The 72089-nt window shown below is 42.4% G+C and overlaps 3 protein-coding genes across 3 annotated transcripts; all 3 read right to left on the reverse strand.

Annotated features, from left to right (window-relative positions):
* Positions 1–18181: 18181 nt before the first annotated feature.
* LOC127529233 (uncharacterized) lies at positions 18182–21693 on the reverse strand. Its single transcript, XM_051932250.1, has 3 exons — positions 21381–21693; positions 18844–18972; positions 18182–18396 (listed from the first exon to the last, which is right to left on the reverse strand). The coding sequence occupies exons 1-3, from the start codon at positions 21457–21459 to the stop codon at positions 18182–18184; spliced, it is 423 nt and encodes a 140-aa protein (XP_051788210.1). The 5' UTR covers positions 21460–21693.
* A 347-nt stretch (positions 21694–22040) lies between these two features.
* LOC127529234 (signal peptide, CUB and EGF-like domain-containing protein 2) lies at positions 22041–32226 on the reverse strand. The gene is made up of 5 exons (XM_051932251.1): positions 31821–32226; positions 28577–28745; positions 26747–26881; positions 25593–25745; positions 22041–22223 (listed from the first exon to the last, which is right to left on the reverse strand). Exons 1-5 carry the CDS (start codon positions 32033–32035, stop codon positions 22041–22043), a joined length of 855 nt encoding a protein of 284 aa, XP_051788211.1. The 5' UTR covers positions 32036–32226.
* On the reverse strand, positions 32097–40845 carry LOC114657686 (uncharacterized). Its single transcript, XM_051932252.1, has 6 exons — positions 40572–40845; positions 36358–36549; positions 34672–34803; positions 32330–32512; positions 32215–32232; positions 32097–32126 (listed from the first exon to the last, which is right to left on the reverse strand). The coding sequence occupies exons 2-6, from the start codon at positions 36472–36474 to the stop codon at positions 32097–32099; spliced, it is 480 nt and encodes a 159-aa protein (XP_051788212.1). The 5' UTR covers positions 36475–36549; positions 40572–40845.
* Positions 40846–72089: the final 31244 nt, after the last annotated feature.

A 72089-nucleotide genomic window follows, 5' to 3' on the forward strand; every position in this document is an offset into this window, starting at 1 on the left:
CCGACCCTTATGCCATTGTACCTGTGACGTCATGTGCTGCACATTTCTGGGAAAGCCATAGTAACTTTAAACCAAGGTCTCCAAAATGGCAACACCTGTGAGAAATAAAATGGTGTCTAAACAAAAGATGCAAAATATTTTCAACTATAAGAAATAATTTTGGAGTTCAAAGCTAATATTTGTGAAATCATCATAAGCAAAACCACCTAAAGAAAACTAAGATGGAAAATTCAATATGATATCGAACCATCACATTTTTCATGACATTTTCCCTCACCATCTCGACAGTAGAAGCCCGCAGGACACGGATATCTGCTGTAGTCATCAGTCTTCCCTGGGCAGTAGTAACCCGCAGGGCATGAAGTGCATCTGCTCTGACCAGTCAGATTGTTGTAGGTTCCTGCGGCACAGGGCATGGGCCTGGCACTCCCAGCAGGGCAATAGTGGCCAGTGGGACAGAGGCCACCCTTAGAGCCCACTCCTGCAAATACGAGGAAAGGAGAAACATGAACACTTTCAACATTCATGCCATTAAATAAAAAAAAACAAACAAATTTTCAGCCACTGGGTTCAAAAGAGTCTCATAGGTCCAGACATACACACAGAAGATCCATAAAGACCCTTTCACTTTCTACATATTTTATTGTTTGAAATGGATAAATTTGCCATTTTTCCCACCAATCTACAATCAATTACCCATAATGACAAAGTGAAAACAGGTCTTCAGAGGTTTGTAAATTTATTAAAAATTAAAATGTGAAATTTCTCCTTTCTCCATAAGCATTCAGACCATTTGCTATGGAATTGCAAATCGTGCTCAGGTATATCCTGTTTGCTTTAATCCTTCTTGAGATGTGTTGAGAAGTTGATAAGTGTGCTCCTGTGACTGGAGACCACTTAAAAAGGCTCACGTGTACCGGCATATAAAAGGTCAACAATTCACACTGCATGTCAGGATAAAAAACTAAACATGAAGTCCAACAAACTATCTGTACTCGTCCACAATCAAACTGTGGTGAGGCATAGATCAAGGCCAGGGGATAAAAAACATTTCTAAAGCCTTGAGTGTTCCTAGAAACATACTGTAGGGGTTCCAAAAATTGTGAATAAAAGGGAGTTTGGAAACAGCATGGGCCTCACATATAACAACGAGTATAGAATTCACACTAAAACATGGCGTACGGACAAAACTGGAAACGTGCGTATGCACGAAAAAATTCAGATGCACAAAACTGTGCATATGCCGACTTCCACACACTTCCACTCCATAAATCCTCATCAGCGTGAAATGTAATGCACATGCATGCGCCTGACATCCCACCCTGACTCCTCCCAGAATTTTGCATATTTCCATCCATCCATTTTCCAACCCGCTATATCATAGGGTCATAGGGGTCTGCTGGAGCCAATCCCAGCCAACACAGGGCACAAGGCAGGAGCCAATCCCGGTCAGGGCACCAACCCACCACAGATTTTGCATATTTTAATATGCAAATCAATATAATTATTACCTTCCGTCCGATGTTTGGTTAAAAGACAATGGCCATTTGAAAAAAGGAATTTGAACATTTGTGAAGTGGAGGTAAGGAAAAACACTACTATACTATTTGTTGGCTTAAGCAGCGGTATAAACAACAAAAGGAAGTTGATTGAGTAATACAGAGTGGCAGAGACATTCAAAAGTTCAAGTTCAGAAAGTCGCACAGTGGTCAGATATTTAAGTCACCATGAAAAGGCGAGTCGTAGCCTACCGGAAGCATATTATGGTACAGAGAAAAGAAAATAAGTTGGGACACAATGAAGAAATAAGGGTCGAAATATGAACTTTAATCTCCAAATTTCCATATTAATCTTGTGTTTTATTTTGTCATTAAAGTAAAATGTTGTAAATTTAATCTTAAAATCAATGTTTAATTTACTAGAGTTTCTCAGATCTCATCGTAACTAAAGTAGCACGTTAAATGCTTTATATTGTACGTGTTCTACTATGTGCCCTATGTGTGTTAATCACTATGTGCTTCTTAAACGGGCTTTCTCTTACACCAACAGAACAGAGAATACATTACATTCATGATATTACAGCACTCTGAGCAATTTAAATTCTAAGATATATATTTGATATCATTTTCATGATGAAATGAATTAAAGCATGTATTAAACGTGGGGCACGGTCGTGTAGTGGTAGCGATAAGCTGACGCCCTGTCCAGGGATTGTTCCTGCCTCCTGTGAGATGCTTGCTGGGGTGTGCGCAATCCTTGGTGAAATAGTTTATTGCCGTAGTACTGTCTTTTTCAAACATGCTAATCCCCAATTCCTGACCTTCCTTTTCTTTCTCCACGTCACCAATCTCCACACAATAAGTTCTGTAATAAATGTCAAACCCTCTGTAAGCTTAGAATGCCGATTCTTCAAAATTTTTAAGGAACATTGAAATATCTTCATAGTACATGTTTAATAAGTCCATCTATCTATCCATCAAGTTTCACGCCAGTCACAGCAAGCATACAGCACGAGGCAGGACCAGTCACTGGACAGGGCGCCAGCTCATCGCTACTGCTGCACCACCATGCCTACATGTTTAATTATTAACAGTATACATTACTTAAATGAAGTTAAAAATGTATCTGTGTAATGTAATATACATATTTTAATGCATTTCATCTTAAAAGTGATATCAAGAGCTCCAAGAAGGTAGCGCTTGGAAATCTAAATCGATTTAGAAGCCAGTCGTCAACATCTGTAAAAACACGCTCTTTTCTATTGAATTGAATTCCTTTATTTTTATTGCATGGTGCAATGAGATTCAATATGCTACAACACAATACGAAAGCATAAGTACAACATACATGTACATATAGTGTAAATAGTGCAAGTGGTTCATAATGTGGTTCAGGTTGTGCAATATTACAGCTGTAGTGCAAATTTATAGTGAGGTAATTGTAATTCTATGTACAAACAGTTCTACCGGGATAACTTGGCAGACTGATTGAGTGCGTTTATAGCTCTTGGGATAAAACTGTTTCTGAACTTTAAGGTCCCTGTAGGAAAGGAAGAGTGTTCAAACAGACTGTACTCATGGCTGAGGAAGCATGTGCTAAAAGCTGTATTCCGATAGTCGTACTGGTTTTTGAAACAATTCACCGTAGAGCTTTATGATCATCTGCTGTACATCTGTGAATCCATACTCAGATACAGAGGCTTAAAATACTCTGAGTGGTGCACTGAGAGTAACAATGCTAAAGCAGCTATGGTATTTGGAAAGTTTGGCCAATCAGATCCCTTAAATTTCAAAACAATATGCAGTTAATTTCAGCGTACTTAAAGCCACGTCAGAGATGTGAATCTAAAAAAGAAAGGGAACCACACAGGATCAGAAGCATTGCTTTGACACTGGGTGCCGCCAGTTTGCAAAACCAAACCGAAAACATCCGTACAGAATGGGTTGTACTGCCATGAGATTGTGTATGGCTTTATGCCAAGTTTAATTTTTATACAAAGTGATGTGAACGTGGAAATGGGCGTACACATCCTTTTTGTGCGTACACACCATTTATACATGAGGCCACAGGACTTTTCAAACTGAGTAACCAGGCAATAAGGACCTGGTCAGGGAGGTGATCAAAACCCAACATGCACTCTACCAGATCTTCAAAAATTTTCTCCTGAAATGGGAGAACTTGCTGGAAGGATGACTATCTCAGCAGCACTCCATCAATCAGGCACTTAAGGTACAGTAGAGTGGCTAGACAGAGTTAAAGGAATATGATGGCTTTTAAAGGACTCTGAGAGCATGAGGAGAAAGATTCTCTGGTCTGATGAGTCAAAATTGAACTCTATGGGCAGAATTCCAAGTACTATGTGTGGCAAAGACCAAGCACTGCTCATCACTGGACTAATACCATCTGTTGTGTTGTAAGATTTTGCATATAACTTAATAAATATTTTGTATATCTTTATTTGTATGTTAGGCAAAGCAATGTAATTTAGTGTTACATTAGTGAGAAGCATTCATGTTTCACCACCCCCTTTAGGAAGGGGTCTCTTTGAATTTTACGACAGAGCTGGGGGGGGGAAGTGCCTGAAACATGTTTGGCTAATGTTTCTCTCAAGTCTCTCAACCCCCATAGGAAAGTAAAGCTGCCTAACTGCCAAGCTTTAGCTTAACACATGGTTTGGGGGCAGGTTTGAAGATGCTCTATCCCCCCATTGGTCTAAAGTTTGGCTGTTTGGAATTGGCTTGTATCAGAAGCTTTTAAGTACCATGACGTCCTATTGGCTTTAGGGGTTGGACAGAGAATCTATAAATTTACTTGTTTAACCTCACGCTCTCTCTCTTACTAACATCTGATGAAGAAGCATCTCTCTCTCTCTTACCAAACTGATGAACTGAAAGGACAGCACAATGGAGAGCACAGCTCGGCAGCCATATTGAACAGACATGTGGCTGAAAGCTGACTATAAATGAACTAGAGACATTTTTAAGTAACTAACAAGTCTGTGTGTCGTCTGAAACTACACATCACCGTTTAATCAGGTTGTATGGTTGCCAATATTCAAATGTACTTTGTATATTGTTATTATTTATGAATATTACCAATAATACATTGTTTAAATTGTAACTTAACTCTTGCTTGTCTGTTACTACACCTAATTGCCTGAGGTTATAGATGAAGAAGGGAAGGTGGGGAGAAGTTATATACTATAATACCTTATAAACAGTGGTAAGTCGGTGATATCTGAGGCGTTCTGACAAAGGCTACATATTAATAACTAGCAAAATACCTGCACTTTGCAGCGGCGAAGTACTGCTTTAAAATTTTTATTAAGAAGAAAAGTAAACCTTTTTAAACTGAGGGAAAATATACCAATAATTATTTGTAAAGGATCTCTTTGTATACCACGTTGTCAGTTCGACCCTCCAGTTGTAATATGACCAAGCTGTGCGCTGAGCTTACTCTTGAGCATGCAACGTATAGTTGGACATGTGAAAAGCAATCTTGCCTCAAATCAATGCCAACCTTATGTAGGGTCTGTCCCTGAGACTTATTAATTGTCATTGCGAAGCAGAGCCTTACTGGAAATTGGAGGTGTTTGAATTGAAATGGGTTTCATCGATAACTTCGCATCCAGCTTTTGAGAGTTTAAACGTTCATAAACATCAAAGTGTCCACTACTCAAAGCATCACCTGTGAATCTAAGATGTTTAAGAGGCATTGGCGGTTGTCCAAAGGTGTAAAATATTTGGCCATTTCGGTACACTTGAAAGCGACAACCAAACAATTCAGCGGCAGCCATCAACTCACATGCAGAACCATAAGAGAAGGGCTTAAGCATTTCACTTTTCTAGTGCTCCTGTGTAGTATAATTATCTCCTGTACCGTCATCAGTCCACACCTTGAACCTGTCCCAGTCATTCATTACATAAGACACAATGTTCCTCCGGATATCAAGAGTGAGCCTGATATGTGCAATATGTAACACAGAGAATGGAAAAGGCATAGTAACCACTCGGTAAGTGACAGTTCTTTGATCGATGATGATCACTTCGATAGACATGTTAATGGGGGTACGGTTGGAACGATAAAGGAAATGGGTGCCTGAACAATGTAAACTAAGTCTAAAATACCTACACAATAACTATAATCGTAATAAACGAACAATAAAACAGCGGAGAAGCCGTGGATTAAAAAAAAAGGCTGCAGTTATCAGCAGGGAGATGTGAATACCGTGGCGAAACAAGGAAAGGAATGAAGAGACTGGAGCGACGGACAGCCTTATATAGGCAGGCAGCCAACTACGTGGGAGACGTGGGGATGGAGGACGCAACGCCGCCTCACACGATGACCGAGCTGCAGGCTATGGAAGTATATACAGTATGTATGTAAGTAGGATTCAGTTAGCGTTGGGAACCCACGTACCAAATTTCTTGAAGATGGGTCCATAACTAACAAAGACCGTTGGAAAGTTCAATATGGCAGCCGACAGTGACGTCATACCACCGAAATAAGTACGTACATCGGTTTCGGTTAGCGCAGGGAAGCTGCCTACCAAAGTTCGTGAAGATGGGGCCATAAATAAAAAAGTTTAACATGGCGAACGTTGTCAATGGTTATGACCGTTACGCATAGAATTTCGAAATGAAACCTGCTTAACTTTTGTAAGTAAGCTGTAAGGAATGAGCCTGCCAAATTTCAGCCTTCTACCTACACGGGAAGTTGGAGAATTAGTGATGAGTGAGTCAGTGGGTCAGTGTGGGCTTTGCCTTTTATTAGTATAGATACAAAAGGGGAAAGTAGAGAAATATATTACTCTACCAAGACAAAACAACATCTCTATAGTGAAACATGGTGGTGGCAGCATCATGGTATGGGGGTGCTTCTCAGTGGCAGTAACATAGAGACTGGTCAGAATTGAGGGAATGCAGCCAAATACAGGGATGTCCCTGAGGAACACCTGCTGCAGATTGGACGAGACCTCAAACTGGGGTTAGAGTTCACAATTCAGCACAATAATGTCCAGAAATATACAGCCAAGACTACACTGGAGTGGCTTTGGGACAAGTCTCTAATTGTCCTTGAGTGGCCCAGCCAAAGTCTACACTTAAACACTATACAACATCTGTGGAGAGATCTGAAGATGCTTCCCATACAGTCTAATAGAGTTTGAGGGGATCTACCAGGAAGAATGAGATAAACTGCCCAAATCCAGGTGTGCAAAGCTTGTAGAGACTTACTAAGAAGACACCACTGGAATGGCTGCTGAAGGGTCTTCCACAAAATATTGAACTAAAGGGTCTGAATACTTTTATTAATGAGAGAATTTGATTTTTAATATATTTCCTATTTTTTTCACTTCATCATTATAGGATATTGAATGCAGATTGATAGGCAAAAATGGCAAAAGTATGCATTTAAAATTAAATGTACAACGCAATAAGTGTGCAGAAAGAGAAGGGGTCAGAATACTATCTGCATCCACTGTTTTCTCACTCTTTGTGTCACATCTGGCCCTGTGACACTCAGGTCAAAGCAGAACAATGGCAGGTACCAGCCCTAGAGAGAGTGCCAATACATCAATAGCCTTCACACACACACTCATAACGAGCCAAGCTGGCATCACCTGTTAAATTAACCTGCACTGAAGTACCACAAGAAAACCCACACAGACATTGGGAGGACATATAGACCGCATATATCCAGATATGGAATTTACACCCAGGTCACTGGACCTGTGAAGTAGCTATGCTACTCACTGACAGCCTAGTATGCCACACTTGCATGCACCTGCTATATGTGATCTGCGCCTGGGGGGGATTAAGGAGCCATGAAGCGGCATGTGCTGTGCTATTTTGGAACATCAAATTTCCATAAAGAATAAAAAACACTAAAACAGCCTACAAAGAGAAATCCTGCAGATCTCACCCATCAATACCTATTCATTAACATTTTCCATTTTTAAGTTGAAAGAGGTCTTGGTTTATTCTGATTGCATCAGGATCACCATAGGAACCAACCCTGGATGTGATGCCAGTGTATCACATGTCATCCCCCCACACTATTTCCCAAAGAGCCAATCTAAAGCCTTCAGTTAGCTAAACTCATTCATCTCTGGCATGTGGGGGGAACTAGAGAACAACTCACCTGGACAGTACTGAACCCCGGTCCATGGATCTGTGAGACAGTTGCGCTAGTCACTGCCCCACTGTGCAGCTTTATCAGAGACCCCAGATCCAGACAACAGTATGAGAGCTGACTTGTAGTACCTGTTTCAAGCTGTGCACCCGAGACACAGTAGAAGCCTTCTCTGCATGGACCTGAAGAACGACTTAACCCCTCCAATCCACAGAACAACCCAGGTGGGCAGGAGTGGCATCCAGACACGTCTGTGACATGAAGCCTGTCCCAGAAACAGCACAACACAGGGTGAAGTCAGAAAGTGGGCATTGCAAACAGGGGAAGATTTTTCATTTCTGTTGTAACATTGAGGAAAATTTGAAAAGGAAATGAAGATTTCAACCAACTAGCATCTTAAAAAGGCAGCACACACAATGGACTCACCGGTCAGAGAAGGTGCCTTGTGGACAGGGCATAGGCAGAGTAGTGCCAGTTGGGCAGTAGTGCCCACGAGGACAGGGGCCTCCAACACCAGTACTGATGTTGCCATCAGGGTTAATGAAGTTAATCCCTAAAGCAGGATGAAATCTGTCAGGTACGGGTATGCAGGCAATGGGCACCGACAGTGGCAGACACACATTTACAAGGAATAGCAAGTATTAACATGGCACGGCACATACCAACACACACGTGCAATGAAACAGATGTAGACATGTATTGTGTCTGATTGACAAAGACACAGCTAGACACAAACGCACACTCTGATGACACACAGTTGCGCACACTTTCATATGCACGCTCTGACATATAGCAATGCAGCATGCACACACTCATGATCCGTACCCATATTCAGGGCTGTGGGGCCCCAAATTGGAGAGTTCTGGATGTGTAGAATGTGATATGCCTATTGAGAATCTGTGTCACTATTTGAAAACTCTATCCCACCATCTTAGAGGATCTCCGTCAATTCTGCTAAGAAGAATGGGGAAGAATCCTTCCTGAACAATGTGCAAAACTGGGACATACCCCAAAGAATAAAGGCTGTTATTGCAGCAAAAGGGTTCTCGACAAAGTATGAATGCGTACGACTTGAATACTTATGCAAACACAAAGTGCAGAGTTTTTCTTCTTCAGTTAAATATCTACAAAAAATGATTTATTTTGACTTTGGAAATGTATTGTTACAGTTTAAGAGTTCACATCAAAATACTGAAAGGATACATATGTGTTGTGGAGACTGACCCGGACACAGACAGGCAGACATTGATGGTTCAAGCACCAACACACATTTATTATACACAATTTACAAAATACTGCACACACAACCCAGTGCCCCTGCATCAATCACCCTTCAGTCCTGGCTTCTCAAAATGCCTCTCTCTCTTCTGCCTCTCCTCCGAGCTCCATCCTCTTCCACCCGACTCCAGCCAATGGAGGATGGAGGAAGGCAGCCCCTTTTATCCTTACCCAGATGTGCTCCCCGGTGTGGCGGAAGTGTCGGCTGTGCACCCGGAAGCACTCCGGGTGTCCCTGGTCTTCGTCCCCCCAGCACTTCCGGGTGCGGCAGAAGTGCTGAGGGCCAGGGCTCTTCAGGCATCTGGGCGCCCCCTGGTGATGACCACGAGCCCCTATAGGGTTGAGCTTCCATGCTCCTTTCCTGTGGTCCCCATAGCCACCAGGGCGGTCGCCCCCTCGTGGTTCGGAGGAGGTGTAATCCCTCCTTCGGTCTTTCCGGGCGTCCTGGCTGAGTACAACCCCCAGCCGCTCGCCACAATGTACAAATCTTTTGTCATTCAGAACATTATGATGACTTTCAAAATGGTTTAAATACTTTTGCGTACCACTGAAGTTCTGAAGGGCATCCCTATTGGGTTTCCCCGGGTTTCACCAGGAGGCACTGCCTGGAGAGTGCTCCCTCATTTTATTGTAGCTCTGCCTAATCTGGAAGTGCTTCTTGGGTGCAATGTTCTGACAGCAGAGGTACACCCGGGTCCAGCATAAGGGAGGTTGTGCTCACATCACACTGGGATTTGCAGTTGGGAGAGGAAGAAGACAAAGTTTTCCAGGGAGCAGTGAAGGAAGAAAAAGAACAGAAAAGGAATTGCATTGTATATTGTGTATTGGAAGATGCTTGTGTAAGGTACTCCCCAAAAAATAAATGGTCACTTGATTCTGTGACCGTCTATGTGGTTGTGTTTGGGGTTTGGAGTTTTCAGATGCCCACTACAGGTCACAATGCATAAAGAAGTAGCCTCCTTAGCGTAAAACGAGTCAAAAAGTCAGCAAACAAAATATGTTATTACTTGTAACAGAAACCAGTAAATACCAAACCGTCTATATAAACACAGTACGACAGGTCTGTCTAGTGTCCACTGCTGTGATGATGCAGATTTACTACATGAAATCATCTGATGTGTTTTGAGAGAGTCACAAATGCACTGTAATCAGGACAATAGGCACATATTTTTGCACAATTGTAATATTTTTTCTGTTGATAGAATGTCAGTGCCTCATTTGCAGGATGAATGCAGTCCTTGTTTTATGAAAGGCTGCCACAGTGCAAGGCTTACTGACTTCCACATTTCCCCTGTACTGAACATTGACAGTTACCGCATTGTGAACAGTGTTTAAGGGCCAAATGTCTTTTTTGTTCTTCTGCTTTATTACAATCATGTAGCCATTTTGCCACATGGATACTGTACCACTCTGCAACTTCATGTGACTGATGTCACCAGGCTAGGGCACACAGTGCCATATGGATCAGTTTCATGTCTGAGGACCAATTCACGTTCCTATCATGGTTCAGTTTCAGTTTGTTCTTAAACTGGCTATATAGCTTGTGAAGGACAGCCAGGTCCCATGCCCTGCAGGGACGCCCCTACTGCATTCATTCCGGGGGAGCCAGCATGGGCAGCTCAGTACCTCCCCCGGGACGCTTGGTGGCAGCCTCCCTGGTGGACGATGATTCCCCAACCTGGCGCAAGGCTCCATGGGACATGGAGTCCTCCAGAGCCTGGCTGGGGGCTTGGATGGCCGCCAGGGGGAGCTGCGTGGACTTACCAGCCCGGCTGGTCAATTCCTCAGCCCCACCCGGAAATGTAATTAGGCCCAGGTGACCAAGCACCTGGACTACATCCGGGTGGGGTATAAAAAGGCCAGCCACCACCACTCGAGAGAGCCAGAGTCGGGAGGAGGAGGACTAAGCCTAAGGAGGAGTGGTGGTGCTGAGGTGGATAGAGAGAAGTGAGTTGTTGTATTTGAAGTGCTTTTGGGACTGTGTTGGGCCTGTGGGACACGGGGAAGGCGTGCCCCACGGCTGAAGAAGAAATAAAGTGCATTTTATTTAAGTACGTGCCTCTGCCTGAGTCTGTGCCGGGTCGGGCGCTATATAACGCCTTTTACAAGCTTCTTGCTTACACACCATTGAGTTTTGATGAAGGGGCCATCCCTGCTCATGAATATTCATGACTTACCTTACCGTGGAAGAATGCATAAAAATATCCCTGATTTTTTTCATCATAATGTTATTTTATCCACTAGATAATCCACAGACATCAGGCACAAGAATAATTAGCACCGGCTGCTCCCCAAGGGTGTGTGCCGAGTCCTCTGCTCAACACCCTGTTTACCTTTGACTGTGTGGCCTCTCAGAACAATACCAGCATCATTAAATTTGCTGATGACACGGTAGTCATAGGGTTGATTACTGGGGGGGTGGAGGCAGAATATAGGACAGAGGTGGCAGGACTTGTGGCCTGGTGTCAGGAAAACAACCTCTCCCTAAATACAGATAAAACCAAGGAGATGATTATCGACCCAAGGAAGAGGAAGCTGCAGCACACTCCCATGTACATCGGTGAGGCTGAGGTGGAGAGAGTAAAAATCTTCAAATTCCTTGAAACCCTCATCAGCGAGGACCTGACTTGGTCTTACAATACACAACACCTCATTAACCAAGCACACAAAAGACTGTTCTTTCTGAGGAAGTTGAAGAAATTTGGCATGCCAACCAAAATTCTCACCAGTTTCAACAGGGGTACAATAGAGAGTGTTATCACCTGCTCTATTATTGTATGGCACGGTAACTGCTCCTTGCAGGAAAAGAAGGCACTCCAGCGTGTCATTAAAACATCTCTGGAGCAACCTTCTCCTCCCTACAGGACATCTACACTAGTAGGGTTATCAGGAGGGTGCACAACATAATTAAAGACAATACTCATCCTCAACACACGCTTTTCACGCTGCTTCCCTCAGGGAGGCCCTACAAGAGTGAAAGTTTTTTTTTTTCCAGAAGCAATCAGACTCCTCAACAATGTTAAAAGTTAAAGTCAATCCAAACCACAACTCATAGCCTCATAAATGGTACTGACTGCTGCGGTATGTCATCAGGCACTGTGCACCTTATTTTGTAATCTTATAATTGTAATTGCTATTTGTTTTTATACTTCTTTTGTCTTTCTTTCTTTGTATATGAAGGTGAAGAAGCAAAGTAAGAATTTCATTACATGGTTTTAATGTGTGTTTTTACTGTGTATATGACAATAAACTTCTTGTATCTTGTATCTAGATGGCAGCAGAATACTGTCCTGAGAGTTATTCAGGCTTAACCCTGTAAAGTGAATGATTACACGTCTGCTTGAGTCTGATTTGGGCCTAACCGTAATTACATAGAATTCTAAGCCTGAGGTTAACATCAAGCATTTTATGCAACATAAAAACCAAAAAACTGACGTGACACATTTAATTATTTATGCTGAAATATTATTGTTATTATTTACGTATTGTCACTTTTCATAAGACATTTATTTCTGTATTTGCTTTTGTCCAAAATATTCCTCCATACTTATGTAGTGTTGATAAAATATATGCAGAAGAACAACTTATGATAAAAATGGATCGAGATGGGACTTGAACCACAATGCAGCTGACTTGCTATCGTCACTACTAACTGTACAGTGAGGTGGAACTTTTCTGGGGCTTAGGGCTTTGAGATTAATCCAGTAGTGAATATGTATTTTTCATGGGTTGTCTGTAGTACTAGGGTGTTATACCATGTTAGCCATTATGAATGTAGTGAGATGTCAAGCAAAATGACCCCTTTGATTGGCTAACTGAGCAGATTACAATATGAAAGCTTTCGAGGCAACTCAGTCCCCTTCTTCAGGCAAGATGTAATCAAGATGTAATCAGGCCTGAAGAAGGGGCCTGAGTTGCCTCGAAAACTTGCATATTGTAATCTGCTCAGTTAGCCAATCAAAGGGGTCATTTTGCTTGACTTTTCACTTCATGGGTTGTCCGATCAGTTACTCAGTGAGAAAGTCTGTCGGGAACATGTACAGTGCATTGAAAGTTTTCAGATCATTAAAAAAAAAAGGTCACTGACTTGTGCCAAAATAATTTAAATGTATTTTTTTACTCATTAAACAACCATCAATATCCCAGAATGACAAAATGGAAACACTTTTTTAGGAATTTGAGCAAACTGAATAAAAGTAAACATCTGAAATCTCTTTTTGACACATGTTTTTAAACCCTTTGCTTTCGCTCAGGTGCATCCTATTTTATTCATCATCGAGATGTTTCTACTCCTTGTTTGGAGCCCACCTGTAGTTATTTCAATTGAGTGGGCATGATTAGAAAAGGCACATGCCTTTCTATAGAAGGTTCCACAGTTGACCAAAAACCAAGCCATGAGGTCATAGAAACTGCAATAGAACTTAAAGACCAGATTGAGTCAAGGTACAGATCTGAGACGGACTTCGCTAAAGTTCTGAAGCATTGAAGGTTCCCAAGAGCACGGTGGCCTCCACCATTTTTAAATGGAAGACGTTTGGAACAACCACGACTTTTCTTAGAGCAAAGACAATACATGAGTGACTTGGGGACAATTCTGCTCAGCCAAAACTGAGCAGTAATGGGAAAAGGGCCCTGGTAAGAGATGTAAGTAAGAACCTGATGGTCACTCTGGCTGAGCCCCAGAGAACCTGTATTGAGATGGAGGAAACTTCCAGAAAAAGATCCAACACTACACTAATCTGGGCAATAGATAGATAGATAGATAGATAGATAGATAGATAGATAGATAGATAGATAGATAGATAGATAGATAGATAGATAGATAGATAGATAGATAGATAGATAGATAGATAGATAGATAGATAGATAGATAGATAGATAGATAGATAGATAGATAGATAGATAGATAGATAGATAGATAGATACTTTATTAATCCCAAGGGGAAATTCACATACTCCAGCAGCAGCATACTGATAAAGAAACAATATTAAATTAAAGAGTAATAAAAATGCAGGTATAACAGAGAATAACTTTGAATAATATTAACGTTTATCAGGCCCCCCCCCCCAAAACCCCCGGGCTGGAATTGAAGAGTCGCATAGTGTGGTGGAGGAACGATCTTCTCAGTCTGTCAGTGGAGCAGGACATTGACAGCAGTCTGTCGCTGAAGCTGCTCCTCTGTCTGGAGATGATCCTTTTCAGTGGATGCAGTGGATTCTCTATGATTGACAGGAGTCTGCTCAGCGCCCGTCGCTCTGCCACGGATGTCAAACTGTCCAGCTCCATGCCTACAATAGAGCCTGCCTTCCTCACCAGTTTGTCCAGGCGTGAGGTGTCCCTCTTCTTTATGCTGCCTCCCCAGCACACCACTGCGTAGAAGAGGGCGCTCGCCACAACTGTCTGATAGAACATCTGCAGCATCTTATTGCAGATGTTGAAGGACGCCAGCCTTCTAAGGAAGTATAGTTAGCTCTTTCCTCTCTTGTGCAGAGAATCAGTATTGGCAGTCCAGTCCAATTTATCATCCAGCTGCACTCCCAGGTATTTATAGGTCTGCACCCTCTGCGCACAGTCACCTCTGATGATCACGGGGTCCATGAGGGGTCTAGGCCTTTATGACAAAGTGACCAGACAACACATGAAGCCTACATGGATTTTGCAAAAAGGCAAACAAGAATCCCTTGTTCCTGCGTTGGCTGAGGAAAGCCCATCTTCCACCAGCTACTCTAACAACATTCTACAGAAGAACCATAGAGAGCATCCTGAGCAACTGCATCACTGTCTGGTTTGGAAATTGCACTATCAGGGATCGCAAAACCCTACAACAGATAGTGAAGACAGCTGAGAAGATCGTCGGTGTCCCTCTTCCCTCCATCATGGACATTTACAACACACGCTGCATCCGCAAAGCCACCAGCATTGTGAATGATCCAACACACCCCTCACATTCACTGTTGACACTCCCACCATTGGGAAAAAGGCACCGAAGCATTTGGGTCCTCACCTCCAGAATGTGTAACAGTTTCTTCTCCCAAGTAGTCAGACTCCTGAACACTCATGGACCGGACTGATATCTGATATATGTGTTCTGTTCTGCAGTATTGCACATGGTTGCACATGTTTGTTATATATTATGTGTCTTTATGTTATGTGTCATGGATTCTTCGTTGTCCTTGTTTTATGTAGCACCATGGTCCTGGAGGAATGTTGTTCCCTTTCACTATATGCTGCACTACTGTATATGGATGAAATGACAATAAATACTCTTGACTTGACAATGGTGAATCATGGGGGTAGCAACACCATGTTTTGAGGTTGTTCTTTTAGCAGCAGAGATGGAAAGACTAGTCAGGGTTGAGGGCAAGCTGAATGGAGCAAATTTCAGAGATATCTATAATGAAAAACTGCTCCAAAGTGCTCCAGACCTCAGACAATATAGGAGATTCACCTTACAATAGGACAAAGCAAAGACAATACATGAGTGACTTGGGGACAATTCTTGGAATGACTTTGACTGGCCAAGCAGAGACCAATAAAGAAACTTCTCTGGAGATACCTGAAAGTAGCTGCCCACTGACAGTCTCCATTCGAACTGACAGAACATCTACAGAAAAGAAAGGCAGAACGTTTGTAAATCCCAGTGTCTGCGGCATTGTCAGGCCAGACCCAAAAAGACTCCAGGCTGGAATCGCTGCCAAAGGAGTAAAGGGTCTGAACACTTGTGTCAATGGGAAATTTCAGTTTTTTATTTTGAATAAATTTGCAATAATATCGAAAAACCTGTTTTCAGTTTGTCATTCAGGGTTATTGAGTTTTGCTTGATGAGGGAAAAAAATGAAATGAAATGATTTAACAAAGGGCTGCAACATAAGTGACTGGGTCTGAATACTTTTTGAGGGCACTGTAGCTGTATTTATATACTGTAGTGCTTCGTTTCTCAACCTTTAAGTATTTGCGACCAGAGTTTTCATAACAGTTTTAATTGCGCCCCCTTAACATTTTTTTGAAAGGAGCCCACTAATACCAATTTGTTCTTTTTTAATTAATATATCATAGATGCATATTTTATTATACCTACTTAACTTTTATCGACATTTATCTAACTCTATATTTATTGTTCTAGTATCAGAATGTAGTTTAAGTTAATTTTTTTTGGTTTCAGTAGATGTATTTTTCATATTTTCAATTCTTGTTTTCTTTTTTTCACATCTTCGTGCCCCCCCTTTTTGTTACTTGTGCCCCCCCTAGGGGGGCCCGCCCCACAGTTTGAGAACCACTGCTGTAGTGGGTGCCAAGGAGGGAGGACAGGCATCCCAGCTGGGATAACGGAGGGCTTCGTCATAATAGAAGGACCAGGACAATGGACTCATCAGGAGCTGGTCATTCCCCCACATGGTAGGTGGCAGCGTTCCTTTGGGAGGCTAAACCTGATCGGGACACTCACAGGGTTGCATGGGAAATGGAGTCTAGTAACGCAACTCTGTTGGTGTCTTTGGGGTTTGCCAGAGGGCACTGTCGGGGGTAGGACTACCCTGGTTTCCACACGACCTGGAAGTGCGCCGTATGACTGGAAGCAATTCCCAGGTCGGTCTTCATACAGAGTCAGAGTCGGGAGGCATTTGGAGGAGGAGGGATTGTGCTTGGTGTGTTTTTCATTATTATTCTTGTAAAGAAGGTGTTGGGCCTGAATGAAACCCTTTATTGGAGCATAAGTGTGTCTGGGCTTTGGGGCTCAGTGGTGCCCCCTTGTGGTTTCACTGTAGATAAGGTTATGTTGATGGTGGGTTGGTTGCAGATCCCAAAATAGGTGTACCTCAAATGCTAGAGATGACCCTGCACACCCCTTCATACACAGGTACAGAGACGGACTTCAACTATCTCGGTTCATGTGTGATGGACAATGGGTCAGTACTAAAAGAAGTATTTACCAGATTGGCCAGTGTCACCTCTGCCTATGGTATGGTGGACAAAGTCTGGAAAGATTGTAGCTCTATAATACACCTATAACCTCAGTACTGACCTATGGCCGCGAATCGTGGTCACCCACAAAATTCATGGAACACCAAATAGATGCATTTGACCAGCGATGTCTGTGGCGCATCCTCAGGATTAACTGTCATCCATCCATTATCCAACCCGCTGAATCCGAACACAGGGTCACGGGGGTCTGCTGGAGCCAATCCCAGCCAACACAGGGCACAAGGCAGGGAACCAATCCTGGGCAGGGTGCCAACCCACCGCAGGACACACACAAACACACCCACACACCAAGCACACACTAGGGCCAATTTAGAATCGCCAATCCACCTAACCTGCATGTCTTTGGACTGTGGGAGGAAACCGGAGCGCCCGGAGGAAACCCACGCAGACACGGGGAGAACATGCAAACTCCACGCAGGGTGAACCTGGGAATCGAACCCAGGTCCCCAGATCTCCCAACTGCGAGGCAGCAGCGCTACCCACTGCACCACCGTGCCGCCCAGGATTAACTGGACAATGAAAATTATAAATACTGAGGTGTGTGCAAGAACAGCTCAACCAGCAGCAAGCGGCATAATAAGACAGAAGTGGTTACAGTGGCTGGGCCACTTACTGTGGATGGATAACAACAAAATATCATGGCAGCTAATGTAGTGGAAGTCGACACGCAGGAGGAAGAAACCAGGCAGACAACGAACTCGCTCGGATGACGTTATACAAGCGGATTTGTCAATATTCGGACCATCACTTGAAACTGTAAAACAAGCTGATAAAAAACCAAAAACAATGGTGGCGTTTCATCGTTTTGGTCAGTACTGTAACGCACATGGCTCGATGAGGATGATGACAGAGACTGACAGATATATGCCTTCATCTTTCACAGACACACACACTAACACATGCATGCCCACTAATTCGCACTGCCGTCACACACATAGGACATCTGCATTGGACATTTAGTCAAACACATGCACATGGACAGCCTGGTGCACACAGGTGACATACATGTGACTGCCAGCTCTGTAAGCAAACACACAACAATGGAGATGACACACACACACACACTTTCACAGACATATTTGCACTTTTTCACAAGTGCCCACTTCTATACACATGCTCTCCAATCATCACGTTACCTGCTAAACAGAAGTACCCCGCCTGGCACGGTCCCGATGGAGCAGGCAGCCCCCAATCTTGACAATACATCCCTGAGGATTTCCAAAAGTGTCAATCAGTGTTAAATGCCACCCCACCATAAGAGCACAGCAGGTGACATCATTATCATCCAAACTAACCAGCAGAAGGATAAAAAGAAGTACCTGCGGGGCACAGCTGGCACTGCTCCAGTTGACTGCATCCAAACTCAGAGTTGAAAGTGCCAGGTGGACAAGGAAGCACATCTTGGCCGGTGCTCCCTGGACAGTAATGGCCTTGTGGACAAAGCTGCTCATTTTGTCCTGCCAAGCAGTAGAATCCCGGGGGGCAATCAAGACACTCAGCTAGACCTGAAGCATAATGGAGACAAATACTGGAAGTAAGTAATGGGCAAACTGAGAGAACAAAACTGTGCCAGGAGCCCATGTGGGTTGGGGGCAGCCTCTATGGCAACTGTTAGGAATGAAATGACCTAAAACACAAACCACTGACACTGGGAAGGCTGAACCACAAGGGACAGACAAAATTACAAATGGCAAGATAAACCTCACAGTGTTAGTGGGGATCTTGTAATGAAAAAACAATGCCAATAAATACAAGGAAATTAAACATTATTAGGGAGAGCAAAAACAATAATCATTCTGTAAAAGGACAATTGATAAGATATGATTTATATGTGTTGGTTATCAACACTTGTAAAGTAAAGCTTTGAGAGATGCCAGCTTCATCTTCATGTCTCTCTGTTCTCTCAGGTCACGTGCTGTAGACACCATGAGAGGACCATGAAGGACACTTACCTGTGACATTGGAGGAAGTGCCATCGGGGCACAGAAGGGGAGATGCTGAGCCGAGGGGACAATAGTAACCTTTGGGGCATTTGCTGTCCTCTGGTCTGGCAGTTTTTGAACCTCCTTTACAAAAATATCCTAGAAAGAAAGAAAGAAAGAAAGAAAGAAAGAAAGAAAGAAAGAAAGAAAGAAAGAAAGAAAGAAAGAAAGAAAGAATACTGGATTAAATTGTTTAGGCAATGATTTCCCATTTATAGCTCTAGATGTAGAGAAAAGCCAAGCAAAATGACACCTTTTATTGGTAACTAAAAAGATTACAATATGCAAGCTTTCGAGGCAACTCAGGCCCCTGTTTGCTTGGCTTTTCTCTACATTCATAATGGCTAACACGGTACAACACCCTAGTAGTATAGCTCTAGATGCATATTTCTGCCATGCAAAGACTAACATTAGGGGGTGCCATTGTTCACTCTTTGATCACTTTGATTGTGTTGACGGTGGGCTCATTTATGTCCATAAATAGTTTGACCATCATTATGTACCAACCACTAGGGGCAACAGCAGTTTAGAAGAAGAAAAAGAATCAGAAGACAGGTCATGACAAATAAACTGTCTGAGGTGAAAACTAGGAAAGCGAAAACTGAGAAAGCAAAGGCAAAAATGTGAAACACAAATCCGTCCCTGCACATGAGTCATTCAGTGATTGGTAAGTTGGCTGATCACAAAAGCATTTGCTTTTCTAAGATTTATGGTGATTTAGTTCAAGTTCTCCTTTACCCAAAGTGTTACGGTACTGAGGAAGTGCACGTGTAGTTCTGCAGCCAGAACTTTTTTTAAATAGTAACGATCCACATAACAGTATAAAGCCCAGTTAACTCAAGGGACAGTAATCTACTGCCATCTAGTGGACAAAATAACATTATGCTGAAAATGTCATAAATATTTCTATACGTTTTTGCCACTCAAAGGTAACTCATCAATATTTATGAGAGGGGCAGAGCCCTCGCCCAAATCACAATGGGACTGGAATTAATAAATTAAAAAAAAACAAAAAAAAAATTTAGAAAGATAAAGAAGTATTTGCCTTCACTGCTTAGTACACAACAGGCTTTTTAGCTTACTTTGACCATTTTAATTGTGAAATTGTTAGTCTTCTTAGCCTTTGATAAAAATCTTATGATCATTTTATTAAAATTGTATTTTGTAATTAAGACATTTTATTTCCTTTTATTCCATATGCATTATTAGTGATGGTTGAATTCCAAATGGAGCTCTCCCCATCAATGTCTTGAGCGGGCATCCCTTGAGCTACCAATGGTGCTCATTGCGATGGGTGGGATTGGGAGAGGACCTAAAATTATGAAATGTGTGACCCTTAACTTTCATAAACAGTTCCCCTCGGTGTTCATAACACAACATGGTGGGAATAGTGTTGCGTCATTGGGTACTCCACTTGACCCAAGTTGACTCCTTTAACTTTTATAAATGAAGCCCCTCAAGGGACACCACCCCGTGCTCATACTATGTCTCCTAATGGATTGACGATCCCTGTGTATTATGGATAAATGTTTTGTGTACATGTTTTATATGTTTCTAAAACTATGTATTATAACAGGGTTTTATTTATTTTAGTGTTTTCATGGTGACTGAATAATAATGTTAAGTAATTTAGCTTTGGGTGGCACAGTGGGTAGCGTTGCTGCCTCGCAGTTAGGAGACCTGGGTTCACTTCCCGGGTCCTCCCTGTGTGGAGTTTGCATGTTCTGCGTGTGCTTCCTCCGGGCGCTCCGGTTTCCTCCCACGGTCTAAAGACGTGCAGGTTAGGTGCATTGGCGATTCTAAATTGTCCCTAGTGTGTGCTTGGGGTGTGTGTGCGCGTCCTGCCCGGGGTTCGTTCCTTGCCTTGCACCCTGTGTTGGCTGGGATTGGCTCCAGCAGACCCCTGTAGTTAGGATATAGCGGGTTGGATAATGGATGGATGGAATTTAGCTTTGTTAATAAAATTATGAGCAGGTAACATCTGTGGCCTGCAGTTTAATTGTAAAAATACCACATTAACATGCAACATCAGACTTCTGCACAGCTGGTAATGCAGGAGCTTTGAAAAAAAAAAGTATAAAGACAGAATAAAAATAGCAACAGAATCTGCTAATAGTAGTAAATGTGGAATCAGTAATCAGTACAGGCCCTAAGAAAACCTGATTAGAGCATCCCTAAAATAAATGTGGACTGCTAGGTGTGGGCAAGCCGGACCACCCTTACTCAGGCGATGGCACCTGATTACTGTTAACAAAAACTACTAATGGCAGACAGCTGTGTCTGTCAGTGGTGAGGCAAGACCATGTAATGACAGTTGTGCATCACTAGGGGGAAGCACCACAAACAAACACCAAACATAGAAGAAGAGCTGCAGCTTTTAACTAAGTGACAATGTGGGGGACGAAGGAATGGTCTGGTGTATAGAATGCCAAAGAATGACTATCCTTTCACGAATGGCACTGCATTGGCACTGTACCCACAGAAACCACACACTCATATATGCTTACCTGCAGCACACTGCCCAGAGGGATGAGTCAAACCAGCACTGCCACAATAAAGGCCCGGGGGGCAAGGCCAACAAGACATTGCATTCTGCCCTCCTACACCTTCATTCCAGGTACCAGGTGGGCATGGATTCTCAAAAGGGTGCTTTGTGCCCAGAGGACAGTAATGCCCTGCAGGACATACATCTCCAAATGCCTTGTTCACCTGTCATGAAATTTTCAACTAATTAGTTAGATGTTGTTAGAAGATCCTGCACACAGGCACTTGTGGGCACACACACACACATTAACACGTGTACACACATAGGAGGCCCTCCATGTTCTGAATGTCACGATTATTAAAATTATGTTCTGGACGTTCCAGGGTTTTGTTCATATTTTTTTGGAAGTACTTTTGGGATTAGCTTCCGTAGTTATTCTCTATGATGTATACAGTAAAAGCAAATCTATTTTGTATTTTTTGTTACATACTTTGTTTACCATTTTGTCTGTCGTTTCACATTGCCACATTGTGAACATGACATCAGGATTCTAGTCCTGGTTGCCAGGGGTGTGATTCCATACAACTTAACGTAACGCAACATGTTATGTACAGGTGGGACCGTATTTTGTTATCCATGTTCGGATACAAAAAACCTTCTCAAAGTGTCCTACATTTATATTCTAATTTTTTGGTTTTGATTGTCTTGTGTGTCCTTTCCTTTTATGGGTTTGCTTAACAGTTATCTTCTTTGTTGTACTCTTGTCCTCCTGGTAATGACTCCCACCTCGAACTTCAACCTTGTTACCCTGTTTCCCAGTCTCAAGCTTCTGTTTATTTCTTGAGAACGGCTCAGCCATAGCATTCTACACAGACACATACTGTATGAGGTCATATATGCTCTTTATCAAATGCACACACACATACCAGGAGTGGCATGCATGTGACAAGAGTACTGATACTACCTGCACCAGCCGGGCAAAGGCACACACAGACACCCATATACACAGGTGCTCACAAAGCCAAACCTCTTGACACACACATGCAGTTCACGCTATTCTACACATGCAGAGAACTTTATCCACCTCACTGAGGTAAACTGCACCCACTGGTACACATTCTGAGGTGTACACAGTGACACAGTTGCCAGTGGGTCATGTAATTAGTTTACTTGTTCTCCGTGTGTCTGTGTGGGTTTTCTTGACACACCACCAAAATGGATAATTTAAATGAGTGCGGGTGTGTGAATGGGTGAGTCCTGCAACGAGCTACCACAAAATCATGTATGGGCACATATGGCACAGTTGGCACCTGGCTAACAACCAGTGGACACCCATTCTCTAACACACTGAAATGGGCTGACAGGTTAGAAGATGGATGTTATATTAAAGTTCCACATTCAATTCAAAATTCTCCTACTAACTTTTAAGGCTCTCCACAACCTCGTCTCTCCATATCTGTCTGACCTCCTCCATGTTGCCATTCCCTCCCGTACCCTTAGATCCTCTTCCTCCATCCACTTGACTGTCCCCTTCGTCCGTCTTACCACTATGGGGAGCAGAGCATTCAGTTGGAACTCACTACCATCTGAGTTTAGAAATATTGAGTCATTTTCACTTTTCAAATCTAAACTTAAAACTCATTTGTTTAAGACTGCTTTGTCTCTTTGACTACAATTGCTCTGTCTGATTTTAATTTTTCTATTTTAGTTTTGTTTAATTGGCTCCAGTAGACCCCCGTGACCTTGTAGTTAGGTTATAGCAGGTTGGATAATGGATGGATAGTTTTGTTTAGTGGGCGGCACGGTGGCGCAGTGGGTAGCGCTGCTGCCTCGCAGTTGGGAGATCTGGGGGCTTGGGTTCGATTCCCGGGTCCTCCCTGCGTGGAGTTTGCATGTTCTCCCTGTGTCTGCATGGGTTTCCTCCGGGCGCTCCGGTTTCCTCCCACAGTCCAAAGACATGCAGGTTAGGCGGATTGGCGATTCTACATTGGCCCTAGTGTGTGGTGGGTGTGTTTGTGTGTGTCCTGCGGTGGGTTGGCACCCTGCCCAGGATTGTTTCCTGCCTTGTGCCCTGTGTTGGCTGGGATTGGCTCCAGCAGACCCCCCGTGACCCTGTGTTCGGATTCAGCGGGTTGGAAAATGGATGGATGGATGGATAGTTTTGTTTAAAAGGTGTGTTTTATCTATTGTTCTGTGTCCTTGAGTGTTTAGAAAGGCACCTATAAATAAATAAAATGTATTATTAATTATTATTATTATTTGTTGTGATGTAAGATTTTGCATATAACTTGATAAATATTTTGTATGTCTTTATTTGTAATTTAGGCAAAGCAATGTGATTTAGTGTTGCATTAATGCATTCCCCCCCCCCCCCCCCCCCCCTTAGGAATGGGTCTCTCTGAATTTTACAACAGAGTTGGGGGGGAGTGCCTTAAACCAGTTTGGCGAGTGTTTCTCTGCTAAAGTCTTTCAACCCCCACCATCCCATCCGCAAGAAAGCCATAAAGACATATGGTTTTGGGGGTGGCAGGTTTTAAGATGTTGTATTCCCCCATTGGTCTGAAGTATGGCAGTTTGGAATTGGTTTGGATCAGAAGCCTTTAAGTACTATGATGTCCTATTGGCTGTAGGGGTTGGACAGAGAATCTATAAATCTGCTTGTTCAATCACACTCTCTCTCTTACTGACCAACATATGAAGAAGAAGTATCTCTCTTACTAACCTCTGATCATGAAGTGATGTGATGAACTGAAAGGAAAACACAATGGAGACCACAGCTTGGCAGCCATATTGAGACAGGCTTGTGGCCTGTTCTGAAGAAAGCTGAGCACCAATGATGATTTAACTAGAGACATTTTAAATAACTTCAAGTCTTTGTGCCGCCTGAAACTACACATCACCATTTAATCAGGTTGTATGGTTGCCAATATTCAAATGTACTTTGTATATTGTTATTATTTATGAATATTATCAAAAATACATTGTTTTATGTATAACTTAACTCCTGCTTGTCTTTTTACTACACCTAATTGCCTATAGATATAGAAGGGAAGGTGGGGATAAGTTATATCTTATAATACCTTATTAACAGTGGTAAGTCTGTGAGATTAGGCATTTTGACAAAGGCTACTTATTAATAATACAATAGGGGAAAGTAGAGCAACATATTACTCTACCAAGACAAAACATTATTATTATTACAAGTAAGCCCGCGATTCTCTAGAGAATTGTAAATCCGTCCGATCGCTGCGTGATGAAATATCATGGAGTGTGGATGCGTCCTGGGACAGTTCATTTCAACGCGCTTCTGTTATTGTCTTTCTTCATGCAGTCTCGTTTTTGTTTTTTTATGGCTGTGTCGTCGTATATGCGGTGGTTTGGGTTGTCGCGTCCGGGCGGCTGTAGAACCTGGCGTGCACGCTTCACCTCAGGTTTAGTTCACAGGTCGTAGGCATGGTAAAGTTCGTTATGTGATTCAGACATGCCACACAGACTGCTGGCACATACATACTACTGACTCTGGTAGGCCGCTGTGTTTGACTGTGGGTTGTGGTGTTTGGGCGCCACCTACTGACTCTAGGAATCCGCTGCATTTGAGTACGTATGCGCCTCGGTGGGAAGCCGCTGCGTAATGAAATATCATAGAGGGTGGGTGCGTCCTGGGACAGTACATTTCAACGCGCTTCTGTCATTGTCTTTCTTCATGCAGTCCGTTATGTGATTCAAACATGCCACACAGACCACTGGCACATACATACTACTGACTCTGGGAGGCCGCTGTGTTTGACTGTGGGTTGTGGTGTTTGGGTGCCACCTACTGACTCTGGGAAGCCGCTGCGTTTGACTCTGGGGCACCGCGGCGTAGTGCGCATGCATTTCGATGCGTCCGTGCATAAATTAAAACTGTGGTTTAGTAATATAGATTATTATGATGACGTCCACAGCTGGTCATCATACAGGCACATATTCAGATGATTTACCAAATGCACGTACACACATAGCTGTACCAGCCTCACCTAGACAGACATACACACATTTTCAGCTCTCATATAGCCAGCCATGCACTTACGGGCATACACATACACACAAATATCTGTGACTGCCGACCTGAGGTATACAGACACACATTTATTGTTCCCGAAGTCCATCTGCACACAATACATTTTCACGTTTGCACACTAATAGATGACCCCTCACACATACACGTTCTCATCCATTCCATTTTTATATTTACAGGCTTTGGGGTGTCGGCAGCTCCACTACAGTAGAAGCCAGGCTGGCAATAGCCGCTGGGAGCGGTCAGTCCAGCTCGGTCACAGAACATTCCGGTGTCACAGAGCCGGCACCAGTCAGCTGCTTCGGCGGCCTTCACAGAAGAGTAAGATCCCTGTGCGAGAGAGAGAGAAGAAAATTAAATTATAAAGAGTGTTCTTTAGTTGAAAGTGGGGACCGGCAGAGTTGCTCTGGCCAAGGAAGACATGTCTTCAAAGACAAACTTCCAAAAGACCTTCATTGCTTGGTCCGAGGCTATAACTACAGGGGCTCCTCGGGTTACAACACAGTTCTGTTCCTACAACAGTGAAGTAACCCGAACTTTGGTGTAAGTCGAAACACACCCTAGCCTAAGTCACTTACCTATCCCAACCCATTTGCAAAATCATAATCTAGAAAAAAAAATACAACTAAGTCACAGAAAAAGGACAAGGACATAAATATACTGTACTCTACAAAATGACAAAAAATGAGTGTAAAACAAATTCCTTACCTTTATTCCTTCTGATCTCTTTACAATGTCTAATTTCACTTCCATTGTGATGGCTTTCCTCTTCTTCGAAGCACTGCCATCTGAAGTCTCTGACTTTCGTTTAGGAGCCATGATAAGGGCCAAAAAATTCGCCAAACAAAGCAACATAAACGGAACACTTCCTCTGCGAGCAAACCAAACTAGTTTGCCAACTCCCTCACTCATATGCCATGTTACTGTGTATTCTTCCGCTACACACAACCAAACTAGTTCGCCCACGTAGTCTGTAAGTACGACGCTAATGGCGTAAACTGAAACACGTCTCAATTTTTTTAAGTTTTTATGGGAGTGAGCGTTGTAAACTCAAAACGTCGTATGTCGAGACTTTGTAACCCAAGGATCCCCTGTACCGAGGTCAGACTGTGCCCTCTTAGACCAAACTGGTAAGCAGTTTAGCAGGCTTCTACCCACAGCCCCAGGTGAGATCTGAAATGAGTAACCAGCTGTTGGAGGACCCAGAAGAGGTAAAGTTCACATCTCAGAGGTAAGGAAAATTCAAAAGATGACAATTTAGACAAATCATTCAGAAACAAAGAGCTCAGTGACATTCATAGAAAAGTACCATCTATCAAAATTATCCTCACCGCTGGGCATGCCGTTGGCAGAATGCTCCCAGAAGGGCAGTAGTGGCCAGGAGGACAAGGCAGTGAATGGCCCAAACCAGTCTGGTTACAGAAATGACCTCTTAGACAGTCCAGGCAGAGTGATTGTCCCACAGCCTGAATGAGAAGAACACGGTGTGAGGCTTTCTACCTGCCAGTTAACAAACATTAAATAAAATGACCAGATCAGTAAAGGAGCTGCGCTCAGATCAGTACTCAAGGGCACCTGGTGGAAAAGAGGGCAAGTGCGCTTAAGAATGAAGCTAGAAGCACTTCTCTGCACCAAATGTTTGAAGCAATCTGGGAGAACTGCTGGGTTAAAGGGGAAACCTCAACCACTTTTAAAAAGTGTCCAGATGAGACATTGGGAGATCTTAGCTACTAGACTTGATGAATTGGCTATTATACTTTTATTTCTGGAACTTTTTAAGATATTAAAGATGGGGAGTTCCATGCAGTGAGATGTATTGAACACCAGGGGGCGACACTAAACATTTAGAACAGGGGTGTCAAACTCCAGTCCTGGTGGGCCACAGTGGCTGCAGGTTTTCATTCTAACCATCTTCTTCATTAGTTTTTGCTGCGAATTAAATTCTTTTGCCTTAATTTTAATTAACTTGACTCAGGCTTCTTTGTTTTTTCTATTTCTTTAAATAGCAGCCAAACAATAATGAGACACAAAACAAGCCGCCACATAGGCCAGCTCACCTGAGCCCATCACACAATATCTGAACATAAAGAAAGATGAAGGTCTCAGTAAGGCTGATCTCTCAGATCACCAAAACGGTTTGATGGTTTTCTTAGAAAAAAACAGAAAATCAACAATTTTGGAAATGTCTGCTATGGCAGAATGAGAGCAGCAACAAGCCATGGAATTAAATAATGGGTTTAATTAACAGCCAGAATCGGCTTCTCATTAAGAAAGTAGTTGGAGTGAAATTAGTTGGTGTTTGAAGTCCCAATTTAGCTGGTTATCTGTCGGCTCGTTTCACATCTCATTTCTGTCTGGCTGCCATTTAATGAAGAAGTGAATCAATTCTGAGGACTGAATTCTTAAAAAATGGCAATTAAAATGGAGGGAAAAGAAATTAATTAGCAGTAGAAACTGGTCAGTGATTAGGAAAAGGGTTAGAATGAAAACCTGCAGCCACTGCGGCTCACCAGGCCCGGAGTTCGACACCCCTGGTTTATCATCTGCATTTGTCTAAGAGGCAATAAAGTACAATATTTCTTGATGCCTCTAGGAGGCAGCATTGTGAAGAACATGAAGAAGTTCCCCAGTTAGTTACCAGAGAAGGAGAACAGTAGATTTCGGTAGAGGAGTCTGTCCAAGTTTGGAGTCTTTCTGTGGGATGAGCCTAGTTGAACAGTGCACAATGAGAAATTAAAACATTTGGTGGTTCTGATAAAAGTAGTGGCAGCCTGACAGGTCCTTTATACAAATGGCCTGGGGGGCAGTGGGTCCAAGGCTAAGTCTACTGGAAGTTAAGTTCAGATCAAGCCAAGAATGAAAATGTAAACTCGAAAAGTCATATGTCAAGACTTTGTAACTCGAGGACCCCCTGTACCGAGGTCAGACTGTGCCCTCTTAGACCAAACTGGTTGCTTTAAAAAAAAGAAACCCTAATAATAAAGTAACTGGGGAGGTGGGTACTAAAAGAAATTTCACAGCACTTTACAGAAGGGGATATTGTCATCTGGAATAAACAGCACAATCATAGAGATCAGATGGAGACCTCAGGTTCAAATATTCACTGCTAGGACACATATGGGAGGTTAGCCCAAACCCAAATGATTTTTGTTGGGACTCACAGGCTGAAAGGTGCCAAAAGGGCATGACTCAGGCCTGAATGCCCCTTGTAGAGAATAATGGCCCACTGCAACCTCATGCTGGTCTGGTGTTGAGGCTCCAGTACTGCAGAAATAGCCAGGGGAGCAGGGACCTGTGGGAGAGGAGTTGTTTGACCCGGAGCAGTACAGCCTGTAAGAGGACAAAAGAACATCGGTCAATGGAAAGTAACTGAACATGTTGCCATGCTAAAAATGCATCATAATGGAACAGAGTTGGAACTGACTAAAAGTGGACTTGTAATGGTCATGATCAATGAGGCTCAGTAGTTCATGAACAGAACCCATCAGGGAGGGCCATCAAAGTGGAAAAGATTAAGTGTTGCCCATGAGTATGAAGACTTTTAAAGGTCACAATCACTAGTAAGTGTGCCCAGCATCATGCACCAGGGAATTGCATCTGTACCATAAAACTGCTCCAGGTAACCTCCAGAAGGCACCCATATTAAGGGGGTTAAGGGAAGAGCACTGAAATGTAAAAGCCATACCCTAGAGAGGCATTCGGGAAGACCACTGAGATACAGAAGCTTCATATTGTGTAAAAGAACATGGCATCTTCTGCTTATCGCTGATATATTGTGAGAGTTCCAGGAAGGCCTTTGAGGTGGGTAAGACTCACATCCCTAATGGCACTTGAGGTTGTGTATAGGAGAGATTTAACAGAAAGTCCCTAACCTAAAGAAACACAGCACAGTGGAATAACACTATATAACCTCCATAGGGCACTTTCATAACTTCAGTTCCAACTTCAAGATTATTGACATGGGTACAGAAAACAGTGAAATTATTACTGGCATGTTTAACACATCTACAACATGGCAACACTCCATCCATAATCCAACCTGCTTTAGCCTAACACAGGGTAACGGGGGTCTGCTGGAGCCAATCCCAGCAAACACAGGGCGCAAGATAGAAACAAACCCCTGGATATGGCACCAGCCCACTGCAGGGCACACACACACACAAAGCACACACTAGGGACAATTTAGAATCGCCAGTGCACCCAACCTGCATGTCTTTGGACTGTGGGTGGAAACCGGAGCACCCGGAGGAAACCCACGCAGACACGGGGAGAACATGCAAACTCCATGCAGGGAGGACCCAGGAAGCAAACCCGGGTCTCCTTACTGCGAGGCAGCAGCGCTACCACTGTGCCATCATGCCGCCCTGGCAACACTCCATTAGTAAATGCTTAATTAAAAATGCTAATGTAAAAGAGCTCCTCAGTGAGGGTTTATAGAAAATGAACAGCATGTCTTCTTAGGACAAGAGAAAGCTACTGAGATTAATGGGAGTCCACTAGGTAATTTATAGTGGGCACTGTCTTTCCTGGGAGGTTTATAGAAGTCCACAAAAATTCATACAATAGCACCATGGGCGCTATGACAGCTGAGAGGGTTACTAGAAGACCAACATGATATATGTTTAGTAGCACCGTTACCATTCAGAGGGTATAATAAGCATAAGTTTAATATGTCACTGTACTCTATGCAAATATACAGTAACTTATAAATCTGCCTTTTTCTACTCACATGCACAGTTGACACAGAGCCAGATTTAGCACAGGGGTTCACCATATAAGAACTGCCAGGCAAGCATTATAAGACAAGACAGTTAGACAGAACTGGGAAACGGGCAGTCAGACTGATGACCATTGTATGCTATTTTTGCCTGTCAAATTCAGCATGAAATTGTATCCTCTTTTGCCTTGTTTGGAATGGCTTAATTCACTTAAGTAGGGGGCCTGCACATGAAGGAAAGAGTATAAAGCCTTGGAATATTGCCCGGCATACTTTTGAAGCTGAGGAAGGAATGGGAGATAGTGTCATCCTATCCTGAAAATCTTTTCACTGCAACGGTAAAAATGGCAGACTCTAGACATTGGGGCCCTTATCCTGAACTGCATTTTTGCCATTGGCTTCCTTCATCTGTTATGCCGCGTAAGCCGACATTAAACAAAGCTAAGCTATTCCTCCTATGTGATTTCTTACTACCATATCACCAAAGGAGGAGCATCGCCTTTTTATATCATATCTATATAGTTTCAGGTTAGGAAACCTGCCACAATTACAAAAGAACTCATTCCCAGGGAACTAACACCCCCTGCTGGATTCAGTGGGTACTATGACAGTTGATTAGGGTAACAGAAGATCAATGAGATGTATGTAGCAGCATCATGTAACCACCTGAGGGCACTATGACAAGTATGAGCATTACTAGATTGCCATTTAGAAGCCTAAACTCTAAACCATGTAATAGCACTAGGGGGCACTGTCCCATTTAGGATGGAAAACAGAGGGCAACTGCAATGCAAGAGGCTGACACAGTTTAACAGCGCAACATTAACCCCCCACCCCTTTATAAGACTCATTTAGAAGTGCAGGGAAGGGGAGGAGTATTAAGATGCAGAAGTCCAATGTCTAAGCACTTGGTATACTCCGCTGGGAACAAATCATACTTGGAGAGTGTCCCAATGCAGTGCATAATGCAGAAGCACCAAGGGCATCCACTGAGGCAATTGTCCCTTTAGAGAGAAGTAATGATAAGCAAAAGAAATATAGAAGGAATACATAGGTGGAACTTTTGGAAAGCACCATCTTCAACCAACAGCTGCTATAAAAAGAACTCTATCAAGCACAATTTCAAGCAGAGCATTAATGGAAGTCCACTACAACCACAAAAGCCTTGCACCAGTTCAAATGAGCCAGGAGATCTCCAGAAGGTATTGTCCTAGAGGCGGTACAGCCCTTGCTAATGAAGTTATCCTGTACCATGAAATGGAATTTCAGGATCTCCAGGTGACATTGTTTCAACTGAATGGGATCCAAGGACATGATGGTACAATGGGAAGGCCTGCCATCACACTGATCCAATGTCAAGGATTCATGTGAAGTTACGCTGGGTCTGTGAATTTTCTGTTGGGCACTCCACTTTTTCTTCTCACATTTCCAAAGATAATCCTTATTAGGATTAAACGGCTATTCCAAGTCAGGCCCAGTGTGGGTGCCACAAAATATGCTAGGCTGGGGAGTGTAAAAGTCAACCCCCCTTAAAAGCAGCTATAAATGCAAGAAGTACAGGATACTTGGAAATCAATGAGACAAAGCAGACAATACCTTTGATTCTTAAAATAAAGCTGAGTTGTCATAATAATACAAGTCAAGTAAATTCTAGAACTTGCTATTGACTCCTGAAGACATCTCCTTACCCTGGGGGGCACGCTACACAGAGATGAGGCTGGTCAAGCCCTGTAGCATTACTGAAAGTACCAGGTGGGCAGGGGAGAGGGAAGGCTGAACCAAGAGGACAATAGCTTCCAACTGGACAAACTCCATCCACTGGGGTCTGCAGGAAGACAAATATGCATGAGGTAGACCAATAGGGGGAACCAAGGAAAGCGGACACAGTCTTGCCCATTATCATACCGCTGAGACTGTCCCCTCTGTGCAGTAGAAGCCAGGCTCACAGTGTCCTGTTGGCTCCATCAAGCCAGTTCCTCTGCAGAATCTTCCACCTGGACATGCAGAGCATTCTGAGCTACTTTGGAGAGCAAAGTGGGCACCATAGCTGCCCTCTTCACATGGCACTGGATGGGCACTTGCCTGAGGGCAAAAGAACCCCTGCAATAAAGATAAGAGATCACAGTGTGTAGTGAAGACAGAATCATTCAAGAGGGTCAACAAGGCAGTAACATGTTAATGGCACCCTGGCACTTACATGTGGGCAGACTGCAGGTGTTTCAGTGGCAATTGACTTGCAGTAAAAGCCAGCTGGGCATGGCAGACAGGTGTCACCACCTTGACCTAAAGAGCTGTTCCAGTAAGATCCAATGGGACAAGGAAATGAATAAGGGTGGGCTGTACCCGGGGGACAAAAGTAACCACTTGGACAGGGTCCGGTCTGAAACAAGAAAAAAACAAATGGCCATCAAGTACTGAAAATTTATCCATGCCACAAGTTACACTAATACTGTATATTTCAGCATTACCAGTCACTCCTCACCCATCCTGGGTTCAGGTCTTCTACCTGTCATTGTTCATGTGCACCTCAATTGAATATTATCCCCATGTCTGCATGGCCTTTCCCCCTGGTACTCTGCTTTACCACCCAAAGACATGAATGTCAGCTTGATTCTAGATTGGCCCCACAATGGAATGGCACCTCAGATCAAAGAAGATCAATAAAATTCAGTTTGTCACCGTAATCTGTGTATTTTATAAGCTCTGAACTCTTAGAAATAGCCTGCTTGGCAAATATTATTCTTTCATTTAGCAGGAAATATCATGACTTGGATGCTTTCTTGTCTCCATTCCCTGACTTGTGCTTTTCATGGAGTTGCTTGGAGTGTTCTTTGGTCTTCATTGTGTGAGTTAGACCACCATACTGACTCACCACAGGCTGGTCCTTCCGCATAAAGGGACATTTAGATGACAACCCCAAACAGATGACCTCCACTGAACTAAAGCCAATGGGCTGCACCAGTGAAGATTTAGAGGTTTCATATTAAAGGAGATGAATATTTGTGTGATCAGTTATTTTATGTTTTATTTTTGTAATTAATTTAGACCACTTTGCAGTGATCTATGTTCACTTTGATTTTAAATACTATTTTTCTGTTGATCAGTATCTCAAAAGCCAAATTAAACCTGCTGTGATTCAATGTTGTATAAAAATAAATAATTCAAAGGGGTGAATTTTTTACTACAGGGTTACAGTGGACTGCTGGAGCCAAACCCAGCCAACACAGGGCGCAAGGCAGGAAACAAACCCTGGGCAGGGTGCCAGCCCACCGCAGTGCACACACACACACACACACACCAAGCACACACTAGGGACAATTTAGGATCGCCAATTCACCTTATGGTGTTATGGGTCCACAGCTCTCCCACCAAAGGCCATTTTTAATTAAATAAATAATCGCCACGCTCGCGGTTTAGCGAGGGGGCGTGGTGGCTGTAGCAAGCCGTAGGGCGATCTGCGGTGTGGGCGGTTTTCACCTAAGTGCACAGGTGGGAAACTGCCCACATCCATGATTGTTCCTGTGGCTAATGGGCAGCAGCTGCCATGTCCTCCCCACATATATAGCAAAGCGCGAGCCGGTTAAAGGAGGAAAAAGAACAGGTAGAAAGAAAAGAAGTAAAAAGAGTAGGAAATGGAGGTGGCAGAAGGAAGCAGGAAGGAAGGCGGCAAGAAGGAGAAAGCCAGTGCATATGAGCACGTGAGCGCTCGCAGGCAGCTGTGTGGAAGCCTGGGTGTTAGGCCGACACCCAGGAGTCGTAGTAGTGGTCGCTCCCGCTGAGTGAACGAGTAGCGGGGGTGACCAGTGAAGGGCGACTGGCCGTGTAAGGCCAAGAAAGCAGCGGGAGTTGAGAGGCTTGTGAGTAGGAGTCCCAAGGTGAGCGTCCTGGCCCTTGGATTAAAGCCAAGTCTCGATCGGGAGAGCGGAACCGAAGCCAGGGATCGGGGAGAAGCAGGAGAGCTGCCAGGTAAAGGACACCGGGCTTTTGATTGATTTTAAAAGACTGCCTTCAGTATTGCATTGTTTTAACCTCGTTTTAAAGGAATGTTCTATTTATTTTAATCACCACGTTTCATCTAATGGATTATTTATTTATTGAACATTGCACTACTGCACTTTACTTTGAACGTTTTGTTTGGATTGTTTAATAAAAGCACTTTTGCACTTTAAACATCATCCCCTTTGCTCAATTGTTTATTGCCTCACTGTCTAGCTCATCGGTGACATTACCGACGGTGATGGGTTCAAGGGCTCCCTAATAGAAGAGGAGCATGGAGCTGAACCCGCATCGTCACACACCTAACCTGCATGTCTTTGGACTGTGGAAGGAAACCCAGGCAGACACAAGGAGAACATGCACACTCCACGCAGGGAGGACCCGGGAAGCGAACCCAGGTCTCCTTACTGCAAGGCAGCAGCACTACCACTGCGCCACTATGCTGCCATATATATAATTATTCATTAAAAATTACACCTTTAAAGAGACAAGGGTATAACATGATCAATGATTTATGTACTTCAATAAGTAAACAAAACTTACTGGGTTGGCTATGCCCTGCTCCTTGTCACTGTAACAAAAATAGCCAGTTGGACAAGGTGTGCACTCAGTAGCATCTCGTAAACCCTGGTGGTCATTGTATGTGCCATTTGGGCAAGACCTTGGATGAGGAACCTAAAAAGAGAGAAGAAAAAAAAACAGTCCAGTGTCTCCACCATCTTTAACTGATATACAGTGAGGTAACAGGTAAAGACTCATATTACAAGGCCAATGGGGAGACAGACATTGTTTTGATACTTAATTTCACTTTGACCTGTTTTTGTCATTAAAAACAAATTGTGAAATATCTTCATTTTTCCTTTGGTATTGCTGTATTCTAGCTTAGGGTAAGACTAAGGACACTGCTCTTAACGTAAAGAGGATACATGCAGACATACATAAAGTGAAGGAGCAAGTGTTATTATCTTGAAGGCATTTTTGAAACATTAGGTGAATGAGAAACAAGGAGTTAACTCAAGGAGAATGACCATTGTCAGATAGATAGATAGATAGATAGATATGAAAGATGCTATATAATAGATGGGATGACTGAAGAATGACTGAAAAGGAAGAAAACTAAAATACAATAAAAGAAATCTTTTGACTTGACAGTTACAGTCCCAGGGAAACATCATAAAGGTATACTGCTGTTTGGCCCTAGAAGCTTTCCTTTACACACTTCTGCTGAATAATTCATTGGCTGAAAGTCCTCCATACTATTGTGTCAAAGAGAGGACGTGCAACATTTTTCCACCTGACTCAAAAGTTAGATAGATAGGTAGTATTAGAGAGGGATATTTTATTAAATATATTAAAACATGGCAGTGTTTACAGTCAGGGAGTAACAAATCAATGAAAGAAAACAAAAAAATCTGCTATCTCTCCATACCTAACTGTAAGGATTCTCTCCCTATCTACTGTATGAGGTTCCTTAAAGCCCTTTAACCCACATTCCAAGCCACACAAACACTCTCTATTCTCAGATCCCTAATCATTCTCGAAAGTTTGGCCTTTCCTCCTCCTACTACTTGCCTCTATTCAATACCCAACTCTAGGCTCAACTGGCTGGTGACCTGAAGGGTCACTTCTGGATACAGGAGCATTCTAGGGAGCTCATGAGGTGGATCTAGCTGGAGCTCCACTAAGTGGCTTTTGTGGTTCCTGCAACTTTGGCTCCCAACACATATTATCCTTGTAATGCCAGGCCTATCCCAGGTTACTTGTTGATTATATGAAGTGGCAGAAGGCCATAGATTAACATAAAGATAGGAATATAGATGTGATCAGTACCATAAAACAGGCAGGCAGGCAGGCAGGCAGACAGACAGGCAGGCAGGCAGGCAGGGAGACAGACAGACAGACAGACAGACAGACAGACAGACAGACAGACAGACAGACAGACAGACAGATAGATAGATAGATAGATAGATAGATAGATAGATAGATAGATAGATAGATAGATAGATAGATAGATAGATAGATAGATAGATAGGGCAGTCAGTTCTTTGTGGTGGTATCAATCAGTGTGAGAGTGAGTATGCCACCCCATCTATAACAGGCAGAGCTCAGTGACCTACATTTTTAAAAGTGTGTTCTGCCGGCAGATCAAATTAACAGCAGCTAAGATTCCACTGAATCTTGAATTACTGGATGCTTCTCAGTCACTCAGTCAGTAGGTGGTCAACTCACCACATTTCCCTGTGGACAGTAGAAGCCGGCAGGGCAGAGATTAGTGGCTCTGGGAGGCTCCTTATCCAGTCCCTCTATGCAGACTCGGCCAGCAGGGCACACCATAAGATTTAACATTGCCTCCTGGCTGGTGGTCTCATTACTACAGTAGTGTCCGGGGAGGCAAGGAGAACAAGATGTTGCACTGCGATCCTTAAAGAGAAGAACAGAAAAGACATAATGCATGAGCATTCTGAAAAAGGGTTAATGGAGAGAGACCCGAGACACTGGGAATGCCAGACATTGGGCTGTGCTGTAGGTAAAGGTTTGAGTTACGTGATCATCAGAGGTGACTGTGTGCAGAGGGTGCAGACTTATAAATACCTGGAAGTTCAGCTGGATGATAAATTGGACTGGACTGCCAATACTGATGCTCTTTGCAAGAGAGGACAGAGCCGACTAAACTCCCTTAGAAGGCTGGCGTCTTTCAACATCTGCAATAAAATGCTGCAGATGTTCTATCAGACGGTTGTGGCGAGCGCCCTCTTCTATGCGGTGGTGTGCTGGGGAGGCAGCATAAAGAAGAGGGACGCCTCACACCTGGACAAACTGGTGAGGAAGGCAGGCTCTATTGTAGGCATGGAGATGGACAATTTGACATCTGTGGCAGAGTGACGGACACTGAGCAGACTCCTGTCAATTATGGAGAATCCACTGCATCCACTAAACAGGATCATCTCCAGACAGAGGAGCAGCTTTAGGGACAGACTGCTGTCACCGTCCTGCTCCACTGACAGACTGAGGAGATCGTTCTTCCCCCAAAATATGCGACTCTTCAATTCATCCTCGAGGGTTGGGGTTAAACGTTAACATTAAACAAAGTTATTGTCTGCTATACCTGCATTTTTATTACTCTTTAATTTAATATTGTTTTTATTAGTATGCTGCTGCTGGAGTATGTGAATTTCCCCTTGGGATTAATAAAGTAAGTATCTATCTATCTATCTATCTATCTATCTATCTATCTATCTATCTATCTATCTATCTATCTATCTATCTATCTATCTATCTATCTATCTAAGAAGCCAGACAGCACAGTTCTAAAGGAAAAACTGCATTCAGTTGCCATTATCTATCAAATACTTTAATGAATTCTTATTTGACATAGCAGCTTTCATCGAAAGCAAACACACAGCACTCTTCAAGGTATGCAGGCTTGACTCTACAGAGCTTGAATATGAAAATGCTGAAAGTTATACAGGTTATGTTGGCCTTTAGAATTAAAGTACATTTTGGTCCTTGACTAGATTACATGATTAGAAGTATATATTGGCATATCTACAGTATAATAAAACTCTGTCTGTCTGTCTGTCGGTCGGTCTGTTGTCTCCAAGCAATCTGATTGGCCTGTTTTGGCTTTGGTGGCTTAGGGCAGGGTTGATGCCATGATACCCTAAAAGTGTGAAGTTCAATTATTAATTTTGACATTTTCTTTAACTTTTTACAAAAAATGACTTATAATGGAGTATTTCACTGACAACAAAGCAAATAACTTACGAAACAACACTGGCTTGCCAAATACTAATAAGGCACAACCCAACTCACTTTCAAAGACAGCAAGAATTTGCAAGAATACGAATGATGTTTTCATAGCAGGTAACTGGGGGTCCATCTACCATTGGTGGTAGTCAAAAAGTGGACAGGAGGTGAGCAACACACCTTGAAATGACAGAGTCTGAGGAGCCGAATTTACAGGAACACGCTCAAGAGAGGAAGCACCGGGCAAGTGAGGCTGAGACACACAAGGGTACCAATGAAAGGCATAGAAGGAACACTGAGGGTACACATAGGGTAAGAGAGGTTGATGCACCAAGATAAGGCTCAAGCGATGTAAGAAAATGTGGGCATAGATCTCCCTCAGTCAGTATTTTTACATGGACAGTCATGTTTGGCTCTTTTAAGAGTCAGGAGAACAAAAGATGTGAAGGTGATGATACCTGCTGAGGAAATGTAGGAGAGATGCAAGAAACAGAGTGCCCAGAGCGGTCCTGCAGAGTCAGAAATAGAACAGAGAGCAGCAGGTGGGTAGGGTAGGGGATGAGGTAGCAGTAGTTTGGTGTGTCATTTACAGTATGTTACTGGTATATGTTGATTAGTCTGAATGGAAGTAGTCATACATGCTGTATTTGCTGTATTTAATAAAGTACACAAATAAAAAGATTTTTTTTAATAATTAAATATTATTTCAGCTTGTTATTAACTAAACTAAGTGGATTTTTAAGATGAATCTTTCCCAGTCTTTGTTACTTGGGTGTGCTACTTAGAGTTATATATTGCAGACCACAGCTTGGGGGTGCTATTAATACACTGAGAATTATTTATATTTTTCTGTTTCTGTGTCCATTAGGTGACACAGAAGGCTGCCTAGAGCAGAAGCATCCAACGGCAGACCAGCACTGCAAGTCTTGTTGAAGCACTTTGAATGAAGGCTCTACGAGTCGGAGGATAGGCAAACAGAGCAATTAGTTTTATTGCAATAAACAACAATACAGACTCAACCCAATTAGGCCAAACTGAGCTGAGCCCTGAACAGGCCAGAAATCGCACAGTTTATATAATCATTTCTTATCATCTTGACCTCACTCGTAACAATGCATTTGTTGTCTATTCGGACTCGCTACTCCAGCTGGCTTCTCACGGGCCCTTTTCATGGCCACCAATATTTTCTGCATTTTGTCATTAGTATCATTCCTTGTTTCTTTTTTTCCTAACTGGCCTTCAAACATCAGGTGTTCCCCCTTCTCTGTCCTCGGGTAGTTTCTGTACGTCATTCTCTTCCTGCTCTATCTTTCCGAGTTACTCAATATTGGTGGTTTTGCTTTGAGGTTAACTAAAAATGAAATACGACAAATGCCTTTATTTAACTATTTACTTGACATATCTAATTCACCTGTGGTGGGTTGGCACCCTGCCCAGGATTGGTTCCCTGCCTTGTGCCCTGTGTTGGCTGGGATTGGCTCCAGCAGACCCCCGTGACCCTGTGTTCGGATTCAGCGGGTTGGAAAATGGATGGGTGGATGGATCTAATTCACACTAAGTTTAATGTTTATAGAAGCTCTTAATTAGTTTTATGTTTATTTATGCTAATACATAACTTTTTAATTTTCCATTGTCTATACCAGCGGTTTCATGGTGGATGTGACATCACCACACATCTATACTTCACAATATCGACACTAACTGCTAAGCTTAAGATGCCCCTAATCATAACAGTTTATACTACATGATGACCACAATAACCCCCAACATTAACTTCCACTATGAAACTGCTGGTGTAAACCTGCGGTGATCTATGGTGGTGAGGCTCTGCAATTACCCGAGGGGAACCATTTATAGAAGTCGAGGGGCACCATTTACATAACTTAAGGGGTACGCACTCCAGAATTCTAATCACCTGGTGGCACTATGAACACTGAATAAGTGGTGCATGATCTGGATCACAAGAGGCACCATGTATGTAACTAAAGTACTGCACACCCTGGAATCCTAACCTCCTAGTCACACTATGGACACCGAGGGGCGATGTTTTGGTGGCTCAAAGGGCACAGACGGGGAAGACCTAGGCCTCAAAATGAGCTCCATCCCAAACTGCTCTGTGTACTATTTATTATTATACTGTATATATCTGACTAATCATTTGATCCAAGGACACAAACAAGATCAGCATTGGCATTAAAACTGTTTTTCTACACAGAATGGTCAAACAACATCCTCGGGGTCACACGACAATCCACACTGGGAAAACTATTCTACAAAGCTGTGGAAATCCTACACTTTAAATGCTAGATTAAAACTTTGCTGATCTTTATACTCTGCGGTGGTCCTGCCCGGGATTGGTTCCTGCCTTGTGCCCTGTGTTGGATGGGATTGGCTCCAGCAGACCCCCGTGACCCTGTGTTCGGATTCAGCAGGTTGGATAATGGATGGATTGATGGATGATCTTTATACTGGTTTTGGTGGTGGGCAGGGAGTAAATTGAGGGGTAAACTGTCCTGATCTGATGGTGAAATAAATGCTTGAGAAGAGAAGACAGTGTGCTGAAACTGCAAGGATAAAGGAGCACAGACAGGGCTGTTATGTTGCTTTTGAAGATATCAGAAATGTCAAGAGGACTGAGTAAAATAATCAGCACAATGAGAACCCAAACACTTTCAAATCCAAGCTCTCCATCTTACCGAATAGCTGCCAACTCCACAGGCCTTGGGCTTAACTGTGGCAGATCGTGAACAGTAATATCCAGCCGGGCACGGGGAGCAGTCCTCCAGAGATGACCCTCCTTGCACACTTCTGAAGGTGGCCCTGGAATGAAGGATGCTTTAGATCATCTTAAGACAAGTCAGGGTTCACATTAGATGAGCCTGGACAGCCTTCTTTTCAAACTACGGGCAGCACATGTACAGAAAGTGATATGCTATTACAGACTGGACTCTTAGCTGCAGCCACCTCCACTGCCAGCACTTTGGTCCGTATGCAGGATGCCCAAGAGGAAGGGCAGCAATCACAGAAGAAACCAATCTGAACACCTGGAATCGAGAAGCTTCACTGCACCTTGGATTTCATTTCACTAACATACATCAGATACCAGAATTTCAGCATTTAGTCCCTTGGATTACAGGGAACCCAGCCACAGGGGATACACAAACCAGTGTGTTTTTTCGTGCCGGTCCCAAGCCTGGATCAATGGGTAAGGTTATGTCAGGAGGTGATGGGTGTAACAGAAGAAGATGCAGAGGATGGAAAGATATGGAAGAAGATGATCTGCTGCTTCAACCCCTAACGGGAGCAGCCGAAAGAAGAAGAAGAAGAAGAAGAAGAAGAAGAAGTCCCTTGGATTACAGGGGAACACAAACATGCAAATGCATACATGACTGGGCACCCATTACTATCATGCCACTTAACAGGGGAGCATCCACTTACAGCCACACTCACACATTTTCAGGCTTTTCACTTCTGTTTCAGTTTCTTGACACCGTCCTGAGAAACTGTACAATACAGAAAAGGCAGGAATGGCGGCAAATGGCTAACAAATGAAATGTCAGCTTTCAGCATTCATATTATATCTCTGGAGATTTTTCTGAAAATTTGAGCCAGACCTCATAGCACCCATCGACACACAATCATGCTACGTTCATAGATGAGCATTTTGAAACCACACCAACACACACTCATTTAAGGTCATTTCCAAAAGGATTACATCTGACTCGCCTGTTTTGTTTTTTCCTTCATATTTTTCATTTTGATTTAATAGCAGGCAACAACAAACTTGTTAATTCTCAAGACTCTGCAGAAAACTCTAAAAATGAAGGAAATCACTTTTAAAGTAAATACTCACATTTCTTGCTGTTGGGTAAATTCTTCACGTTTTATTATTCAATATCTGCCTCCATCTAAACTGTTTGATAATTAAAGTGAGAGAGTCGGGGAAGACACTCCACCAAACTGAAAGGGGCAAACAGCCATATTACAAAGCCGATGGGGTGGCAGGCATTTTGCCTGTCATCCTCTTATTTTGTTAATCCAGTTTCTACTGCAATGTTTCACTTTGACCTGTTTTTTGTCATTTATTTCAAAAAGCACCAATCATTAAATATTTTATTCTATGTTATTAGTGTATACTGAGATTAAAGAGAAACAAAGGGATACTCTTTTCTTAAACAAGATGAACTTGTGCACATTAGAGTGAAGGCAGAGAACCTCATGTAGAATTGAAAGTGTGTTGGAAACATTAAGTGTCTAAGAAATAAAGAGTTAACTTGTGGAATGTAGTAGCACTACGCAACCTTCAGAGGGCACTGTGACAATTGACAAGGTTATTTTAACCCCTAAACCACCGGAACCATTATACACTAAGTTTCCATCCAGTTTTTTGCGATGTTTTGTTATCGACAAACAGAATATACGTAAAAAAAATGTGCGAAATTTGCTGTCTCCAGCCTGTTTCCATCAAACTGGCTTTTTATCGATAAAATGGTGTGCGTGATGACGTCATCCCCCCCCAAAACGAACTGTCGCATAAGTTTTGTTGTATCGCGAAAAAAATCTGCCCTTGAGCCGTTTCCATACATAATTTTGTGTATGTCGCAAATTATCTACCTTTTGTTTTCCACGTTACACCCCCTCCACTAAACAAAGAAATGGAGAGATTATTCAGACAGTTTTTTGAAATTTGCCAGCTTACTGTTATTTCAGTTTCACAGTTAATTGTAATTGTACATAATATCCGAAGACGACAGCAGAATGAAACAGTTGCTTGTCTGATAGCCCTAGAGCTCGAAGAAAGTACCCCAGTGAGACGAAACCCACGGGTATGGGAGAGACGACGGAATAAGACCTTCTGGGAGGAGGTGGTGGAGAGACACTTCACAGAAAATCTCTGGCTGCAACATTTTATAATGACACGGCCGACGTTTGAGATGTTGTGTGGATTCATCAGTCCTGATGTTGCGCCCATCACAGGTTGCCACCGACCACCGGTTCCAACCCAAAAGCGGATTGCCATCGCCCTTTACAAGCTGGCAACCTGCGCCGAGTATAGAGTAGTTGGAGAAACTTTCGGGGTTAGTAAAACTACCGTCCATCGATGTGTATATGCTGTGTGCACCGCTATTAAAGAAAAATTAATGCGGCGTTATATCAGACTTCCAACTGTAGCGGAGGCCAATGAAATTGCATACCGCAATTCCTTGGTGCATCTTGTGCCACAGATTTACGGTGCACTGGATGGCACGCATGTGCCGATTCTTCCCCCGACGGAAGGCTACCGCGATTACATTAATCGCAAAGGGTGGTCATCTATTGTTCTCCAGGCCCTTGTTGATGACAGGTGCATGATACGAGACATTTGCGCTGGCACTCCTGGAAGTGCCCATGGTGCAGCTGTGTTTGCAGCATCGGATCTGTACAGGTGAGCCTACCTTTCAACATCCCTTCTCAGTGCGATAACAACTGAATTAACCTGCTTCCCTTAAGGTTTTTAATTAAAACTGAAATTTGAATAAGTATCTATCTATCTATCTATCTAATACAAAATAACGACGTTTAATCAAAAAAAAATCTCTCTTCATCAGACCATGCGAACCGCTCCGCCATTCTCGTTTTGATTGCACGTGATGAAAATGTGACCCATTTATTTGCGTTAAAGCCCTTTTTTCCGACAAAAAATGTTTCCAATGTAGTTTTTGCGACATCTGAATTATCGATATGGAATTTATGCGCTAAAGTTAAACGGAAAAATATTATGTCGACATGTACAACATTTTATCGATAATTAGCATTTCCATCAGCTATATCGGTAAAAAAATTTGAAGTGCTAAATATTTTTTCGCAAAAACTCCTTGGATGGAAACCTGGCTATGGTCGGTTCCCAATGCAATTTGCTAGAACGCCGGGGCTGAGTATATTCGGCAAAGTACATTCGTTGAATGCCACAATCGGCTAAAGTTGGTTTCCAGTGCAATTTGGAAGCATGCTAAAGCCGAGTATATGTGGCTGCATACTTTCATTGAACTCCACAACTGGCTAAAGTTGTTTCTCAGTGCAATTTGCCAGCACGCCGGGGCCGAGTATATTCGGCGACGTACATTCATTGAATGCCGCAACCGGCTAAAGTCGCTTCACAGAGCAATTTGCCAGTCAGTCAGTGCCGTATATTCGTTGAGCAGCCAGCTCATGACCACTGCCGGCCCTGGCAGCACTGCAGCCTTACTGTCCCTGGGATTGAGCCGCTGCACTAGACTAGCCTGCCAGCATCAGCACTTACCTCTCTGTGTTTGCGTGCAGCCAGTTTAAGTGCAGTTGGCTCGGTGATTTATTGAATTTCATCAATGGTGTCAATCGCACCTTGTACATATAATAATTGATTGTTGCAGTAGTTTTTTTAAACGTTTTAACAGTTCATTTGCAGTGTGTAAAATGATCAGTGTTGCGGTAACTGTGATGCTCTTTGCATGAAAAAAAATACGCATTCCATTAAAATTTCACGTTTTCTTTGTGAATTGTGACGTTAACTTAAAAAGTGCAGCAAAAAAGTATTTGCCATCCAGGGGTGCATTAACCCCCCCAAGTACGTGGCGGTTTAAGGGTTAAGATCAATAATTTGGTCGGATTCCGGCACAGTGGTGTAGTGGTAGAGCTGCTGTCTCACAATTTGTGTTTCTCGGGTCCCCACTGTGTGGAGTCTGCATGTTCTCCCCGTGTCTGTATGGCTTTCCTCCCACAGTTCAAAGACATGCAGGTTAGGTGTATTGGTGGCACTAAATCGGCCCTACTGTGTGTTTGGTGTGTGGGTGTACAGTTGCCCTGTGATGGACTGGTGTCCTGTCCATGGTTTATTCCCACCTTGCACTCTGTGCTATCTGGAATAGGCACAAAACACCAAAACTACTCGCCCAACTGACTTTGGTCTGGATTACAAAAGGTTACAAAATGACATGATTTGGCCTGAGGGTGCTGTTACAAATAAATAAACTCTATACCTAATGTATAGACAGGAGGATAATGACAGGCACTGTTTCAGAGATAGAAATGATTGTCATTGTGGTAGACATGGATAAACTGGATCCTTCACCCAGATCGAAGGTCTTATCTTATCTGGCCACCATTATGGGTTGACAGCTATGACGGACAGGCATAGAGGCCAGGATGTATGCTTCTCCCTGCCATAATGGACAACTATAAGGAAACTGCCTCTCAAGAGCAGATATTCCCCCAGCACACTAGGTGTCAGCACTCTTTTGGTGTGTCCCCAGTTTGAACCCCCACAGGAGTTTATGGGAACTGTAGCTTGGAGGACATCGTTATTGGGTTCCTGGGGGTGCAAAACAGGGAGCTTCTGGGAGGGGACTCATTTGTTTCATGTTTATTTCACTTGATCCAGATGTGCCTTCCTGAGTGCAATGCTCTGGCACCAGAAGTATTCCTGGTTCTAGCATAAGAGCAGGCGCTCCAACTCATCCAGGCGAGGAGAAGTTGACAGAAAAGGAAGTGAAAGTTCCCCATGGAGGAGTGGAATCAGAAAGGGGGAAAACAGGTCTGCACTGTGTGTTTAAAGGAAATACCTTTAATGGATGTATTTTATCTAATTAAAGTGGTGATTTGAACCCAGGAATGGTGCCTGTGGAGTGTTAAGGATTTGAGTCTCTGTTACACCCCCCTTGTGGCCACAGTCATATGCATGGAGCAGGCACAATCCTCCAGTCTGGGCTCTGCTTTGACTTTTGTACATAATGTGGTCATTTCGTCACACTGCCCTATTAATCTGTTGCAGTACCGTTCCATGCTTGGCCATCATACACCATGCAATTCTGCTTTCTCAGTGGCCTGAAGTGCTTGTGATAATTGCACATCATCCATAATGCACACCAAATGTGGGACCTGTTCTCAGATCATCTTCCATCATGGCCAGGTCTGATGTGAGAACAGGTCTCACATTTGGTGTGCATTGTGGAGATCAAATGTGAGGACGGTTTAAAGCCCCATGAATATTAAAGACGTTTTTTGGGTTCAATGGAGACTCTGGGCTTAGGCTACTTCATATCTCTAAGAAGCTTAATTTCTGACCAGTTTTTAGAACATTAGAACAATCTAGATGAGAACAAACCATTCAAACCAACAAATCCTGCCAGTGTTATTCAGTGCATTTTTCCTATCCACTCAATTCTTCCAAAATAACATTAAGTCTACTGTTGAAAGTTCCTAAAGTCCTACTGCCTATAACACACTTCGTGGTCACTTATCCCATGTGTTGGTGGCTCTCTGTGTGAAGAAAAACATGTTTTACATGGAGCTTGCCAACTTCTGCCTAAAATCGAGTGGGCTGTTGGCAGAGATGTGCGATTTAGATTAAAAGGAGTCACTAAATTGGTCAATGCCTCTGTGTGTGTGTGCCGTGTGCTTACGGGACTGCTATGAACCGGAAAGATACAATGGAATATGGGAGATCACAAAATGGACGAATACTGCAGACCTACAAATACCTGGGAGTGCAGCTGGACGATAAATTGGACTGGACTGCCAATACTGATTCTCTGTGCAAGAAAGGACAGAGCCGCCTGTACTTCCTTAGAAGGCTGGCGTCCTTCAACATCTGCAGTAAGATGCTGCAGATGTTCTATCAGACAGTTGTGGCGAGCGCCCTCTTCTACGCAGTGGTGTGCTGGGGAGGCAGCATTAAGAAGAAGGATGCCTCACGCCTGGACAAACTGGTGAGGAAGGCAGGCTCTATTGTTGGCATGGAGCTGGACGGTTTGACATCCGTAGCAGAGCAACGGGCACTCAGCAGGCTCCTATCAATTATGGAGAATCCACTGCATCCACTTAACAGTATCATCTCCAGACAGAAGAGCAGCTTCAGCGACAGACTGCTGTCACTGTCCTGCTCCACTGACAGACTGAGAAGATCATTCCTCCCCCAAACTATGCGACTCTTCAATTCCACCAAAGGGGGTAAACGTTGAACATTATTCAAGTTATTGTCTGTTTTTTACCTGCATTTTTTATTACTCTTTAATTTAATATTTTTTGCTGCTGGAGTATGTGAATTTCCCCCTGGGATTAATAAAGTATCTATCTATCTATCTACCGTAGGCCTATATATTGAACAGATTCACTTGCTCGCTTAAATGTATTAAAAATACCAATAGGGACAGAAAAAGACTCACTTTACAACTTTTAGAGGTGGAGGTTTACACAAAACCCTGGTCTTTTTCTTTGATTAGTTCGGTTTAATAGACACGCCGTGACGTTGTGAACCAACAAAGCAGCGGGTTTACTCAAAGTCATGGGCGTCGATTTGTGATTTACGCCCATGACGGTGATTGGTTCCCCTTGAACTTTCGTGTTTGACTTGTAATGCTTAGTAAGCGCAAGTTTACATAAACTGGTTAATCCGTTAGGCGACACAGGGCGTGTTTATTAAAGTTAAAGAGCCCGCGCGGGGGGTCGCCGTTTTTGTAAGTGTAGGGACGGGCGCTCCAGACCTTTGCGCCTCACTCCCCTTAAATTATTATTAATTATTATTATTATTATTATTATTTTAATAATAATAATAAAAGTCCTATCTATTTATTTTCTTGAAGTTTGGGACGAAAGAGACGAATACCATTTGGCTCTGCCCTTTAATTTTATTTCCCACTTCATTTCACCTCCCCTTTGTCCACACTATGGGTGTCGTTTTGGAAACTAAAATGACGCCAACCCCCAATCCCTTACCCCCAGGCCTAGGGCTCCATATGGGCTGTGGCAGGCAGTGCAAACGTTGGCCAGACGTGGTCAGACTCGGTAAATGAGACAACACCCTTAACCTTGAACTCCAAGTCTCGGATAAACCTCATTGACTAACAATGTGGAAAAAATCTGAAAAGACACCGCAATACCGAATAATAAATCGCATAAACTTCAACTAAAATATTACACCCCACTCTATACCAATGAATTTGAAGAGGAAATGCAAAGCATATGTCTTCTTTCATAACACTCAAACAACATGATTTACCCACAAAGTCAGTAATAGAAATGATAAAATTCACTCTGACACATAATCTATTCTCTTTTGGACAGGATTGCTACTTACAACAAATGGGGACTGCAATGGGATGTCGGTTTGCACCTCACTATGCAAATCTTTTTATGGCAAAATTGGAGGAAGATTTCATGTGAATGTGCATCGTAAAACCAATGTTGTATCTCCGTTACATAGATGACATCTTCATAATCTGGACTGCCAGTGAAAAGGACCTCCTCCATTTTCATAATGAATATAATTGTTTTCACCCCAACATAAAGCTGAAGCTGAATTACTCAAAAACAGAAGTCAGCTTCCTTGACACCACCGTTCAACTGAAAGACAACACCCTTGTAACTTCTATTTTTCACAAACCGACAGACAGACGGACCTACCTGAAAAATGATAGCTTCCACCCCAAGCATATAAGGCGCTCCATTATTTTCAGCCAAGCAATACAGTACAATCGTATTTGCTCAGACCCAACAGACCGGGATCAACAACTGCAGGAGCTCAGACAAGATTTCATCAAACAAGGTTACACCCCGAAAACAACAGACACTCAAATAAGAAGAGCTACTGCCATACCCAGAGACAACCTTCTGGAATATAAAAACAAAGACAACAAGGATCGCATCCCCCTTGTTGTCACCTACAACCCACATCTTGAAACACTTCGAAAAATTATAAAAGAACTTCAGCCAATACTAAACAATGACCAAACACTGAAAAATGTATTTCCTGAACCTCCCCTCCTGGCATACAGACAACCACCAAACCTTCAACAATTAATTGTCCGAGGCTCCCTAAGTGAACCAACAGAAAATGGCACATCTCCATGCCTACAGAAAAGATGCAAAACATGTGCCCACATCTATGATACAGACCGTATAGTTATACCACACTGCCGACTTGAACATCACATCAAGGGATCATTTTCCTGCAGATCATCTAATGTAGTCTACCTAATTTTCTGCATGAAATGTCCTGACACTGCACTCTATGTGGGAGAAACTGGACAAACACTCCGCCAGAGAATGAACTTACACAGGTTCCACATTAAACATGGCAACACAGATGTTCCTGTGGCGGCCCACTTCAACAGCCATGGACACTGTGAGAAGGACTTTAAGGTCACAGTGTTTATGGGCAACTTCAAAACACAGCAAGAGAGAAAAGAATGGGAAGTTAAACTCGTGCTAAAATTTAATACTTTACAACATGGATTGAATAAAGACAAGAGTTTTATGGCCAGATATGAGGATTGTTTACATCTCTCAGAATAACAGACAACCTGTCTATAGACCCACATTGTTTTGAAAAAACTCATTACAAACTTCAAAAGACTTTGTTGGACAGTTATCTTATCCAGAGATCTTGACAATACATTGTTCTTTTCTCTCTTGCTAAATTAACCCTAGCCTGAATGAATCTATTAATTTTTTACATTCAAAATCTCTCATTTAAATTTTTACCAATGTTGTTTCTTGTCCTAGAGTGTGTATATAAACATAGGAAACTTCAGTTTCTGTATTACATCTTGCCTGAAGAAGGGGCCTGAGTTGCCTCGAAAGCTTGCATATTGTAATCTTTCTAGTTAGCCAATAAAAGGTGTCATTTTGCTTGGCTTTTCTCTACATTCATAACACTCGAAAGTCCCGTTATTTTCTTTCATGGGCGCGCACACACACGCGCACGCGCACGCACACACACAAACACAAATACGCTAGAGGGCAGTGTCACGCTGATCTTTGCACGAATCAAAGCCACGGTGCTTTAACTCACACTGGGCAAGGAACGGGCTTGGCTGATCCCTGTGGGCAAAAGGACCCCTCTGGACAGGCCAGACAGTCTTCGTTGTGGTCATTTCCCATCCTGGTGCTGTAAGTGCCAGCGCGACAGGGAAACTGGGAGCCAAAATGTGTGCCTGCGGAGGTAAAAAAAGAAGTCGTCAGTCCTATCAGAACTGCGGAAGCTTAAAGAAGCCAAGCCTCGATTCTAATAGTGAAACTTAGAAATGGCTTTCAGTTTCGATTATTTTCAAATGGACAATCTCTTAAAAGAAGTGGAAAAATTGGCTGGAATTGGGCGGGGGTTTCGGTGAGAGGCGTATTTATTTCAAGGGCGACGTTTATTCGTGCCAGGAATGTCAGGCAGTCACGTCAGAAGCCTCATGGTGTTTTCCGTTAGAAGTCGATAACCTGCCCTTATATAGTGCCATTTATCACTGACTCGTTGAATTTCGGAAGGCAGCTATAGGCTTCAATTCTGAATACAGCCAGGTAGACATTTCAGTGGAAGTCACACTGTTCTCCTCAGAAGACAACATTCTGCGCCTATATTTCACCCCTTGAAAGTTTTCCCATTTTGTTGTTATGCACTACACATATCACATATACATTGAATCACAGTGGATTGAATTTTTTTTTAAATTGTGATAAACAGAAAAAGGACTCTAATTTCAAGTTAAAAACAGATTTCGGCTAAGTGGTGTAAATGAATTACAAATATAAAACAGAAAATAACTGAATGCATAAGTATTAATGTGACATGCCTAAATAACTGCTGGCACAGCCTGTCAGCTTTTGAAGTCCCAGTTCATTCGTTCAATGAAGGTCACCTATCTGGAGTTTCTTTTGATTGTTGTCTAAATGCTTGTGAATGTGAAAGGGACAACTTGTGGTGAGTCGGTATGGTGGACTAAATTACATTCTGTGAAAAGGGGATTGAAAAGCACAAGGGAAGGGATGGAGACAAGAGAATATCCAAGTAGCTGAATATCCAGTCGAATCAATCATGAAGACATGAAAAGAGTATGGAGCACCTGTGAATCTGTGAGAGCAGACTGTCCACAAGTGAGTGATCATTTAAGGAAAAGAAAAAAGCAAATGAAGGACACCACACCAAGAAAGAGTCGCAGCTTTATGGGAGAGGGGCAAAGGGCATCGTGGCAAAAGAATCACGGGAGGCTCTGAAGTCAGCTGGAAGAAGGTTTTATAGTCTGATGCAACCAAAATTGAGGTTTTTGGCCACCAGACTAAACACCATATTTGAAAACAGCACGTTATCAAAAATACACTGTGTAGCATGGTGGTGTTTGGCCTCAGTCTGTGGGGATGCTCCTCTGCAGTAGGACTTGGAAGACTTGTAAGGGTAAAATAAATGGAGCAATATACAGTAATCCCTCCTCCATCGCGGGGGTTGCGTTGCAGAGCCACCCGTGAAATAAGAAAATCCGCGAAGTAGAAACCATATGTTTATATGGTTATTTTTATATTGTCATGCTTGGGTCACAGATTTGCGCAGAAACACAGGAGGTTGTAGAGAGACAGGAACGTTATTCAAACACTGCAAACAAACATTTGTCTCTTTTTCAAAAGATTAAACTGTGCTCCATGACAAGACAAAGCTGACAGTTCAGTCTCACAATTAAAAGACTGCAAACATATCTTCCTCTTCAAAGGAGCAAACAAATCAATAGTGCTGTTTGGCTTAAGTATGCGAAGCACCGCGGCACAAAGCTGTTGAAGGCGGCAGCTCACACCCCCTCCGTCAGGAGCAGAGAGAGAGAGAGAGAGAGAGAGAGATAGAGAGAGACAGATAAAAAAATCAATACGTGCCCTTTGAGCTTTTAAGTATGCTAAGCACCGTGCACACAGAAGGTAGCAACGTGAAGATAATCTTTCAGCATTTTTAGACAAGCGTCCGTATCGTCTAGGTGTGCGAACAGCCCCCCTGCTTACACCCCCTACGTCAGGATCACAGATAGTCAGCGCAAGAGAGAGAGAGAGAAAAGTAAGTCGGGTAGCTTCTCAGCCATCTGCCAATAGCGTCCCTTGTATGAAATCAACTGGGCAAACCAACTGAGGAAGCATGTATCAGAAATTAAAAGACCCATTGTCCTCAGAAACCCGCGAAGCAGCGAAAAATCCGCGATATATATTTAAATATGCTTACATATAAAATCCGCGATGGAGTGAAGCCGCGAAAGACGAAGCGCGATATAGCGAGGGATTACTGTACAGGAAAATCCTGGAGAAAAACCTAATGGAATCTGCAGGAAACCTGTGTCTTGGGAGAACATTTATTTTGCTCCCAAGAAGCATAAAACCAAAGTTATACAGGAATGGCTGAAAAACAACAATGTAAATGTCCTGGAGTGGTTGAGATGGAGTCCAGATCTTAATCCATTTGAGTCTGCATACATGCCGTGTTCATGTGTTCTCAGACAGACGCTAAATCTGAGCTGTCGAGTCAGAAATACCACGTGAACGCTCGACAAACTTGGAATTACAACTCGGACAATTCAAAGAAAACAAAGGCTGAATTGTTCGAGTTGTGACATAATGATGACCTTTCACCTTATATTAGTTTAAAATAAAACATATAACCTGATCAGTCCAAAATGGCATTTTTTGTTTGAAATGAATTTGGAGTAAAGTGATATTCAATGATTTGTTACTCTTTATCTCCACAAAAAATGGCATTTGTCTTTAACTTGGCAGACTAAGTAACAAATCAACAGCAATCTCGCATTTTTCAGAATAGTCCGACATGAGTCCCACGTTAACATACTGAAGTGGGAAGGTGAAGCATCACAAGTTGGAGCTCTGAATAATGTAAAAGCATGTGAATGTAGCAACAGACTCAAGGCTGTCATGGCTGCCGAAGGTGAAACTACTAAATGCTGACATGAAGGAGGATGAATACTTATGAGATCAAAGTTGTGTTTTATATATTTCTAACTAGATAGATAGATAGATAGATAGATAGATAGATAGATAGATAGATAGATAGATAGATAGATAGATAGATAGATAGATAGATAGATAGATAGATAGATAGATAGATAGATAGATAGATAGATAGATAGATAGATAGATAGATAATGCGAAAGGCACAATAGATAGATAGAATCACACATGTGCGTTTAGGAGACAGCTAAAGGGCCTGGGGAACTGTAATACTACACAAGACCAGGGGGTGGCAGAGTGTGCTAACTGTCTCTCTCAGTTTCTTGCAGACCATTCCCGAGAAGTCTCACCAGGTTCCAGCACCTCTGATGACATCACTTCCAGCTCTGGCGCCTCTGATGACATCATTTCCTTCCCCAGCCCTTAATACCACCATCTTACCTCCAAATATTCAGTTCTGTTTTGAACTCTGTCTTGTGAACATCTCTGATCAAAAATTACAAATTTTTGCAGCTGGGAAATAATATACAGGTGGATGCCCCAAGCCTTTATGATGTCTGAAATCTCATTTCTATCACAATAGATAGATAGAAAGATAGATATGAAAGGCACTATATAATAGATAGATAGATAGATAGATAGATAGATAGATAGATAGATAGATAGATAGATAGATAGATAGATAGATAGATAGATAGATAGATAGATAGATAGATATGAAAGGCACTATATAATAGATAGATAGATAGATAGATAGATAGATAGATAGATAGATAGATAGATAGATAGATAGATAGATAGATAGATAGATAGATAGATAGATAGATAGATAGATAGGAAAGGCACTATATAATAGATGGGATGACTGAAGAATGACTGAAAAGGAAGAAAACTAAAATGAAACAAAAGAAATCTTTTGACTTGACAGTTACAGTCCCAGGGAAGCATCATAAAGTCATACTGCTGTTTGGCCTTAGAAACTTTCCTTTACACACTTCAGCTGAATAATTCATTGGCTGAAAGTCCTCCATACTATTGTGTCTGAGAGAGGACGTGCATCATTTTTCCACCTGACTCAAAAGTTCCGAAGCATCAGAAGATTTCTGCAGGTGACGTTACCTTGTATTATATTTATAGACTGATGTGTACAGAATGAAGAGAAAAGGAGACAGGACTGCTCCTTGTGCTGCTTCAGTGTTGTTCACGTCCCTTACGTCTCACAAAGTGTGGTCTGCCAGGACACCATAAGCTCATCCAGCTACAAATCTCTGAGTTTATTCCTTAACAGAGATGGCTAGATGGCATTGAAGGCACTGGAGGAATTGAAAGACATAATCCTCATACTGCTGCCATCTTTGTCCCAGTGAGAATAGGACATATGGAGCAGATAGAGAATTGCATCATTCACTCCAGTCTTTCAGTGGGTTCAGGTGGTCTACCACAAGAAAACTCATTAAGGACATTAAAAAAGACTTTTTCTCTTGATCAATGTCAAAAAAGTCAAATTAAATGTGTGGTGTTTAAATGTTGTGTGACAATAAAATGTAAAAACTTCCAAAGGGGTGAAGAATTTTCCTAGATGCTGTGATGCCACATTAGCACAAAATCTACATTTATATGTGTCCCAGTTCTGTATTTAGTAATTAGTTTGATCTGTACTTGTGTTTAAACCGAGAATTGTTCACAGCACTCTGTCCCTGCACTTAATAAAGAGCGCTATATAAAAATGAGTTGTATTGTATGATATAAATCCCATTGCCGGTATAATGCACTACAACAGGCCTTTTAATGTGTCCTCCCTCTGCTCTTCTTACAACTCCCCTCCATTTTCCTGCCTCGTAACTTGTGTCCAAGCAAGTCTTTTACATTGACGCCTTAATTTCTCTTTTAGACTCCTTGGCCCTTTTCATTTAAGTGTGGTGATCACTGAAGTGCCGACATTTCAGGCTGGATCCCAATGCCAAATTGGACACCCACCTTCAGGACAGTAGTGACCTGAATTGCACCTCCCAGAAGCAGCTCTCACCCCACTCAGGCAGTACCAGCCTTTGGGACAGGGTGAACACTCTGTTTCATGGACTAGGTTGGTACGATCACTCCATGTACCAGCAGGACACTTGTACTGGGTGGGGAACATTGTGCCAGGTGGGCAGTAGTGACCTGGGAAGCAGGAAATGGGAGGTCTGTGAGTTCCCCCAGTACCTACACATAGAAAGAGATAAAAATTAGTTTGTAAATTACATGACAATATCTAGTAAGTGATTGTATTCTGACATATTTTTAAAATAAGTACTCTCACCTTGGGCACAGGCATGGCGTGCCGGGCAGAGCTCACACTGAGACCTATCTGTCAGGTTATTTAAGTTGCTAAAGGTTCCTGCTGGACATGCATTTTCAGGGGCATTGGGCCTGGAAGTGCCAGGAGGACATGTGAACCTGCTGACCAAAGCAAACATCTCATATGGTTAAGGCAGAGGATCAGAGTCTCCAGCTCTCTTCTCTCTCTCTATTCACAACCCACCCTTCCATGCAGGACATATCAGGCTGATGCAGTGCCATCCGTGTGCATGCCCATCCAGCTGAGCAGGGCCAGCAGTCCACAGGTTCATCCTGGCCTTCCAGAGGGTTATATTTACCTGGTGGGCAGGGGATGGGGTCACTGGTGCCCTCAGGACAGTAAAATCCAGCAGGGCACTTCAGACACTCCTCCAAGGCTACAAAAGAAGAGACAGAAGAGGTATACAATACAATTTACTTTTGTACAGTAGCCCAAAATCACACGAGAAGTTCCTCAATGGGCTTTAACAGGCCCTGCCTCTTGATAGCCCCCCAGCCTTCACTCTCTAAGAAGACAAGGAAAAACTCCCAATAAAAAAATCTCTTGTAGGGAAAAAAATGGAAGAAACCTTAGGAAAGGCAGTTCAAAGAGAGACCCCTTTCCAGGTAGGCTGGGCGTGCAGTGGGTATCCAAACAAAGTGGGATATTACAATACAATACACAGAAGGGAACGCAAGTAATCCTCAATACAATATAATAGTGCAATAGTAATATTACAAGAACAAAGCAGAATTCAACAGTAGATGATATTATATGTCATATGTACAGTATGTAAATGTATGTATGTAATATGTAATATGAATATGTATGTAAACACATATGCAAAGTCTGATATTTCATATAGTGCTTTTCTGTTGAAATGTAGAAAGTAAACTGTGGTACAATGGTTAAGGCTTTGGGCTCTGGATTTAAAACCTTGGAGGTTTTGGTTCAAATCCCACTGCTGACACTGCATGACTATGAGCAAGTCACTTCACCTCAACTGGGACAAAACAAACAGAATGTCACCAATTGTATCTCAGATGTTGTAAGTCACCTTGGATAAAGGCATCAGTCAAATAAGAACTAAGTAATAAATAGTGTTGGCATCATGTGGCAAGTTAAAAAAAAACAGGGACCACACCTTGTTGACGGACAAATGAACACACAGGACAGAATGCCACATAAACCACTGAAAACAGACATTTCTGCAAACCCTGTACCTGAGGCTCCTTGGCGCTGTGTAAATGTGCCAGCTGGACAATTGAGCTCTCGACGTGTGCCTGCTGGGCAATACCTCCCTCTAGTACAAAGCCACCCAGGATCTGTAGACCCTACAATGATATATCCAGAGAAAAAGCAATCTATATTTATATTATATAGCACCTTTGACAGAGTGCACCATCAGAAGGCACTTTAAATTGCAAGTAGGATAGATGCATTTGAAACATAAAAGCACAAAAAAAGAACATTTGAACTCCTTTAGGGTGGATGTTGACTTTTGTCGACACAAGGGGTGACACAAGGTGGACAACATCCAGGGGCAGAGGGCGAAAAAAAGCTGTAAACGTCAATAAAACTCACTGTTACAGTATAGGTAGTCCCACTTTGGTAGGAGGAATTTTAGACTCGTTGACTTGATGTTGAATCCCTGTGTGCGTGAGTAGTGTAAAATAAACAAGTCTAGAATGGCATTGACATAAGGTGAAAGAGCGAAGTGAATGAACAAAGCAAATATTAATAAAGTATCTATCTATCTATCTATCTATCTATCTATCTATCTATCTATCTATCTATCTATCATATAGTTCCTTTCACATCTATCTATCTATCTATCTATCTATCTAATAGTTCTTTTCACATCTATCTATCTATCTATAGTATCTATCTATCATATAGTTCTTTTCACATCTATCTATCTATCTATCTATCTATAGTATCTATCTATCATATAGTTCTTTTCACATCTATCTATCTATCTATCTATCTATCATATAGTTCCTTTCACATCTATCTATCTATCTATCTATCTATCTATCTATCTATCTATCTATCATATAGTTCCTTTCACATCTATCTATCTATCTATCTATCTATCTATCTATCTATCTATCTATCTATCTATCTATCTATCTATCTATCTATCTATCATATAGTTCCTTTCACATCTATCTATCTATCTATCATATAGTTCTTTTCACATCTATCTATCTATCTATTGATTCAGTTTTATAGCTGAATCAGACTCTGACTTATTAAACTCCAATTTTGATGCAAGTGATCTGGAGATTGAATACGAAAGTCAAGGACCTGCATCAGCGGATCAGTTCCCAGCTGATCGTGCAGCTGACGCACTTATGGCAATGTTCTCCTGGGATGACTACATAGACCAGGGGTGGCGAACTCCAGTCTTTGAGGGCAGCAGTGGCTGCAGGTTTTCATTCTAATCAACCCCTTCATTAGTTTTTGCTGCTAATTAACTTCTTTTGCCTTAATTTTAATTAACTTGATTCAGGCCCCTTAGTTGTTTCTTTTTCTTTAATCAGCTGCCAAACAATAAAGAGACACAAAACAAGGTGCCACATGACCAGCTCACCCGTGCCCATCACACAATATCTGAAAATAAAGAAAGGTGAAAGTCTCAGTAAGGTTGATCTCTCAGGTCACCAAAACATTTTGACAATGTTCTTAGAAAAAAGAGAAAATCAACAGTTATGGAAATGTCTGCTGTGTCAGAATGAGAGCAGCAACAAGCCATGGAATTAAATAACGAGTTTAATTAGCAGCAATAATTGGCTTCTCATTAAGAAACTGGTTAGAGTGAAATTAGTTGGAGTTTGAAGTCCCAGTTTAGCTGGTCATCTGTTGACTTGTTTCACATTTGATTTCTGATTGGCTGTCATTTAATGAAGAAAAGAATTAATTCAGAGCACTGAATCCTTAAAAACAGGGCTATTAAAATGAAGGGAAAAAGAAGTTAATTAGCAGTGAAAACTGGGCACTGATTAGGATAAGGGTTAGAATGAAAACCTGCAGCCACCCCTTGCATAGACACTTATCAAACTCTAATTTTGATGTAAGTGATCTGGAGATTGAAAATGAAAGTCAAGGACCTGCATCAGCGGATCAGTCCCCAGCTGATCGTGCAGCTGTTCACCTGGGAGGACTACACAGACATAGATCACTGGGAGGCAAGCTGGAAACTGGACTTCACCAGACGACATGGTAGGCTAATGAACACTCCAGATTACAAGCCACTCGATTACTTCATGATGTTTTTTTCGGGAAAGTGCCTTTCAGCTTATGAGTGATGAGACAAACAGGTATGTAATAAATATGTAATAAGTATTTGAATGTACATACTGTAGCTGCTCATGGAACAAAAAACAGTGACATTTGTCGTGCATAAACATTTTATGTTGATTTAGGTGTGAAACTGTTGTTTTTTTAGAAAACTGAGTTTTTTTTTGGAAAAAGAATCCATCCCTGGGACCAAAGGAAAAAATAAAAATTAGCCCTAAAAGAGTTAAAGGCAAGAAGCAAGTAGGATGAGGTAACCACTTTCTGTTCTTTTTTCCAGTCTTCTATGTCAGTCATGCCGCACACACTAAACCCACTCGTCATCCTCATAGGCCAGACAGGGAGGTTTGGTTACTACTTGTGAGAGTTCCGCAACAGTCTGGAATTTATTTATTTATTTTTTTTATTTTATTTATTAATTTTATTGTAATCGTTCCATACAAATAGATCAATTTATAACAAAAAAAAAATTGAAGACAAATCAAACCCCACCCCTGAGAAGGAGAGCTTAGCCAAAGGAGAATTGCTTAGGACTTTTTAATAAGGCAACAATGCGGTAATAGTTATTTCTTTTATTCTAAAATAATATTGATTAGATCCTGCCAGGTTTTTAAAAAATTCTGTACAGATCCTCTAACTGAGAATTTGATTTTTTCCAATTTCAAATAATATAATATATCGGTTTCCCACTGACTTATCAGAGGAGAGTTAGGATTCTTCCAATTTAACAAAATAAGTCTGCGTGCCAAAAGTGTAGTGAATGCTATCACAGTTTGCTTGTCCTTCTCCACTTCAAGTCCGTCTGGAAGAACACCGAACACAGCTGTTAATGGGTTAGGAGGGATTGTGACCCCAAGGCTGTCTGAAAGGCACTTAAAAATTTTTGTCTAAAATGATGTTAATTTGGTGCAGACCCAGAACATGTGACCCAGTGAGGCAGGAGCTTGGTTGCAGCGCTCGCAGGTCGGATTTTGCCCTGGAAACATTTTGGACAGTTTTAAGCGAGACAGATGAGCTCGATATATAATTTTTAGTTGAATAATTCTATGCTTTGCGCATATGGAGCTCAGGTGAATTCTCTGCTTTGCTACCTTCCATTCCTTTTCTGATATATTGATTAAGAGATCTTCTTCCCAATGTCCTCTTGGGTCTTTGAAAGGTAGGGACTCTAATAAGATTTTATATAATGCGGAAATGGTGTTTAATTCCTCAAAATTGAGCAGTATTTTTTCCAGCATGGTGAAGGGTACGAGGTGAGGAAAATCGGGCAGTTTCTGTTTAACAAAATTTCTAATTTGAAGATAGTGAAAGAAATGTGTGCTGGGAGGTTGAATTTGGAACGTAATTGTTCAAAAGATGCCTGGAATTTAGAGTCATAGTGTACACAGTCATAGTGAGCACTAGGGAGAATAACACTAGCATAAGTGACAAGTTGGGTGTGGTAGAGCAGCTAGGTGTAGTGCCAGGTGGTGAAACTGGAATTGTTACTCTACATGAAGACCTCCTGGATTTCATATGACCAAATGTGAAGCTTAATCGATAAGGGAAATGGCAGCTCAGTGGCCAGTGAAACTGCTATAGGACTCCAGTGAACTGGGTTTGTTGGCTACTGTGTACGTGGAATTTGCATGTTCTCCCATGACTGCCCTGATTTATCCCCACATCCCAAACACGCATTAGTTAAGTTAATGGGCGACACTAAATCTGTCTGGTATGAGTGAGTTGAGAGTGTTAAGTGTGTGTGTAACTGTGCCATACGATGGGCAGGCATCATCCTTCCAAGGCTGGTTTCTTTCTTTCCCCCATGCTGCTGGGAAAGTTTCCACCAGTCCAGTACTGAAATAGAGCAGATTTGAAAAATGAATGAAGCTACAGCAGTACAATAGCAGTTAATTCCACTAGGAGGCAGCACCACAGGAACAACTAACCATAAAGGATGGGGGTGAGGTGAGACTCAGGCCAGTTCAGTTTACCATAATATTTACTAAAGGGTAGGTGTGCTTGTAAGGAGACCTTGGGTTCGCTTCCCGGGTCCTCCCTGCATGGAGTTTGCATGTTCTCCCCATGTCTGCATGGGTTTCCTCCCACAGTCCAAAGACATGCAAGTTAGGTGCATTGGCGATTCTAAATTGTCCCTAGTGTGTACTTGGTTTGTTTGTGTGCGCCCTGCCCGGGATTTGTTCCTGCTTTGTGCCCTGTGTTGGCTGGGATTGGCCCCAGCAGACCCCCCGAGACCCTGTGTTAGGATATAGCGGGTTGGATAATGGATGGATAGGTGTGCTTGTGCCTGTGCCCGTATGAGCCTGTTGTAAGATAAACAGGAACAAACTATATTGGGAAAATATCATAATAGCATGTGCCATCTGACAGCAGTGTGACCCTTTAAAATTTGAGGAAATGGCCAAGCACACTATAAACAGAAATACACAAACATTCAAAGAAAAAAGAAAAACATTAGCAGCATCCATCTTAGAAGCAGTTAGGGTGAGCTGCCGATAAGTACAATACTACGGGCAAATCAACACAAATGCCATAAATGCTCTACCCTCAGGACAAAAGTGTCCTTCTTCACAGCGCCGACACCCTCCAATCGCTGTCAGACCAAAGTTTGCTCCAAAGGTGCCAGCAGGGCATGGATTTCTGAAGGGCTCACCGGTGCCTTCCTCACAGAAATAACCTCGGGGACACATGAATTCCGAAGCAGGATGCTGGGAGCTGCCTTCAAGGCAATAAAATCCTTAAGGAAAGAGAAAAAGAAATATGTCTGACCATGAGAGATAGCAAGACAGAGTGCTCTGCTAACTTTGAATGCTCTCCCAAATCCCCGAAAGTTAGATGATCAACAGGGAATACCAACCGTTGGCATGTCAAGCAGAATGGTGCCACTGTGATTAGTACCACTGTCTCATGAATACAACATTCAAATCCCATTTGCGGTTGTTGTCTATGCAGAGTTTGCATGTTCTCCCAGTGTCAGTGTGATTTTTTCTCCCACATCCCCAATGTTCAGGTTTGGTTAATTGATAAATTCAAATAGACCCAGAGTGTGAAGGCAGGTGTCTGTGAGTGGATGCTGTGACGGACTGCTGCGCAGTACAGGGATGGCCCCTGCCTTGCACTCGATGCTGCTGAGATAGACTACAGCCAACTGTGATGCTGAATTGAATTAAGCAAAGTGTTATGTTAGTTTGGATGTACTGTGGCCTGCACTCCACAAGAAGGGGTGGGGGGGTATTCAGGGAGTCACCTCTCTGGAGAAGGACTCTGGTAAAAAAATATATACAGTATATTTACATATATACATATATATACATACATACATACAGTACATACACACATATACATATATATATATATATATATATATATATACAGTGCATCCGGAAAGTATTCACAGCGCATCACTTTTTCCACATTTTGTTATGTTACAGAAAGATGAACCGTCGCCCCAGTCTGAGGTCAAGAGCGCTCTGGAGCAGGTTTTCATCCAGGATGTCTCTGTACATTGCTGCAGTCACCTTTCCCTTTATCCTGACTAGTCTCCCAGTCCCTGCTGCTGAAAAACATCTCCACAGCATGATGCTGCCACCACCATGCTTCACTGTAGGGATGGTATTGGCCTGGTGATGAGCAGTGCCTGGTTTCCTCCAAACATGACGCCTGGCATTCACACCAAAGAGTTCAATCTTTGTCTCATCAGACCAGAGAATTTTCTTTCTCATAGTCTGAGAGTCCTTCAGGTGCCTTTTGGCAAACTCCAGGCAGGCTGCCATTTGCCTTTTACTAAGGAGTGACTTCCATCTGGCCACTCTACCATATAGGCCTGATTGGTGGATTGCTGCAGAGATGGTTGTCCTTCTGGAAGGTTCTCCTCTCTCCACAGAGGACCTCTGGAGCTCTGACAGAGTGACCATCGGGTTCTTGGTCACCTCCCTGACTAAGGCCCTTCTCCCCCGATCGCTCAGTTTAGATGGCCGGCCAGCTCTAGGAAGAGTCCTGGTGGTTTTGAACTTCTTCCACTTACGGATGATGGAGGCCACTGTGCTCATTGGGACCTTCAAAGCAGCAGAAATTTTTCTGTAACCTTCCCCAGATTTGTGACTTGAGACAATCCTGTCTCAAAGGTCTACAGACAATTCCTTTGACTTCATGCTTGGTTTGTGCTCTGACATGAACTGTCAACTGGGACCTTATATAGACAGGTGTGCGCCTTTCCAAATCATGTCCAGTCAACTGAATTTACCACAGGTGGACTCCAAGTAAGCTGCTGAAACATCTCAAGGATGATCAGGGGAAACAGGATGCACCTGAGCTCAATTTTGAGCTTCACGGCAAAGGGTGTGAATACTTATGTACATGTGCTTTCTCAATTTTTTTATTTTTAATAAATTTGTTTGGGATATAGCGGGTTGGATGGATGGATAGAGCATGCTACCATTCTCCGATGCCATGATTTGGAAGATGCCCTTACCTTGAAACTTTTACCATCCATCCATTTTCCAACCCACTGAATCCGAACACAGGGTCACGGGGGTCTGCTGGAGCCAATCCCAGCCAACACAGGGCACAAGGCAGGAACCAATCCCGGTCAGGGTGCCAACCCACCGCAGGACACACACAAACACGGGCCAATTTAGAATCGCCAATCCACCTAACCTGCATGTCTTTGGACTGTGGGAGGAAACCGGAGCGCCCGGAGGAAACCCACGCAGACACGGGGAGAACATGCAAACTCCACGCAGGGAGGACCCGGGAAGCGAACCCAGGTCCCCAGGTCTCCCAACTGCGAGGCAGCAGCGCTACCCACTGCGCCAATGTGCCGCCCACTTTTACCATTGTTAAATGAAAAATCTCAGGGAAGTAACATCTTTACTTTGTATTTCTTTATCATACTTCATTAAGCGAGGCAGTGTCCAAAAAGGTGGAAGCATCAATAAGGGGGCCATAATATGCCATCAGAACAGACCCTATGGGCTATGGCATTGAATCTGCCAGTATTTGGTAGTTGTGCACATAACAGTAAAATAACTCGTGTTGTGTTGTGAAATTTTGCATACAAGTTGATCAATATTTTGTATGTCTTTATTTGTAACTTAGACAAAGCAATGTCATATTAGTGTTACATTATTGATAATAACAGCAATGGTTTGATGGTTTAAGAACCCCTTCCCCCCTTTTAGGAATGAGTCTCTTTGTAATTTTACAACAGGGTTGGCAGAAGTGCCTCAAACAAGTCTGCCCAATATCCATCTATCCATTTTCCAACCCGCTGAATCCGAACACAGGGTCACGGGGGTCTGCTGGAGCCAATCCCAGCCAACACAGGGCACAAGGCAGGGAACCAATCCTAGGCAGGTTGCCAACCCACCGCAGGACACACACAAACACACCCACACACCAAGCACACACTAGGGCCAATTTAGAATCGCCAATCCACCTAACCTGCATGTCTTTGGACTTTGGGAGGAAACCGGAGCGCCCGGAGGAAACCCACGCAGACACGGGGAGAACATGCAAACTCCACGCAGGGAGGACCCGGGAAGCGAACCCGGGTCTCCTAACTGCGAGGCAGCAGCGCTACCACTGCGCCACCGTGCCGCCCCTCTGTCCAATATTTCTCTGCTAAAGTCTCTCAGTCACCCCCCACAGGAAAGCCAGGCTGCCTAACTGCCAAGCTTTAGCTTAACACATGGTTTTGGAGGGCAGGTGTGACGGTATTCTGTCACCCCATTGGTCTGAAGTATGGCTGTTTGGAACTGGCTTGTATCAGAAGCCTTTAAGTACCACGACGCCCTATTGGCTGTAGGGGTTGGAGAGAGAATCAATAAATGTGCTTGCTTTACCTCACTCTCTCTCTCTCTTACCAAACTGATGAAAGACCATCACATACCATGAACTGAAAAGGACAACACAATGAAGAGCACAGCTCGGCAGCCATATTGAGACAGGCCTGTAAAACTGAAGACTTAACTACAGACATTTTAAGTAACTAACAAGTCTGTGTACTGTCTGAAACTACACATCAGCACTTATCAGGTTGTATGGTTGCCAATATTCAAATGTACTTTGCATATTGTTATTATTTATGAATATGATCAATAATACATTATTTAAAGTCTAACTTAACTCCTGCTTCTCTTTTACTACACCTAATTGCCTAAGGTTATAAATGCAGAAGGGACGGTGGGGAGAAGTTACGCACTCAGTCAGTCATTCTCTTACCCGCTATATCCCAACACTGGGGTCTATTGGAGGCAATCCCAGCCAACACAGGGCACACACACCCACACACCAAGCACAATTTAGGATCACCAATGCACCTAACCTGCATGTCTTTGGACTGTGGGAGGAAACCCACGCAGACACGCAGGGAGGACCCGGGAAGTGAACCCAGGTCTCCTTACTGCGAGGCCGCAGCGCTACCCACTGCGCCACCGTGCCGAGAAGGTATAAAGTACAATACCTTATAAACAGTGATAAGTCTGTGAGATCTGAGGCATTCCGACAATATTAATAATACAAAAGGGGAAAGCCGAGTAATATATCACTCTACATAGACAAAACATCATGTTATAGTGAACGCAGGGGACACCATTTCAGGGTATCTTATAAATATTTGATTGGATTTTTGGTGATTAAGAAAGACAAAGTGGCAAATGAAGAATTTTAGCATCACGGCCATTGAATCCTAATTAGATAGGAACAACTGGAAGACAGCCCTGCACCAGGGTGTGCTGACACTTGGGACTGTAATGACAGCAGTGACAGAGTTGTAAACATGTCATTAGCATTTGTTTGTTTTCTATGGAGTGAATGACAATCCCATCTGAGAAATAGACCAGGATACTGCAACCCTACAGCCAAGGTCAGATTGACCAAATTGGGTGTCATGGGGCTATGACATTTCTGTGCCCCCTGCTACAACCCGCATTCTATAAAATGACACAAAAATGAGAAAAATTATTTTATAATGCGATGGAAAAAAATAAAAATAATAATAAAAGCCATGTCACAAACGAAATTGAAACACAGAAATTGTTAAACCCAAACCAAAACAAAATAAACCATACTTTTGGTTTTACAAGCTACAGATAGCTGCACTGTGTGAAGACACTAAAAGGAGGAAGAACATGGTAGCTTGTGGAAGAGGACAGATAAATATTATGACCATCTTTAGGAACACGACACAGACTGGCCATTTAGATCAGCCATTCTCAAGCAGGTTTTCTTTCTCTGTCATGTGCCCCTGTAACATGAACTGGCAATCCAGGCGACAATTCTTTGAATAGGTGTGCCAGCCAAATCGATCAAAGCAGAATCTCACAAATACAAGCAGCTGAGCAGAGCTTCTTCTATCAGTTGATTCATCTGACTGGAGTGTAAATGTTTCACTCTCCGAGATTCACTAACTTTGAATGTGACATAAAGGTACAGGATGTCCTGTGTGAGTCATCGATGTGTCACACAACAGGGGATTTTTTGATTCAAGCTGGCAAGCAAACCTATCACCTTACATGGATTTACATGTTGCCAGGACATCTGGACCTGCGCCAATTGTGAGATGCTTTTGTTCAATTTGCTATTATGTACGCCATTTGTGCTTTAAGATGTCCTTTCTTTATATCTGATTTCCCGCTGACTGTTTACTCGCCATCTTTTCGACAAGAGAATAAGGTTTTATTTTAAAGCATGTGCAGGATGTGCTTCTAAATGTCTCAAGTTGAACTGCTTTTAAGTTGTCATGGACTGGGAATTCTGAGCACTGGACGCAACAGAAAAAGGCTAATTTCAATTAGCAAATCCATAAGGCAGAAAATCAGATTGACATTTGCGCTTCTTCAGTTTTTTTCCCGATAAGGGCTTGCTTTTTGTATTACACGTTTTCACCTTTTTGAGTAAACCATTCCAATCGACCTATTTGATTTGTCACTAACTGAAAACATCTGAAACTTTTTTTTGATATGTATATGAAATGTTAACATGAGCCACTTTTCTGTTTTGATTACTGGCAGTGCCAGTGCTAGGTTATTTTGCACCCTAGGCCAAGCTTATTAGTGTGCCAACTGACTGTTCGGTAGCTACCCTGTGTAGCTGGGTTTTCCCTCCACTTATGATATGCACCATAGATAAATGACTAATTTGCTTTAATGGTGGCTCCGGCCCTGAATTTACTGGGTATATATAATAGGATTGCTGCGAGAAACAGCAATTTTAAAGAAACTAATATAAAGATAATGAAGAGAGTAAGCCCACAATCTAACATGATCTGGAAGAACAAAACAAAGCAATGGGGAGCTACTGAACTCTGTGTACTGTTAAGTGCATGATATTGAAACTAGCTACTACATGTTGTATTACAGAATAATTGGGCCACACCCACTTTAGTCGACCACAACCCTTTTATGAATCGCCTTGTTTGACTACCCATTAAAGGCATTTTAATTGGTTCATTTTCATTTTTGTGTAAGCACTTTTGTTACAGAATTTGAAATAAGTATTCTTTCACAGATACTGATAATATCGAATTACAGTGATCCCTCGCTATATCACGCTTTGACTTTTGCGGCTTCACTCTATCGCGATTTTTTCTCATACACGCTTACGTCACTACGCATGCACTTTCTGAGAACTTTTATCTAAGCCCCACGATGGCTCCTAAACGTGCTGCTTTTTCTAAGCCTTCTGACAATAAAACTAAGCGCCGGAGGAAGATGCTTACCATCCAGGAGAAGGTGAAACTCTTGGATATGATCAAAGATGGCAATACCCTACAAAAGCCTCCTCACGCATATGAAAAGACAGCACCAGCAACTGCCTATCAAGATGTTCTTCAGCCGCGCACCCAGACACCCACTGCCTACTCCTAGTACTCCTTCAGCAGAAGAAGAACACGACGCACCTGCTGAAGATACTGCACCACCTGAAGACTCTCCTACTGAGCTCGTGCCTTCATAGGTTAGTGGTTGTGTGTAATTAAATGTACAGTACAATAATAATAATATGATATTTGTAATGTCTAATAGGTCTTATTTCCTCTTATTTTGTCTAATATATTGGGTAATACAAGTGTAATGGTGACTAAAGGGTGTTATTTCATGTCTAGAGGGCTCTAATAATGTTAAAAAACGTAGAAGGTCGTAAACAGGTTTTCTATACTCTGACTGCGAAAATATTCGATTTATAAATAAAGAATCCTACTTTGCGAAAATTCATTTATTACGGTAGAGTCCGGAATGGATTAACTGTGATAAACGAGGGTTCACTGTACTCTGTTTTCGTGTCTATTTCGATAGGATAGATAGATAGATAGATAGATAGATAGATAGATAGATAGATAGATAGATAGATAGATAGATAGATAGATAGATAGATAGATAGATAGATATGAAAGGTGCTATTAGATAGATAGATAGATAGATAGATAGATAGATAGACAGATAGATAGATAGATAGATAGATAGATAGATAGATAGATAGATAGATAGATAGATAGATAGATAGATATGAAAGGTGCTATTAGATAGATAGATAGATAGATAGATAGATAGATAGATAGATAGATAGATAGATAGATAGATAGATAGATATGAAAGGTGCTATTAGATAGATAGATAGATAGATAGATAGATAGATAGATAGATAGATAGATAGATAGATAGATAGATAGATATGAAAGGTGCTATTAGATAGATAGATAGATAGATAGATAGATAGATAGATAGATAGATAGATAGATAGATAGATAGATAGATAGATAGATAGATAGATAGATAGATAGATAGATATGAAAGGTGCTATTAGATAGATAGATAGATAGATAGATAGATAGATAGATAGATAGATAGATAGATAGATAGATAGATATGAAAGGTGCTATTAGATAGATAGATAGATAGATAGATAGATAGATAGATAGATAGATAGATAGATTTAGAGGTGCATAATTCCAAAGGAAATTGCAGGGTTACAGCAGCAGACAATAAAAGGCATAAGCAAAAATAACAGGAATTATCATAATCTTAAATTGGTTAACAGAATACAAATAGATACATAAGAATTATCTTGAAACACAACAACAAATTGTAGGTATTTAATAAGTTTAAAGTGATTAGAATTGCAAACACCTATCAGTTACAATTTCACAGTATTGCATGTCAGTCACTGGCACAGTATCTTGCACACAATGTCTTTATCTGTCAAGATGCCTGCTAGTCCACCTCTGTATGACTCATGATATAACCTGATAGCTGAAGTTATAGGAAAGACCTCACATGGTGGTCCCGGGTGCAACACAGTTGTTTCAGTCTGTTGAGTTTATTTCTCTGTTTAGAAAAGGTAGAGCAGTTTCTGACCTATTTGGTGCACCAGGCAATAAAATAATAATCAGAACAATAGAACTCTTTCACAGGTAACTTGTGTATGTACCAAAACATATCTAAGACTAAAATAACAAAATGGAACCACTTTGCATGTATATAACTTATTTAGCAGAATCTACAAACTTTATATAGAAAAAGGAAGTACAACAAATAAATAAAATGAGAAGTACGTTGCTGGTAAATGGAGGGACTTAACATTGCAAATAAAAGTCTTTTTAAAATTGGATACGCCTTGACTTTCTTGCAGCAAAATAATTTATAACATTATCATATGATATCTTTCTAGTGGCCACAGTGCCCCTGCTGCAGTGCCAGCGCTCCTACCTCCAAGACTCCCTCTCCTTAGGCTCACTCTGTCACCTTAGTACTTTCCGACCCGAGGAACAAATCAAGCGGGTGACGACAATGACAGGAGGAAGCTGCCTGGGCCCAGTCACTCACTGGGGTCTAGACTACACCTAGGTCAGCCGTCACTCACTCTGCGGCGCCATGCTTGAAGAGGAGGCGGAGGGGACTGGGACCCAATTGTGCATCCATCTGGCAGGCTGTGCATCACAATGGGAAGACCAGGTGATGAGTTTTTACTCCTAGTCCTGGCAGGGGCTAACTGCCGAATTTGAAGCAGCTCCGCTCGACTGTGCACAGGTAGTGAGGAGGCCACATGTCACATGAGATACCTGCCACACTGCCTGCACTAGTGTATGTAACAGCACACAGATTGTGCTGTGAATAGTGAAGCCAGTTCAGGCGGTGATGAGGCACAGAACATAAACATTTCTTTGTGCTCTGGTCCAGTCCGGAAACATTTTTCTAAAACAGGGGTAGGCAATGTCGGTCCTGGTGAGCCGCAGTGGCTACAGGTTTTCATTCCAACCCAATTGCTTAATTAGAAACCAATCATTGCCAATCTCAGACCTTATTTAATTTTATGGCTTGTTAGTCTGTACAATGTAAGGCTCTTATATCGTAGATTTTTTTTCCTTTCCAAGGATATCATCCAAATGATTTGAAGCCTAAAATGGATCATTTTCAGTCTGTCACATTTTTCTATTAAGTGTTTTATTAAATCAAACCGTGCATGATGAACACACACAGATGTAATTGGAAAAAAGCTAGCTGGAGAACTGCTGGCTGCTTTGTCTTTTACATCTTATTGCTAATAAGGAGCAATTAAAACACTGAATACAGCAGTTTAAGATTGAAATAAGCAATTAAGGTTGGAGAACCTTAACAAGCGAGACCACTAAAATGAAGCATCAAAATATCACTTAAGCAATATGTGCTTCATCAGCAATAATTGAGTTCTCGTTAAGGAACTGGGTTGGAAAAAAAACCTGCACATACTGCGGCTGTCCAGGACCGACATTGCCCACCCCTGTTCTAAACTAAATAAAGATAGGGATCTCTACGGAGATCTGCAGTAATGTGCCCTGACCACTAGAGGGGCCTTGTATGGACAGCCTACAGCACAGGTGTCGAACTCCGGGCCTGGAGGGCCGCAGTGGCTGCAGGTTTTCATTCTAACCCTTTTCCTAATCAGTGACCAGTTTTCACTGCTAATTCACTTTTTTCCCTTCATTTTAATAGCCCTCTTTTTAAGGATTCAGTCCTCTGAATTGATTCGTTTCCTCATTAAATGACAGCCAAACAGAAATGAGATGTGAAATGAGCCAACAGATGACCAGCTAAACTGGGGCTTCAAACTCCAACCAGTTTCTTAATGAGAAGCCAATGCTTGCTGTTAATTAAACCCGCTATTTAATTATTCTTTCTGCCACAGCAGACATTTCTAAGACTAATTTTCTCTAAGAACACCGTCAAGATGTTTTGGTGACCTGAGAGATCAGCCTTATTGAGAACTCCACCTTTCTCTGTTTTCAGATATTGTGTGATGGGCACAGGTGAGCTGGTCATGTGGCACCTTGTTTCGTGTCTCATTATTGTTTGGCTGCTAATTAAGGAAAAAGAGACAACTAAGGGGCCGGAGTCAAGTTAATTAAAAGTAATTAGCAGGAAAAACTGGTCACTAATTAAGAAGATGGTTAGAATGAAAACCTGCAGCCACTGTGGCCCTCCAGGACTGGAGTTTGACACCCCTGGCCTACAGTATACCCAGAAACGCCGTTGAGCAAAGACCTTTGAGTGTTGGTGGGGAATGGGGAGAGTGAAACATTTTCCGGTACAGTAACCAGCTTCTGAGTGACTTCTTGTTCTACCATTTGCTCCAGTGAGTCCAGCTAGACTCCCAAGATTGAACCAGCATTTTTAGGCAGTTTATTTAGGCATCAACTGCACTAATGTCATGCTATCACATTAAATGATAAATTATACTGGCCACTACAGAGTAACCTGCATACACCAAATAACCTCATCCTCCTCAGGAAATAGAGGCAACTCTGACACTTCTTGTATAGAGTTGGTACTCTGCTGAAATCTATCGCTGAGATTCACTGTGATGAACGTTTATGCCATCACCTCCTACAACATTTTCACCATCAGTGTGAACTGTGGTCAGAGCTTGACACTCCTAAAGTCTATGATCATTTTCTTTGTCTTATTGATCTTGAGCTGTAGGTGGTTGAGTTTGCACCATTCAACAAAGTCCTTCACTATTGTCCTGTATTCATTCTCCTGCCCAACACTGATACACCAAACTATGCCCAAGTCATCAGACTATTTCTGTAGATGGCACGATTTAGTATTGTATCTAAAGTCTGAGGTGCACAGAGTAAACAGGGAGGTAGACAGTACAGTCAGTTCCCTGTGTACCCCCTGTGCTACTCATGACCATTTCTGACAAACAGTCGTTAAGCTACACAAACTATGGTTAACCAGTGAGCTAATCCATTAATCAGGACACTTTGTTAGCATCAAATCCACATTGAATGGAGCTTCTCCCCCAGCAGTTTGGGATGTATGGTATTGAACACACTAGTGAAGTCAAAAAATAAAATCCTCAAGCTGCAACCCTTTCTCTAGACGGGATTAGACTCTATTTGACAGAAAGATGACTGCACTGCCTATCCCTCTATGGTCCTGGTAGGCAGGCAGCAAAGGGACCAGTTCTGCTGTGATCAGGGATTGCAAGCGAGTCAATTTTAACCTTTCTGTACACTTCACAATGTGTGAAGTCAGAGTCATCAGTCGGTTGACATTTAAAACATTTAGCTGCACTCTCTTGGGGACTGGTACTACACAAGATTTTCCATACAGCTCGAACCTCTTAGGGATTAGAGTTAGACTGAAGATATGCTTAAAAACAACTAAACACAGTTGTCCATTGCACTCTGTCAGTGCTTCAAGATTAGTATCATCAGTTCAGACAGCCTTGCCTTGCCTGAATTTGTTTAGTTCACTCCATACCTAATTTGGATTAACCAAATCTGTGCCCTTTGTGTACTCATTATGTAAAGTTTTTAGTTGTATTTGTGACGCTATAGCCTCACTGTGACGCTGATCTATTTATAGCACGGATAGCTACGGGGCAAGACTTTCAATAAGTT

The sequence above is a fragment of the Erpetoichthys calabaricus genome, chromosome 9 (genome assembly GCF_900747795.2).
Source record: "Erpetoichthys calabaricus chromosome 9, fErpCal1.3, whole genome shotgun sequence".
Lineage (NCBI taxonomy): Eukaryota > Metazoa > Chordata > Cladistia > Polypteriformes > Polypteridae > Erpetoichthys > Erpetoichthys calabaricus.

What these genes read in the sequence shown, in the direction of transcription:
- LOC114657686 (XM_051932252.1), bottom strand. Translation starts at nt 36,474, where the DNA reads ATGTTAAATCTTATGGTGTGCCCTGCTGGCCGAGTCTGCATAGAGGGA. An exon ending in ACTGTCCACAGGGAAATGTG is followed by an intron (nt 34,804 to 36,357) that starts GTGAGTTGACCA and finishes CTCTCTTTTTAG; the next exon opens with GTTCCTCATCCAAGGTCTTG. An exon ending in AGCAGGGCATAGCCAACCCA is followed by an intron (nt 32,513 to 34,671) that starts GTAAGTTTTGTT and finishes TTCTTGTTTCAG; the next exon opens with ACCGGACCCTGTCCAAGTGG.
- LOC127529234 (XM_051932251.1), bottom strand. Translation starts at nt 32,035, where the DNA reads ATGATAATGGGCAAGACTGTGTCCGCTTTCCTTGGTTCCCCCTATTGG. An exon ending in TGCCAACGGCATGCCCAGCG is followed by an intron (nt 25,746 to 26,746) that starts GTGAGGATAATT and finishes TCTCTCGCACAG; the next exon opens with GGATCTTACTCTTCTGTGAA. An exon ending in CTGCCGACACCCCAAAGCCT is followed by an intron (nt 22,224 to 25,592) that starts GTAAATATAAAA and finishes GTGTCTGTGTAG; the next exon opens with AATGCTATGGCTGAGCCGTT.
- LOC127529233 (XM_051932250.1), bottom strand. Translation starts at nt 21,459, where the DNA reads ATGTCTTGTTGGCCTTGCCCCCCGGGCCTTTATTGTGGCAGTGCTGGT. An exon ending in CTCTGGGCAGTGTGCTGCAG is followed by an intron (nt 18,973 to 21,380) that starts GTAAGCATATAT and finishes CTTTCTTTCTAG; the next exon opens with GATATTTTTGTAAAGGAGGT. An exon ending in CACTTCCTCCAATGTCACAG is followed by an intron (nt 18,397 to 18,843) that starts GTAAGTGTCCTT and finishes ATTATGCTTCAG; the next exon opens with GTCTAGCTGAGTGTCTTGAT.